The following is a 62737-nucleotide window of genomic DNA, read 5'->3' on the forward strand; positions in this document are numbered from 1 at the left end:
TCTCTTACCCGTCCCGCCCCCCGCCGCTCCTCTTTTTCGGCGCCTTTCTATCCTTATTTCTCACTCCCTCCCCGTTCCCAGACACCGCCTCCACCGCTCGCGGGCTAGGGCAGGAGTGGGGGCAAAGGGAGAGCGCTGGCGGGGGCGGCGCCCGAGGTGGGGTGGGGCTCGGAGGGTTTCCACCCGGAGCCACCCTCCTGGGCATCCCTCTGCGACTCCGGCGACCTCCACCTGCAGCGGGGCCGAGGGGCGGGGCGAGGGCGGGGCCGGGGCGGCACCCGTGGGAGCGGAGGCGGGAGCCGGAGTGGACCAGGGGTTGCGGCCGCTGCAGTTGTCTTGGCTGGTGCTGGGGCGGCGGAGCGGCGGGAGAGGGGTGGCGAGGCGGAAGACTGGGAGACCCTCTGAAGGGCCGGCGAGACTCGGAGACCAGAGACCCGCCTCGGGAGACCTGGGACTCGGGGCGCGAGAGGATTTCCTTGCGCTCTCCCGGAGCGCGCGCGGGGGTCGCCCCATGGCAGGGACTCCGGGCCGCGATCCATGGGGGACCCCTGGGATTTGTTACCTTCTTGGCTCCCTGCTTGCCGGACTGCTCTTCCCAGGGGCTGTCGCCTTCAATCTGGACGTGATGGGCGCCCTGCGCAAGGAAGGCGAGCCAGGGAGTCTTTTTGGCTTCTCAGTGGCTCTGCATCGGCAGTTGCAGCCCGGACCCCAAAGCTGGTGAGTCACCACACCCGCGCAGAATCCCCGTGCCCGAGCCACAGATGCCCCCTCGGCCCGCCCCATCTCTCAATCTTCCAACCCCATCAAGACTCAGGCTGCCTACAGATAACCCACACCCCAGCCTGGAGCCTTGCCTGTCTTGGGTCTGACACCCAGCATCTTGCTTCGGGGATAAGTTGGAGAACAAGGTTCTTGTCTTGGCTGGGAGCTATCTCCTTTCACCTTTCACCCCAACTTGCATTCTTGTTCCAGTCCCAGGGCTCGTGGCTCCCCTCCTTCTGGGGGCTGAACTCCCTCAGGGAGGGAGATTGAGCATTTGGCCTCTGCTTAGGTCAGGAGGAGAGGGAAAGGACAGAGAGGCTGAAGGTGCCATGGAAGTGATGGAGGGTAGACTCCAGAAATAACTTCCTGCCAGGGCATTGCCATGGGATGGAAAGAGAGCATCAGGACACTGGGCTGCCGCTTCTGTGGCTCAGGACCCCAGGAAGGCTGGGAGAGGACCTGGGAGGGTCTGGCAGTCTGAACTATGTGGTTTGGTGATAGAGGGTGGCAGAACACAGAACCTCCAAAGTTGTAGCAGCAGCAGCAGCAGCAGCAGCAGTGAGAGAGATCCAGGAAGGATGCTGGCCAGGCTGTTCCCCTTCCTCCTCCTCAGGAAATTTCCAGCTCCAGGAATCTCAGCAGTGGGGAGAGGCAGGGAGAGTGAGGGGCAGAGGACAATTCTGGTTATTTTCTAATCAGTTCGGGACCTGTAGGAGAAAGACACACTTATGGGGACTGTGACTGTCATGCTTCCTGTACTATTGGCCCCAGCTCCTTATACGATTTTAAAAAGAGAGGCAGGAAGGGGAAGAAAGTGGCCCACCCCTTCCTGCCAGGGGACTTTTCTCTCCTAGGCCAGTGCCTAAGCCACACTAAGTGTCCATTACTGGGATCAGTGCTGTCCACTGGGACTATCTTCTCCCCACTGCTATTGGCCTGGGGGCAGAGAGTAGGGACAAGAGCTCATTTCTCTCCCCTGCTCAGGGAGGAGGGGCTAGCTCTGATTCTTCATCTTCCATTATCCCTGTCATCAGCGAGCAGGGTCAAGCAGTCTCCCAAACTTTGGGAGCAATGGAAAGCTACTGACTTCATCTCTTCTTCAGCCTTCTATCTGCTTCCTCCCTCATCTCTGTCTCCCTCCCTCCCCCCTCCCCCCATGTGCTAGAGTTCTAGGACTGGAGGCCTTTTTAGGACATGCTGAGCTCTCTGAGCTATTTCCAGGCAAATTCTAGGTTATTTTTAATAGCTTGGTCTCTTGTCATTTCCCCCTCGTCTCTGATGGTGGCCCCTGAGCCAAACTGGGGGCCTTCCCAGAGGGGCCTGACCCCCTCACCCTGCTCTTGTTCCAGCAGGGGGCGCTCTGCTGTCTGGTGGCCTGTGAGAGGCCAGATACCTCGCTAAGTCCCTGGCTTTGGGGTTGCAGGTCACCGTCCCCAGCACTCACTGATCGAAAGACCTCACCAATTTTGATGTCTTTCAGTCTGGCCCCGGATGAGACTTTGAAGTGTAACCTTCTTTGCTCTGTGGTTTCAGCCTCATTTATTTCCATCAACTGTAATACCATCAACTGTACTACCATATAGAGTTGCTGTGAGCATTGAAAGAGTTGTTAACACATGTAAAATGCTGAGAATAGTGCGAGGCCCACAGCGGGTGCTATGAGTGTTGGTACCTTTTTTCTTGTACGGTGATCCACAGAGCTGGAGCGTAGCTTTAGTGCCTTACAGCGAGCCTGGATCCAAAGGCTTGGCTGGAGCACCCCTGGGGCTGAGCCAACCTTCCAGGCGAAGCACCCTCCCCAGAGGGCCACCCAGATTGAGAGAGTCAGAGTGGGCCAGACTTGGGTTGGAGCCTGGAGTGAATGGGGAATTGAGAAGTGCAGGGGTACTGGGCTACTCCCTTCACCTCCACTTAGCCAGGCTCCCAGGGAGTCCTTTGCTCCTAGCTGCCTTTCTCTCTGCAGTGGCTGCATCTGTGGATACTGTTCTGTCCAGAGGTCTGGGGTGGCTGGGGATCATGGGATGAAGCCAGGAGGGAGTGTGTGGCTGGGGCAGAGGTGGAGGGACTGGAGAGGCTGTGTGTGGGAACTGTTGTTCCAGGTGGGATGGTCTGGTCTGTTCTCCACCAAGAGTGGGGCTGGGCATAGCTATGCACTCAGCTTCTTTCCTCCATATGGACCCCTCCCCTCCTTTCTACTCCCTACTCATGACCTCCAGGGGAGATGTGAGCATTAAACACGACTGTTAACTTCTCCTGGTGCTTAGTTATGCGCTGACCAGCTGAGATGCTGCATGTCTCTGTGAGCCTACATAATGTGTGGGTCCAGCAAACACATATGGACACCTCCTAGGGGGCAAATGCAAAGATGAATGAGGCAGCCCCAGTCCTCCAAGGGCTCCCCATCTCTGTGTGTGTTTGGAGGTGGGAGCACCATGGACTTGTCTGAAGGTTGGCCATACCACCTAGTTTCTTTTTCTGCTTGGTTACCCTCCTCTCCTCATCCCTGTCTTCCTTTTCTGAAGGTGGCCAGTTATTGGGTGGAAAAGGCATGGATATTGGAATTGGCAGATGTGGGTTTGAATTCCAGCATCCAACAAATGTCTCTGAGTTTCCTCATCTGAAAGAGAAGCAAAGAATCCTCACATAGGATTGTTGTGCAGGTTAAATGAGATAATGCAGGTAACATGCCTAGCCTGGTGCCCGGCACCTAGTAGAGAGTCATAAACGTTAGTTCCTCATATCCCTGGCATCTAGCCTAGGGCCTGACCCATAGTAGGTGCTGAATAAATATTACTTCCTTGTCTCACCAGTGCCTGACACAGGGCTTGGCAGATGATAGGTTCTCGATAAATAGTTGTTAACGAATGCCCAGTGTATGCTCTCTTCCCTTACACTCCCCACCCCCTTCTCTCGTGACATTGGCTCTGACACGGGGTGACAGCTGCTAAGAGACGAGGAGGAGTTGTGGGAAGAGAGAATGGCTCTGTGCCCCATCAGAACTGGCACAGTGCCCCACAGATGCCTGTCTGCAATATTGCCCCACACAGTTTCGGGCCTCGCGCCCCAGTGAGGGCGATGGAGGAAAAGAGTGGGGGAGAGAGGCCTCGAGGTTTGTCTTGCTGATGCTTCTGAGTCTCCTTCTGCGAAGAGAAGATCCTTGTAGCCAGCTGGGTGCCAATCACCTCACCTCTCTCTCTCCCCACTCCTGGCGTGGGGGTCCTCCCCAGGGGACCCAGGCAGCCTCCATTCCCAGCACAGTCCTCCCCTGGGGAAGAAGCCTTGGCTGTGATCATGGAAAATTGTCCTGCCAAGAAAGTTGTAGCTGGGAAAGCGTCTGAGGGGGAGGTAGGAGAGCAGGCTGGGCGGGGGTGGGGCGGGGAGAGGAATGGGGAAAATCATGGACAGGGGAGGAGAAGGAAGGATGGGGAAGGGGATTCAGGATGTATGGGGAGAACGGGGCTAGGATTGGAGACAGAAAGAGAAACTTGCCCCTACCTCCAAGCCAGTCGGCGTGACTGATAGGATCCTGGGCTGGCACGGTTGCTGGGCGGTGGGTCTTTGACGGATCCCCGAGGAGAGGGTGAGGGAGGCGGACCCATATCTAGTCTCTTGCTTGGCCCCCCAAAGCTGGTCCCTGGGCCACCTCATGGTGCTGTTACTTTTGCTCCCAGCATTTTTGGCATTTCTTGGAAGGTTTGAACTGAACTGTGGTTGTGGGGGAGGGCAGAGCTTGGGGATGGGGCCAGGGAGTGGGGGGTAGGAAGGGCTGGTCAGGAACAGGTGCTGGGAACAGGCGGTTCTTTCAAACCAGTGGCCAGGCTGCTTGGGTGGCGTGAGCATGTGTGTGTGTGTGTGTGTGTGTGTGTGTGTGTATCTACTGTGTATGTGGTTCTTCATCCAGATAGTATGTGCATGCGTAATGTGATGATTGCACGGCCAAGTGTGTTAATTTGCCCGTATCAGGACATGGGAAGACTGGCTCTTGGCCCCTTGCCTTAGTCCTTCAACACTCTGCCTGGTACCGAGGAGTTGGGCCTGGGCAGCTCTGGGGAGGTGGAGCACTCTGGCCACCAACTCCTGCTGCTGCCCCGCCATGCAGGCTGCTGGTGGGCGCTCCCCAGGCTCTGGCCCTGCCTGGGCAGCAGGCGAATCGCACTGGAGGCCTCTTCGCTTGCCCCCTGAGCCTGGAAGAGACTGACTGCTACAGAGTGGACATCGACCGGGGAGGTGAGGGCCCTGTGGGGGTGGGGTGGGGGGCACAGGAGGAGGGGAGGGGAGGACTTGGCTTCCTCTTTCCTCCCCTAATTCCCAGTGTCCCGCCTCCAGCTGACGTGCAGAAGGAGAGTAAGGAGAACCAGTGGTTGGGAGTCAGTGTCCGGAGCCAGGGACCTGGGGGCAAGATTGTTGTGAGTACCATATCGTTTTTTTTTTACTTTTAATATTTACTATTTTTATTGAAAAAGGTCATGAAAATTAATTTTTTAAAAGAAGGAAAAACAGTTTGACTCTGTAACAGTAATATAATTGCAATGAGTACCACTTCTTGTGACTTATGCAAGGCTGGTGTGTGTATGTATGTGTGTGTGTGTCTGGTGTGTGCATATGCACAGATGTGCTTACAGAACTCAGGTTGGCAATACGGTAAGATGGTCCGCTTCTGAGGACCTCAGAGAGATACCAAAAGGTGTAAGACATGGTCCCTGTCCTTATAAATTTAAAAATATCTAACCGTTCATCCATCCACTGATTTGTCAAACTTACTGAGAACCTTTTAAATATCAGGCATTGTGCTGGTTACTGAGAGAGGACGTGTAAACTCAGGGAAAAGCCTGGTTCTCAACTAGCCTCCTGCATAGTTCCAGAGATTCTCATTCTTTCTCTCTGTGTTGTCACTAACATGCACAAACAATAATATAAGTCCCTATGGGGCAGAATATGGTTAATGCTAAGTGAGTGGTATGGTCACCAGTCTATACAAGTTCAGGGGAGGAGTGGAGAGCAAAGACTCCTGCAGGTGGGGTGATTTGAGCCAGGATTTCCAGAATAAGCAACACTTGGAGAGTGGAGAAGGGAGGGAGTTCTTTGCAGACGAGGTGGCGGTGCTTAGAAAGGTTCAGAGGCCGTACCAAGCTGGGCACGTCGGGGATAGTCCCATCTGGCTGGGTCGAGGGGATACGAGTTCTGGGTGCTGGCTTAGTTGTGCTCTGGGTGCCCGGGCAGAATGTAGAACAGGGTTTCTTCCTGCCGGGGTGAAGAAGTGGGTGCAGAGAGGATAGGGCAGGGGATTATATATATACCTGCCTTACACTGGGCTGGGGGGCGGTGCCCAAGTGATGCTGGCAGATGTGTCTGTGTGTGTGTGCGCGCCTGTACGCACCTGTGTGCGTGCAGCCGTGTGCAAGTGAACCAGTGTCTGCCAAATGTCTGCACACGGGCAGTGTGGCTCAGGCAGGGTCCTGGCCCTCACAGTGGAATGACCCCCTCTCCTTTTCTCCCACAGACCTGTGCGCACCGATACGAGGCGCGGCAGCGTGTGGACCAGATCCTGGAGACGAGGGACGTGATTGGTCGCTGCTTTGTGCTAAGCCAGGACCTGGCCATCCACGACGAGCTGGATGGTGGGGAGTGGAAGTTCTGTGAGGGACGCCCCCAGGGCCACGAACAATTTGGGTTCTGCCAGCAGGGCACGGCCGCTGCCTTCTCCCCCGACAGCCACTACCTCCTCTTTGGGGCCCCAGGAACCTATAACTGGAAGGGTGAGTGACTCCCTGGGGAGGGGAGAAGGGAACCAAAATGTCCAGTACCTCAGAGAGGGGGTTGGGGGCAGCATGTGGCCAAGCATGCCCACATGTTCACTGCCGTGGAGCCCTGGGGCCCTGCCACGCTTCTCACCACAGCCATGCCAGCACGCACACGAACGGGGCCATCGCCTCTCCTCCGCATGGCCGAGAGTTCTGCAACATGCTGGCATGAGCTCCCACATGCCCAGCCGGGGCCCGCATGCTCCAACACACCAGCCCACACCTCATCACTCCCATTCCCATCTCCGCACGCTGCCGCTGGCCAGGCTGACACTCGGTGAGTGTGATGCCAAGTCTGGGGGACCCCAGGCAGCTTGGGCCGGGAGGGGGTGGAGATAGGGCTGGAAAGGAGAGGAGGGGCTTCCCTGGGTGCCTGTCTAACTAGCGCCCGGCCTGCGGGTGCTCCTTGCTCCCTGTCCTGGGCACTAACGGGTCTGTCCTTGCAGGCACGGCCAGGGTGGAGCTCTGTGTGCAGGGCTCAGCGGACCTGGCACATCTGGACGACGGGCCCTACGAGGCGGGGGGTGAGAAGGAGCAGGACCCCCGCCTCATCCCGGTCCCTGCCAACAGCTACTTTGGTAGGGACCCCTCCCCGGCCCGGAGCCGCTCTAACCCTCTGCTCCTCTCTCTTGTCCTCTCTCTCCACGCTCCCGTCCTTCCGTCTCTGTCTCTGTCCCTCACTCTGTCTGTGTCTCTGATTCTTATCTCTCTGGTCTGTTTGTCTCTCTCGTATTCTTTCTCCACTTCTTCCTCTTTCTGTCTGCCTCTGTCTCCCCACTCTGTGGCCCCTCCTCTGGATGTCCCTCCCCTGGTGTCTCCCCTGCCCCGCCCACCGCAGGGTTGCTCTTTGTGACCAACATTGATAGCTCAGACCCTGACCAGCTGGTGTATAAAACTTTGGACCCTGCTGACCGGCTCCCAGGACCAGCCGGAGACTTGGCCCTGAATAGCTACTTAGGTTTGTAAGCTCCCCTCCACGTCCTCCTGGGCCCTGGGGGCTTGGCCTGGCCTCCCCACCTCTCCTGCCCTGCCCCCCAACACGTACCCAGAGAAACACCCACTGGGCCCAGATTACAGACAAGAGCTGAGCCCAGTAACCAGGCCCAAGGAGAAGAGGCCCCAGGGGTGAAGCCTCGGGGCTGTGAACGGGGGTCTCCATGGAGGACGATCCAGATGGGCTGAGGCTGTACTGGGAAGGAAGGAGGCTAGACCTCTGGGGGACTTTCTGTGGGGGATGGATGGTGGGCATGTGCGGAGAAAGGTCCAGCTGTGTTGGTAAGTCCCTCTCCTTTCTCATCCGCGTCCTTCTGCACAAGAGGAGGAAACGAGGCCTGGGAGAAGCTTGCGTGAATCAAGCACTTCCCCATTTCCCCCGTTTCCTCCTCTCCTGTCCATGTGAAGTCTTCCTCTTCCTGCCAGGATGGTGGGAGTAGGGGGCAAAGAAGGTGCATTGGATGGGATGGGGGCCTCCTGGGTGTGCAGAGAGGAGAGCAGTTCCAGGGAATCATATGGGGGCCCCCTGACCCAGCTCCGCCGGTGCCTCAGCCCCCAGCCCAGCGGCCTGGCCTTCTCAGCCATTGCCTTTCTCCTTCCTCCCCAGGCCCTGAGGCCGACCTCATCGCACTTCTTGTGCCAGACCTTAGTCTCTGGGTGGGGAGGGCTTCCGGGCCTCTGGAGGGGAAGAGGAGTGGTCCAGCTGTGGTGGTGACATCTCAGAGGGCACCTCTACCTTTTAGGGAGGGGCGGGGTGGGAGGAGGTGTGACCTACCCTGGCTGGGAGTCTGGTGGGGAGAGCTCACTGGTGAGTTGCCCCCATCCAGGTTTCTCCATCGACTCGGGGAAGAGTCTGGTGCGAGCAGAGGAGCTGAGCTTTGTGGCGGGGGCCCCCCGTGCCAACCACAAGGGTGCTGTGGTCATTCTGCGCAAAGACAGCGCCAGTCGCCTGGTGCCTGAAGTTATGCTGTCCGGGGAGCGCCTGACCTCTGGCTTTGGCTACTCGCTGGCAGTGGCTGATCTTAACAATGACGGGTGAGAGTGGGCTGAGGCGGGTGGAGCCTGGGGGAGGCTGGATCTAGGAGGGGTAAGGGGCCTCTGGCCTCTCCACCTGACTCCACTGGCTGTCTCCCTCTCTCCATAGCTGGACAGATCTGGTAGTGGGTGCCCCCTACTTCTTTGAGCGCCAAGAAGAACTGGGGGGTGCCGTGTATGTGTACCTGAACCAGGGGGGTCACTGGGCTGGGGTCTCCCCTCTGCGGCTCTGTGGCTCTCCTGACTCCATGTTTGGGATCAGTCTGGCTGTCCTGGGGGACCTCAACCAAGATGGCTTCCCAGGTGTGACTGGGGACAGGGAAGCCCGGGGAAGGGGGGGAGGGAGGGGGGAGGGGCAGGGGTGCAGAAGTGCCTCTGAGGTCAAGGGGAAGGGCTTCTGAGGGCTCAGGGAGAGGAGCAACCTGGGCTCCTGTCTGAGCTTTACCATTTACCAGCTTTGTGACCTTGGGCAAGTACCCTTTCTGAGCTAGTGATACCTGCAGAGAGTAACTGAAAGGATTAAAAATGACATGTGTAAGGTGCCCAGGACTTAGTAGCCTCTCAATAAAATAGAAAACACAGGGTATGGAACTGAGTGACTGAGGGAAAGTAGGGGCCTGGACCTCATGCCTCCCACCCTCAGCCCCCAGGTCTGATTGCCTTTCTCCCACTCCTGCAGACCTTGCTGTAGGGGCTCCCTTCGACGGGGATGGGAAAGTCTTTATCTACCACGGGAGCAGCCTGGGGGTTGTCGTCAAACCTTCCCAGGTGAGGGGAGTGGTGGGGATGAGGGAATGGGTGTCTGGGGGACCCAGGGGGCACAGCAGCAGAGGGTGGGGGAGGCAGAGGCTGGGGGGTGATGGGTGGGGAGGCTGATGGTCTGGTCCCCCAGGTGCTGGAGGGCGAGGCTGTGGGCATAAAGAGCTTTGGCTACTCTCTGTCGGGCGGCCTGGATGTGGATGGGAACCGCTACCCGGACCTGCTGGTGGGCTCCCTGGCCGACACTGCCGTGCTCTTCAGGTGAGCCCTCCCTCTCTGCTGGCCTCCCCCTCCCCAAGGCCGGAGCCGCTCTGCAGTGCCAGATCTGCTGCCTCCCCTCTTTCCCAGCCTCATGTTCTCATGTTTCCTGTGTCCTGGACTCCCCCTTCCCCAGGGCCAGGCCCGTCCTCCACGTCTCCCACGAGGTCTCTATTCTTCCAAGAGCCATCGACCTAGAACAGCCCAACTGTGCCAGTGGCCACTCGGTCTGGTGAGGCGGGGTCCGAGGGGAGGGTGGAGGGGAGCCTCCAGGGTCCAGTTCTCCCGTCTGCCCAGTTTGGGGCTGGGGCTGGGACAGGAGTGGGCAGGGTTGGGGTGTGGCCCGGGCCTGTCAGCCTTGCCTTTATCCCCACAGCATGGACCTCAGGGTCTGTTTCAGCTACATTGCATCGCCCAGCAGCTACAGCCCTGTTGTGGGTGAGTGAGGCCCCTCCGCTCCCACCCCTTTGGGTGTCAGGGTGGGTCACTCCGGGGTGCAGAGAAGGGCCCATTGGAGCTGCTCTGCAGCTCACGGGCCCCTCCTCTCCCGCCTGCCACAGCCCTGGATTACACGTTAGATGGGGACACAGACCGGAGGCTCCGGGGCCAGGTGCCCCGTGTGACCTTCCTGAGCCGTGGCCCGGATGACCCCAAGCACCAGGCCTCAGGCACCGTGTGGCTGAAACACCAGCATGACCGAGTCTGTGGAGACACTATGCTTCAGCTTCAGGTGGACGCTGACCCCTTGGCCTCTGAGGGTCATTGTCATCACATCTTCTCTTTTCCTGGGTTCCTCTCATCTTCTTCCCAAACACACTCACACCTCAGTCTACGATCTCGACTTTTGGGAAGGCTCCCTTTTGGGCCTCTCTTTTACCTGCTGTTTTCTTGCATCTCCTGTCAAGTTCTATATGCCCTGGAGATGGCCATGGCAGGTTCCATCTTCTCGTCTGGTCCCTGAAGCCCTAAATCCTGGCTGTCCTCCCTTCTCCACCCCAGTTGCTCTCCCCCTGCTAGCCCAGTTCTCCACCTCTCTCCTTTGTCTCCCTGAGCCTCTTTCCAGGTTTCAGGATCTGTCCTAGGTCTGGCTTTGGGCAGGGCTGGGGTCTGGGGGTTGTTCTTGTATTCACGTCTATCTTTTCCCTTCCCCAGGAGAATGTCAAAGACAAGCTTCGAGCCATCGTGGTGACTCTGTCCTATAGTCTCCAGACCCCTCGGCTCCGGCGACAGGCTCCTGGTCAGGGGCTGCCCCCCGTGGCCCCCATCCTCAATGCCCACCAGCCCAGCACCCAGCGGACAGAGGTGAGCATGCATTCTGGTTTAGCCCAGGAAAATAAACTGGGAGGGACAGGGATCATGAATCCCTTGCCAGTGACATTCATAGCTTGCAAAATTCTTTCATGTTACCCCAGTTGTTCCTCATATTTCTAGATGCTGTAACAGGTGGACCACAGATGTAAAATGGCCCAAATTATCATGTGTTCCTAGTCAGAGGGGACAGGCAGTCATTCAGGGGCCCAGGGTGGTGGGGGTCTGCCATGTTCAAATGTGGCCTCCCAGTCCTTAGGTCACCTCTATCCCCATCAGTTGGATCGGGGCGGGGAGCTCCTTGTATGGTTCTTAAGGCCAGTCCGGAAGTGATGCTCTTTACTTCTCTTCACGTTCTAAGTCTGGGACTTAGTTACATGCAAGAAAGGCCAAGGAAATGCGGCCTCGCTGTGGACTAGCCTGCTGCTCTCTACCACGGCATCATAATACCTCCATCATTTTACTTTTTTTTTTTTTTTTTTTTTTTTTTTTTTGCGGTACGCGGGCCTCTCACTGTTGTGGCCTCTCCTGTAGCGGAGCACAGGCTCCGGACGCGCAGGCTCAGCGGCCATGGCTCACGGGCCCAGCCGCTCCGCGGCATGTGGGATCTTCCCGGACCGGGGCACGAACCCGTGTCCCCTGCATCGGTAGGCGGACTCTCAACCATTGCGCCACCAGGGAAACCCCCATCATTTTACTGATGAGGACACAGCTCAGAGTGGTTAGGCGACCAGCTGGGTGTATCACACAGCTAGGAAGCAGCAGATCCGCGGGTTGAACTCAGGTTGTTTATTCCCGTGATCCTCTACCCCGCCATACACCTTGGCGATACATTCACCCCCTGGGAATGACCCCCTCTTCAAATCTCCCCCCAGATCCACTTTCTGAAGCAAGGCTGTGGTGAAGACAAGGTGTGTCAGAGCAATCTGCAGCTGGTCCACGCTCGGTTCTGCGCCCGTGTCAGCGACACGGAGTTTCAGCCTCTGCCCATGTGAGGGGGAGCGAGGGAGCAGGTGGGGTGGGAAGGCAAGAGATCAAGGGACGGAAGCAAGTCCCCTTGGGAGGGCCAGCAGGGGCGGGGGCTGAGCCTGCAGGGAGAGGGTGGAAGGTAGAAGGTGGGGAGGACCTGCCGAGAGCTCAGAAGTTTGCAGGATGAGGGCAGTGAGGGGCCCACAGGGGCTCCTCTGACAGAGAGTGACAAGCCTTCACCATATAAAAAAAATTATACAGTTCACATACATCTCACTGTTATGTCTTCACAACCCCATGAAGCAGGAAATATTACTAGTCCCACTTTAGAGATGGGGAACGGAGGCCTAGAGAGGTTAAGTTACTTGCCCAAGGTCAATAAGTGCTGGAGCTGGGGCCAGAAACAAAGGTCCCCTGACTCCCAGTCTTGACTCTCTTGAGTCTGAGGCTTGGACCAGTGTGTGCGGAGATTTGGAAGAGCCAGGGTGGGAGGAGAGGTTCAGGGAGTGGGGGCAGGCAGCACGCACTGGCGGGGGGAGCAGGAAGAGGGAGAGGCGGGGGCACGTGTTCAGGTCTTAGAGTGAGTGGGATCTGATCCCCCAGGGATGCAGATGGGACGACAGCCCTGTTTGCACTGAGTGGGCAGCCAGTCATTGGCCTGGAGCTGAAGGTCACCAATCTGCCTTCGGACCCAGCCCAGCCCCAGGCTGATGGGGATGACGCCCATGAAGCCCAGCTCCTGGTCACCCTCCCTGCCTCTCTGCACTATTCAGGAGTCCGGGCCCTGGACCCTGCGGTGAGGGCCCGGGGGAAGGGCAGGGGTGGGGTCTTGGGGGCTCCAGTAACCCAAGCTGATCTCTCCTCTCCCCACTCCAGGAGAAGCCTCTGTGCCTGTCCAATGAGAATGCCTCCCATGTTGAGTGTGAGCTGGGGAACCCCATGAAGAGAGATGCCCAGGTCGGCATATCTGCCCTTATCCCTATCCGAGTGGCTCTCTCACCCCTGACCTCTCCTCAAGCCCTTCGCCCTCCTGGACTCTAATCTTGCTCCACCCTTTGCCTAGGTCACCTTCTACCTCATCCTTAGCACCTCAGGGATCACCATTGAGACCACAGAGCTGGAGGTGGAGCTGCTGTTGGCCACGTAAGGCTGGTGGGGCAGGGTGGGTGGGGGTGGGGGCAGTGGCTTGAAGTCCACCTAGAAAGGGCTCTGCTGTCCTCACCTGATCCCTTGGGGCGGTGCCTGTGCCCGCCGCCCATGCCTGCCCCTGCCACACGCCAGGATCAGCGAGCAGGAGCTGCAGCCGGTCTCTGCCCGAGCCCGTGTCTTCATCGAGCTGCCACTGTCCATCACGGGGTAAGCCCTGTCCAGGTGGGCACCTCCGCCAGAGGGGTGGGCATTGTTACCCCCAAACCCAGGCCTGGGCTCTGCCTCACCTGGCCTGACCCTCCTGACCCTCCATCAGGCCCCAGGCCTCCTCAGCCCCTGTTCTGACCCCTCCTCACCAGGGTGGCCATTCCCCAGCAGCTCTTCTTCTCCGGCGTGGTGCGGGGCGAGAGCGCCATGCAGTCTGAGCGGGATGTGGGCAGCAAGGTCAAGTATGAGGTTACGGTAAGTGGCCTGGTGAGGTCCCTCCCTTCTTGGCACAGAGGAGAAGCTGAGACACGTCCCAAGGGCTGTGGCTTTTCTCCCATCTGGCACCTGGTGGTCCGGCGAGTTCGAGGCCTCCCCCAGTTCCTGGGCCTTGGCTGTGTGCAGGTGTTTGTGTTGAGGGCTCAGTTGACCATTTCCTGCTCATTACTGACTGGACATCTCACCTGCTGGTCTGGGGAGGCCATGAGGGCCCAGGGGCCTCCGCTGGGGGAGGGGGACATGGCGGGGAGGGCTGATATCTCTCCCCAGAACCCTGCCCTTGCTTGGCTGGGGCCTCCCCGCATTTCCTGGTGACATCTCCGGGTTTTCCTGGGTTTGGGGTGGGCAGAGAATGGTGCCTGGATCTAGGATCCTGAGTCTTTGTTGAAGCTATGCTTCCTGAGGCTTCCCCGCAGCCCTGTCCCCTCCATCTCGGGGGATTTAGAACCTGTCCTTCTCACTCTCTTGTGCCCACAGGTCTCCAACCAAGGCCAGTCACTCAATACCCTGGGCTCGGCCTTCCTCAACATCATGTGGCCCCACGAGATTGCCAACGGGAAGTGGCTGCTGTACCCCATGCGGGTGGAGCTGGAGGGCGGGCAGCGGCCGGGACAGAGGGGACTCTGTTCCCCCAGGCCCAACATCCTCCACCTGGTGAGGCTTAGGCGAGGTGGGTGGGGCTGCCGAAGCAGGGTGGGGCGCGGTCAGACTTTGGGAAGGATGCTGTGGGGCTGGGGCTCTGTGGCTGGTCGGGGGCCAGGAGGAGGGCGCTGGGGAGGAGGTGCCACCTCTCCTTGCTGCGTTTGGAGGGACCCTCACTGGGCCCCCTCCCCACCTCAGGATGTGGACAGCAGGGACAGAAGGCGGCGGGAGCTGGGGCAGCCAGAGCCGCAGGAGCCTCATGAGCAGCCAGAGCCCAGCACGTCCTGGTGGCCAGTGTCCTCTGCCGAGAAGAAGAAAAATGTCACCCTGGTGAGGGCGGGGCAGACGTGGCCCAGGCAGGATGGGGTGGGGCACGTGGTATGGCAGAGGATGGCGGGGAGAGGGGAGGGCAGGGAGCTTCGGGGTGCTGGGTGGCCTGTCAACAGCTGTGATGGTCACAGACACTGGGGGCAAGGTGACAGGGCACTTCACATCACACCTGTGAAGCAGCTGCCGCCACCGCCACTCCCCCATGCCCACTAGGTGTTCACTCCAGAGCAGGGCACTTACCATAGCCCGTTACCCATGCAGTTGATTCTCCCTGCGTTTGTATGAAAGGTCACATTTTATAGGGGGTGGTTTTAGCCGTCTCGGAGATCTATTTGTTATTCGTTTGAATTCTTTTAGGCCAGAAAGTCAATTTGCATAAGGAAACTTGCTTGATTTTCACAATGTCAAAAAACACTTGAAGGTTTTAAAAGTTCTAATAATTAAATCAGTAGTATATTTATGTGATTCATTAAGCCTATCCTTTTTGAGCCCTTTTGCCTCTCCGTTTCCTCCTTGTTTCACATGGTTTTGTTCCTGGGGGTGCTCACTGAGCAGATTAGCGCAGACTCTGTGTACTCATCCCTTTTAGGATGGCGCTGGCAGTGAGAGTTGGCGGGGGACACAGATCAGGGGGTGCTTGGCCTGGTGGCAGAAGGTGAATCCCAGGTGTGGAAAGGATGGGCAATAGAGGCAAAAAGAGGCAAAGAGACCTTGGCAGGGGGAGAGCAGCAGTTGGGCCAGCTCTGGTGGCATCTGTCTGGGAGGAAGTTCCGCTGCCACAGCCCATTCTTCCTGGGGGCCCTCAGCTTCCCTGCACCCCTGAGAGCATGGTGGAAAGCAAATGAAGGCACCTCAGGGGTGGTATGAGACTGTGTAACTGCTGTTTCCCTGTTACATGGATAGTCCTGCTTTCTCCAGGTGACTTATTTCTTCTGAAAGGCCACCCTTTTTTTTTTTTTTTTTTTTTTTTTTTTGCGGTATGCGGGCCTCTCACTGTTGTGGCCTCTCCCGTTGCGGAGCACAGGCTCCGGATGTGCAGGCTCAGCGGCCATGGCTCACGGGCCTAGCTGCTCCGCGGCATGTGGGATCCTCCCAGACCAGGGCACGAACCCGTGTCCCCTGCATCGGCAGGCGGACTCTCAACCACTGTGCCACCAGGGAAGCCCAGGCCACCCTTTTTGATAAGAACTTTGAAATGGATTCTTTTACTTAAAATGACTTTTAGACAAATTGACCAAGGATTCTTGAATTGCTTGAAAGTGGCCATTCTTCTGTATAGGTAGCGTGATGAAAAGAACATTAATTTTTAGGCAAATGGGCCATTAGGTGGGACTGGGCCAAATGGATTTAGGTCAGGCTTGGAAGGAGAAGGGCCTAAGTCCCCTGTCCCCCCAGAAGCTCCTGGGGCATCCTCCTCCTCCTTCAGTGAGTTTGGGCTTCACAGAGGAGTGCAGCTTTGCTCACTCTGGACCTGGGTTCAAGTATCTGCTCCACCTCTGCTATCTGTGTGACCTGAGGCAGGTCACCTGGCCTCTTTGAACTTTAATTTCCTAGTTTGAAAAATGGGGATGATAATAATATGCACCTTGCAGGACAGTTGTGAATTTAAATGAGATAAGTACCTTGCAGATAGATGCTCAATATACGGGACTGTCATTAGGTAACATAAGCATCTACTGGGGAAGATACTCTGCCTGCTGCTGTCAAGAGACCTCCTCCCTGCTCCCCATGCATTTCAAAGCCAAATAGCCCAGATTTGGGGTAGGCTGCTATTTTGGACCACAGGGTTAGTTTTGGAAGACTTCTTGGAGGAGGGGAGTTTGAAGCCAGGTAAGGAAAATGGGAGAGATATTGAATGAAGAGCCAGGGGGAAATGGGGGCTCATGGAGGGATGGAGGGAAGGCTCTGGGCAGACAGTGTCTGTGTGACCACGTTTGTGAGGGTGCTGGGCCCTGGGCAGCTCAGTGGGCTGGGGCCAAGCAGCTCAGAGCCCTGCCTTTCCTGGTCCCCAGGACTGTACCCGGGGTACGGCCAGCTGCGTGGTGTTCAGCTGCCCTCTCTACAGCTTTGACCGTGCAGCTGTGCTGCATGTCTGGGGCCGCCTCTGGAACAGCACCTTCCTGGAGGTGAGAGTCAGGCTGGGGCGCTGGGCTGGGCATCATCTTCCCCAACACCCACCCTGGGGCTCTCCTCTCCTTCTTCCTCCTTCCTGTCTAAATGCAGCATACTCTCAACCCAAGACAGGCAGAAACACCCTCCGTGCTGGGCACCATTCCGTTTACAACTTCAGGAGCTGGGGGGAGGTGGGGGCATGGGGGCATTTAGGAGGAGGGTCTCCTTCCCTGCTCCCTTAGGAGTACTCAGCTGTGAAGTCCCTGGAAGTGATTGTCCAAGCCAACATCACCGTGAAGTCCTCCATCAAGAACTTGCTGCTCAGAGATGCCTCCACAGTGGTGAGCTGCTGGGCTGGGGGTGTGGAGCAGGGGAAGCTCTTCTGTCCTGTTGCTCCAGCCCTTGTTCCCTTAACCCCTTGCTCCCCAGATCCCAGTGACGGTATACCTGGACCCCGTGGCTGTGGTGGCAGATGGAGTCCCCTGGTGGGTTATCCTTCTGGCTGTACTGGCCGGGCTGCTGGTGCTGGCGCTGCTGGTGCTGCTCATGTGGAAGGTGAGGCTTGGGGAGGGTGATGCCAGCGGGGGCAGGGCTCCCCTGTCAGGCAGGTGGCCTTTCATGGTGTGGTTCTCTCACCCAGTCTCCCATTTATTCAGCAAATCTGCATTGAGCACTTACCCTGCGTGTACCAGCGTCTCTATCAGGCCCTGGATGTTTCAGAGATAAGTCAGATGTAGACCTTGTTCTCAGGGATTTTATAGTCTAGTTGGGGAGGGGAGTAGTCAAGGACGAGGCAGTGGACTAAGTCAAGAAAGTGCAGTGGGAATTCAGGCGAGAGAAAGCTTGAGAGCAGGTGGCCCTGGAGCTGCGCCTTAGAATGTGGGGTGGTAAGATCTGGATGTGGGGAGAGGGATGGGTGGGTCTGGGCCTTTTAGGACTATGAGAGGCAAAGTCATGGAGGCAGGGAAGTGTGGTCTGAATTAACTAGAGCATGGTGGGTAAGGCTGGGAAGGAAACTGTGGCCAAGAAAGCCAACCAGTGTGGAGAACTGCCTGCAGGGAACTGCTGCCAGGACTGAACTCGGAACCTCCACACACCAGGCTCTACATGGAACCATTCTCATACACACAGAGTGTAGCCAGAATCACGTGTGCGTCTGGGGCTCCACATTAAAAGCCCGTTCAAGCGCGTGTCAGTACAGAGAATCACATCCATCACCAGCGGTCATCCCCTGAACCACATGCCACATCTGGGCTATGTGGAGCCATGCACGCCCTTGGGGCCCTATGGAGAACTGCCCCCCATCCCCAGGACCAAGCACACCCTCTGGCAAATGTGAGTCATCAGTGGACCAGGCCTCTGGGCATCCAGACTTTTGGGAACCTTGCCATTCTTAGGAGAGATTGATGCCTCCGAGAAACTGGCTCCAGAATCTCTGCTCCCCGCTCCCATGGAAGGGGGACAAGGCAGAGGTAGAGGCCCCCATCCTTCCTCAGTCTTCCCATCCTCCACCTCTTCTGCTCCCTCCTCCCTTACGTCCCAGTGTGGCTTCTTCCATCGGAACAGCCAGAGCTCATCTTTCCCCACCAACTACCACCGGGCCCGTCTGGCCGTGCAGCCCTCAGCTGCGGAAGCTGGGGGTCCAGGGACCGTGGGGTAATTGTTGTGTGTGAGCATGTGTGTGCGTGCGTGTGTGTGCGTGTGTGGGTACGTATGTGAGTGTAGGTCGAGCTCCCAGCATTCAGGGGACCAGGAATGTGCAGGGTGTAGAAAGGAGATTGCATGAGGGTGGTGTGAGTTCCAGGAACTGAGGGGAGGTGGTTGTCGGGGTGAGGCCCTAAGGGTGAGTGTGCACAGCCTGGGGCACGCACAAGGGTTGGGTGGGCTCCTGGGGTTGTGAGCATGTGGGGAGTGCAGGGAGGTGCCGTGCATGTCTTTTCTGTGGGCATGAGTATGCAGAGACACACGTGCAAGGAGGTGCCGTGCAGTCCAGCATGTAGGAGTCCTGGGAAGTCCTGAGTGTGAGTGTGCAAGGGGCACATTTCTGTCTTGGTAGGTAAGGGCCAGCATGTTTATGACTTAGGGAGGGGCCAGGCTACCATATTCATAGAGGAGAGGGCCCGCCCTAAGGGCAATGCTGCTCGGTACACAGGGGTTGTGCGTATGAGGCTTGAGAGGAATCATTCTGGAGTCTGCAGGGCTCTGGGAAGCCACGTTTTCCCTCTGCTCTTGTCTGTGTTCTAGGGGATGCTACTGGGTCTCTTAAAAATCTTGGGGGTGTGGAAACCTTTGGGGTCAGCAGTCCTGATGTTCTACCTTCAACCCCCTCTTTCAGGCACCAAGGGAGATGTCCTTGGTCCTGCACCTCAGGCCCCTCCTGGTCTTTCTCTTGCTGTCAGTGAGAACCTGGGGACCCAGCACTGATGGTGGCACCTGTGAGGGCTGCTTCCTGCACGAGCTGCTGCCCAGCCAGCCCCTTTCTGCTGCTGTTGGTTCTTTCTGTCCCAGGGATGGTGGAGGCAGGAGGCTGGGGTGTGCTGAGCATCTGCTCCAGGGGTCTCAGCCCCGCAGCCTCCTCATGTCTGGCCTGCTGTTCTTCCAGATGGGATTCTTCAAGCGAGCGCGGTACCCCGAAGCCACTGTGCCCCAGTACCACGCGGTGAAGATCCCACGGGAAGACCGGGAGCAGTTCAAGGAGGAGAAGACGGGCACCATCCTGAGGAACAACTGGGGCGGCCCCCGGGGGGGCGGCCCCGATGCACACCCCATCCTGGCTGCGGATGGGCACCCGGAGCTGGGCTCCGATGGGCGCCCTGTGCCAGGCACTGCCTAGCCTCCTCCTTCCCAGCCTGGCCCATGGGTCCCCTGCACCCCTTCCCCAGAGATGGCTCCTGGGGATGAAGAGGGCAGGCTGGGTTGCTGGTGTCCCATCAGGATTTGGCAGGATCTGTTTCCTCAGGGGCACAGACCTCTCTCCCCGTGAGGACCACCCCCACCCACTCCCAAACCTCCCCTTAGGAGGCTGTGAGATGAGAGGGGGTAAATCAGGGATGGGTCGTGGGGGAGGGGGAGGAGGGCAGTGGTGTCCTGATGCAAAAGTGGGGAGAAGGGACCCTAAACCCTCCCTCTCCCATTCACCCTGTATAATGAGACCCCAAGGACCTATCTCCCTGAAAGTGCCTTAAGCCCAGAGGGTGGGGAGGAGGTTATGTCGCTGACTCAGGGGCTCTTCCCTCCCTAGCTTCCCCTCTCCTCTGACCTTAGTTTGCTGCATCCATCAGTGGATTTTGTCTATTTATTAAAAACTATTTGAGGACGAAACTTCTGGCTTCTTTGCTGAGTGCTGCTCCCTCATGCCCAGGGTCTCCAGAGAGGACTGGTTCTCTCTGTATCCCCACAGCCCAGAACAAAGGTGGTGGTTGGAGGGAGCCCAGGGGGCCTGGCAGGGATACTGGTGACTTTTGTGACCAGGTCCTTGGGGCACGTGGGTGTGGTCTCAGAAGTGGGGGGAACACGGGGAAGGGATGGGGAGTTGTCCTAGGGGTAGTGGGCAAAAATTGGGAGACCCAGTCCCGGAATTTGCAGTTAGGGTATGACAGGGTATAACGGTTTCCTCCCCGTAGTCAGGATGGGAATAGAGCTTTTTCACTGCACAAGGAAGGGTTGAAGTTAGAGGTTCCCCCCGCAGAGGTGGGAGAAGGAGGGGCTTATTTCACCGCCTTTCCCATGATAGGGGGCCCAACAGGTAACCACCTGATGGGAGGGGGTTGTCGTTCCATTTGGAGCTCGGAGAACTGGGCAATTCTCCAGATCTTTCCAGGCCTCTCTGGTGAGGTAGCAGCCGTCCCCAGTGTGTTTCCAGGTGGGGCCCTAAAGCCTCCTGCCACAGGAAGGCCCAGCTGCCACGTGGCTCAGCCACGTGCTCCCAGAAAAAAAACACTCCTCCCTGGGAGAGAAGAGAGAGCGTCACTTACCTGCTCCATTCCGCAACCTTCCTCTACTCTCACCTCCATCCCGCTGCCCAAGCCTGGTCAAAACCTCTTGGTGGAGTGGGAGGTGCTGGCCTGCAGGGAGATCATCCTGCTCTGTGACTTTCTCTGCATCCCCCGGCTCTTACCTCCCAACTCAAAGTGAGCGTGAAGAGCCTCCTGTGACCAAGGGGCCATGACCGGTGAGAGAATTTTTTTTTTTTTTTTTTTTTTTTTTTTTTTGCGGTACGCGGGCCTCTCACTGCTGTGGCCTCTCCCGTTGCGGAGCACAGGCTCCGGACGGGCAGGCTCAGTGGCCATGGCTCACGGGACCAGCTGCTCCACGGCATGTGGGATCTTCCCGGACCGGGGCACGAACCCGCGTCCCCCGCATCGGCAGGCGGACTCTCAACCACTGCACCACCAGGGAAGCCCTCGGTGAGAGACTTTTAAACAATGACCTGAAGGACAGCGTAGCCGAGGGCAGACAGATGGGGAGGTGGAGAACCAGGAGCAGAGATCTCACTGGATACAGAGATGCTCGGCTGAGCCCTCTCCCGAGACCAAGACGCCTGCATCCCGGACATCTCAGCCAGCATCCCAGGGAAAGGGCTCCTGAGTAAGCTGGGGTTCCTCCAGCTCTTCCCTCCTCACTGTACCCTCCCTAGGTGATCTCATGCACCCAAAACAAAAAAACCAACCAAAAATTATAATTAACTGTTATTATTATTATTATTTTTTTGCGGTATGCGGGCCTCTTACTGTTGTGGCCTCTCCCGTTGCGGAGCACAGGCTCCGGACGTGCAGGCTCAGCGGCCATGGCTCACTGGCCCAGCCGCTCTGCAGCATGTGGGATCCTCACGGACCGGGGCACGAACCCGCGTCCCCGGCATCGGCAGGCAGACTCTCAACCACTGCGCCACCAGGGAAGCCCTAATTAACTGTTAACGTTAATGAATTTAAACCTTCCAGAAAGCACGAATCCAAAAGGAAATGTCCAACAGGTGATACAAGCCAGATATTCTACGGCCTTTCCTGTTTCGGTCTCAAATTCCAATGTGCTTGGAATTTACCAGCTACAAGCTGGTGACTTCCAAATCTAAAGCTCCAGGCTACATCTTTTTCTGACCTCCAGATCTGGACTTCCAAGTGCCTCTGGGTTTTCTGCCTGGCTGTCTCCATGGCACCACAGACCTAACAAGTCCAAAACAGGTTTCTCCTATCTTGCAAATGGCACTTCTCTCTACCCTCCCTCCCTCCCTCCACCAGTCGCTCATGCCAGAAACCTGGAAATCATCGTAAACTCCTTTCTGTCCACACCCAGTTCCAAACTTTATGGATTCCACTACCCCTAATACCTCTACTTAGAACACTCTTTTGTTTCCGCCACTCCCTCCACCCCCTGCTTAATTGAGATCTGAGGGCAGATCTCAATTTAAACACCACATCCCTAGGTGTCCTTCACCCCTCTTTCCCCCTCTGTTAGGTGGATCACCTGTGTGCTCTCACAGCACCCTATCCTGCCCCATCCAGGCCCTGGTCATATCTCCTGTTCACCAGCAGGTGGGGGTGGGTGGGTGTCTAATGCACTAGTGCCTGAGATTCCCCATCCTGGGTGCCCTGGCTGATGCTACGTTTGTTGCCCCGTGCCCATACACTTCCCATTCTGCTCACCGGCCTCAGTACTCTCCGAACTTCCTGCAGGACCCTCTTTGGGCTCTGCACCGAGCACAGCACCAAGGTGCTGACCACCACGTCCATGGAGCCACTGGCCAGCTGTCTCATGTCCTCTCCGAAAGCCAGCACAAGCCGTTCATATTCAAGATGCCTATTTGGGGCCATACTCTTTGTCAGGAACTTCTCAAAGTGAGGGTTTGGGTCCAGGCAGGTGATCCTGCGGCCAGATGGGTAGAACTGGAAGTCGGCACCAGTGCCACAGCCCAGCTCCAGCAGGGCCACCTTCCCCGAGGCTCCTGCCGGCCCCTTTATCTGGCTGAAGAGCTCCTGTTTCTTGCTGTCCATCTTGCGGTTGCACTTGACTGTCAGCATGGCCATCAGGTAGGGGAGATAGGTCTTGCACAGGGGCTCCCAGAAACCCAGCAGAGCCATGAGGTGCAGGGGCAGGGGCAGGAGCAGCACCAGCAGCTGCAGGAGTCGGACCAGGGTGTCCATGGTAGCCTGGCTCTGAGTGGAGCTTCCCTTGGGTGACTGGCCTGTCTCTCTGCTCCGCCGCTGCAGACTCGAGTCTCCTTTCGCCCAGTGATAGGACTTTGTTCCCTGTCTCCTACTCGGCAGTTTCCTCTCTGCTGGGGTGGAGTTGATGTATGAAATCTCTCCAGAGGGCACCAGTCCCAAAGTCCCGTAGGCTCTTCAACCAATTTTATTACGTGGGGGCGAAGAAACAGGTGGTGCCAGTGTGTCCTGAGTTCTGGGGTGCTGTGCCCAGTTAAAGAGGCTGGTGTGTGCTGATCGTCTCAGAGGGACGCGGGAAGTGGGAGGGGAGCTACGTCTCAGATCACAGCTTCATGGGGGCCAAATGCCCGGGCAGAGAGGACTCCTGTGGCACGTCCCGGCCTCATTCCGGGCTCAGGTTCTGCTCAGTTTATGCAAGCTGGAAATTCTGGTTGGGTGTCCCTGGAACACCCCCAGGGCTTTGTAAACTGTAACATGCCTCTGCCCCAGATAGAAGCCAAACACAGAGAAGAATGTGTCAACCCCAGGGGTGCGGTCACAAAACTTCTCTGCTAGGCAGCAGCACAGGGGCTGCCCTGGCTCCAGCAGCGCCGTGTGGGAGACACTTTCCTGAAATAGTTCATCCCTGCCTGACTCAGGAATTGTCCCAGACCTTATCCCTCAGCCCCGCGCTGGCCGGGGCACAGTGGGTTTGACCGGCAGGACAGAGGCAGTGGACTTGGACAGAGCACGCGCCCCAAGCAGGGACTTTGTTTAAAGTCGTCTTCCCCCAGAGGCCACCAATGGCCCTGGAAAATGCTCCTCGTGAGACTTGAGGCTGTTGGACTTTCCCTCTTGTAGAGTGCCCATGCATAGTGGCCGAAGGAAGTTTTGTTTAGAGAAAAGAAAATCAACATTCATTTTATTGTTGAGTGGTATTCCATTTTATGGAGTTACCATAAATTATCCATCCAGCTGTTGACGGACATTTGGATTGTGTCCAGTTTTTGTCTATTACAAATAGAACTGCTATGAACTTTTATGTCCATGTCTTTGTGTGGATATATGCTTGTATTTCCTGTGTGTAAATACCTGCATGTGGAACGGTTATTTATTCATTTATTTAAAATGTATAATTATTCTTTTGTTTTGGTGGTATCATTTAATTTTTTTCTTTCTTTTTTTTTCGGTTGTAGTAAAATACACATAACAAAACTTACCATCTTCACCATTTTAAGTGTACAATTCAGTGGTATTAAATATATTAACAGTTGTAGACCCATAACTGCCATCCACCCCCATAATTTTTTTATCTTGTAAAATTGAAACTCTGTATCCATTAAACAGTAACTTTCCATTCTCTCCTCCCCCCACAAGCCCGTGGCAACCACAATTATACTTTCTGTCTTTGTGATTCTATGTGACTGCTCTAAGTACCTCATGTAAGTGAAGTCTTCCGTGACTAGCTTATTTCACTTAGCTTAATGTCGTCCTCAAGCTTATCCATGTTGTACCATATTGAAGAATTTCTTCCTTTTTAAGGCTGAATAATATTTTGTTATATGTATACACCACATTTGCTTATCCATTCATCTATCAATGGACACTTGGGTTTCTTCCATGTTTTAGCTACTGTCAATAATGCTGCTATAGGGGACTTACCTGGTGGTCCAGTGGTTAAGACTCTGTGCTTTCAATGCAGGGGTCGGGGGTTTGATCCCTGGTCAGGGAACTAAGATCCCACATATGGTGCAGCCAAAAGACAAAAAAAACAGGTGCACAAATATCCCTTTGGGACCCTGCCTGCTTTCAATTCTTTTAAAGGGTATATACCCAGAAGCGGAATTGCTGATCATATGATATTCTATCTTTGATTTTTTGAGGAACCACCATGCTGTTTTCCACAGCGGCTGTACCATTTTATATTCCCACCAACAGTGTTCTGTTTACTGCACATCTTTGCCAACAATTGTTTGCTGGGTTTTTTTTTTTTTTTTTTGATGATAGCTGTCTTAATGGGTTTGAGGTACTATCTCATTGTAGTTTTGATTTGCATTTCCCTAGTGATTAGTGATGTTGAGCATCTTTTCATGTGCTTATTGGCCATTCATATATCTTCTCTGGAGAAATGTCTATTCAGGTCTTTTGCCTGTTTTTGAATTGGGTTGTTTGTTTTTGTTGTTGTTGAGTTTTAGGAGTTTTCTATTCTGGGTAATAATCTGGTATCATATATGATTTGCAAATGTTTTCCCCCATTCTGTAGGTTGCTTTTTTACTTTGGGGATAGTGGCTTTTGATGTTCAAAATTAAAAAAATTTCACAAAGTCCAATTTGTCTATTTTTTCTTTGTTACCTGTGCCTTTGCTGTCTTACCCAAGAAATCATTGCCAAATTCAATGCTGTGAAGTTTTTCCCTGTTTTCTTCTAAGAGGTTTTTTGATTTAGGTTTTACATTTGGGTCCTTAATCCATTTTGAGTTAATTTGTGCGTGTGCATGTGTGTGTGTGTGTGTGTGTGTGTGTGTGTGTGTGTGTGTGTGTGTAGTGTTCGATAAGGGCTTAACTTCATTCTTTTGCATGTGGATATCCAATTTCCCCAGCACCATTTGTTGAAAAGACTTCCATTTCCCCCATTGAATGGTTTTGGCACCCTTGTCAAAAATCATTTGACCATGTAATTGAGGGTTTATTTTTGGACTCTGTTCTATTCTATTGCTCTATATGTCTGTCTTTACTCCAATACCATACTGTTTTTTGTTTTGGGCCACATGGCATGCAGGATCTTAGTTCCCCGACCAGGGATTGAACCCACGGCCCTTGCAGTGGAAATGCAGAATCTTTTTTTTTTTTTTTCTTTTTGCGGTATGTGGGCCTCTCACTGTTGTGGCCTCTCCCGTTGCGGAGCACAGGCTCCGGATGCGCAGGCCCAGCGGCCATGGCTCACGGGCCCAGCCGCTCCGCGGCATATGGGATCCTCCCAGACCGGGGCACGAACCCGTATCCCCTGCATCGGCAGGCGGACTCTTAACCACTGCGCCACCAGGGAGGCCCGGAAATGCAGAATCTTAACCACTGGACCACCAGGGAATTCCCTATCTAATACCATACTGTTTATTTTTTAATGTAGATTTATTTATTTATTTGGTTGCACCAGGTCTTAGTTGTAGCAGGCATGCTCCTTAGTTGTGGCTCATGGGCTCCTTAGTTGTGGATCACTGGCTCCTTAGTTGTGGCATGCAAACTCTTAGTTGGGGCATGCATGTGTAGGATCTAGTTCTCTGACCAGGGATCAGACCCAGGCCCCCCTGCATTGGGAGCATGGAGTCTTAACCACTGTGCCACCAGGGTAGTCCCCATACTGTTTTGATTACTGTAGCTTTGTAGTAGGTTTTGAAATCAGGGAGTGTGATTCTTCCACTTTTGTTCTTTTTTCTTTTTTAAGATTGTTTTTGCTATTTAGGGTCTCTTGAGATCCCATATGTATTTTAGGATGAAATTTTCAATTTCTGCAAAAAATATCTTTGGGATTTTGATAGAGATTGCACTGAATCTAGAGATTGCTTTGGGTAGTATTGACTTTTTTTTTTTTTTCCCACACGGCTTGTGGGATCTTAGTTCCCCCACCAGGGATTGAACCTGGGTCCTCGGCAGTGAGAGCACGGAGTCCTAACCACTGGACCACCAGGGAATTCCAGTATTGACATTTTAACAATATTAAGTTTTCCAATCCATGAATAGGGGATGTATTTCCATTTATTTATACCTTTTTTAGTTTAATTTGGCAATGTTTTGCAGTTTCATTGCACAAGTCTTTCACCTCCTTGGTTAAGTTAATTCTTAAGTATTTTATTCTTTTTGAAACTATTGTAAATGGAATTTTCAGACTGTTCATTGTTCGTGTATAAAAATGCAACTGACTTTTGTGTGTTGGCTTTATAGCCTTCCACTTTGTTGAATTTATTTATTAGTTTTAACAGCTTTTTTTTTGTGTGTGGAATCTTTAGGGTTTTCTACATGTAAGATCATATCATCTGTAAACAAAGATAGTTTTACTTCTTCCTTTCCAATGTGGATTTTTTTTTAAGAATCAATTTTATTTATTGATTGATTTTTGGTTGCATTGGGTCTTCGTTGCTGCACATGGGCTTTCTGTAGTTGTGGTGAGTGGCGGCTACTTTTCGTTGCAGTGTGTGGACTTCTCATTGCAGTGGCTTCTCTTGTTGTGGAGCACAGTCTCTAGGCACGTGGGCTTCAGTAGTTGGGGCACACAGGCTCAGTAGCTGTGGCTCACAGGCTCTAGAGGACAGGCTCAGTAGTTGTGGCACACGGGCTTAGTTGCTCCATGGCATGTGGGATTTTCCCAGACCAGGGCTCGAACCCTTGTCCCCTGAATTGGCAGGCGGATTCTTAACCACTGTGCCACCAGGGAAGTCCCACCAATGTGGATACTATTTTTTAAAATAGTGATCTTGGGGTCTTCTTATTTATTTTTTTAAATTTTATTTATTTTTGGCTGTGTTGGGTCTTCGTTTCTGTGCAAGGACTTTCTCTAGTTGTGGCAAGCGGGGGCCACTCTTCATCATGGCGCGCAGGTCTCTCACTATCGTGGCCTCTCTTGTTGCGGAGCACAGGCTCCAGACGCGCAGGCTCAGTAGTTGTGGCTCACAGGCCCAGTTGCTCTGTGGCATGTGGGATCTTCCCAGACCAGGGCTCGAACCCATGTCCCCTGCATTAGCAGGCAGATTCTCGACCACTGAGCCACCAGGGAAGCCCCAGTGTGGATACTTTTAAATTAATATTTCTTGCCTAATTGCTCTGGCTAGAACTTCTAATGCTATGTTGAACAGAAGTGGTGAAAGCAGTCATCCTTTTTTTGTTCCTTATCTTCAAGGAGATTTCAGTCTTTTACTATTGAGTATGATGTTTGCTGTGGGCATTTTATTAGGATTGTATTAAATATATTTTAGAGAGAACTGACATATCTTTTTATCCAAGAGTATACTATGTCTTCTCAATTATTCACATCTTCTTTTGTCCCCTCAGCAGTATTTCAAAGATATTGAACATTTCTATTGTCTAGTTATTTTACTTTTTTGGTTAATATAAGAGGGAGTCTGTTCTTCATTGTATCTTCTAATTGGTTGCCATTTGCATGTATATATCATCTTTTTTGATCTATGTTTGTTCATTTTCCACCTAGTCATCTTATTAAATTCTCTCATTGTTTATAATAATTGTTTCTATTTAATTATTTGGACTTATTGGGTATAAAAAGATCTGTGTAAATAATGATAATTTTACTTCTTTCTTTCCATCCTTCCCAATTTTTATACCTTTTATTTCTTTCTCTTGCTTACTTGATTTCACTAATGCCTTCAATACAATGTTAAATAGTAGTATGTACACTAAATTCCTTTCCTTGTTCTTGAAATTAATGGGAATACATCTAATGCTTTCCCACAGGTTATACCTATTTTCTCTCAGGCTTTCACCCACCCTATTATACTATGCTCTATTTTGCTGGGATGAAGAGTCTGCAGACTACAATTACCTGGCTCCCGTGCTTGTGGGTTCTGCCAATAGTAAGCATTCGAGGGAGGTCAGACTGTGGTAGGAAGAGGGCATCTTCCTGCTTTTAGCTGGACAGGATGGCTGTTGTGGGCAGAGGTGGTTGTGTAGCAGCAGTGGAGATGGGTGATTCAAGGCTCTGTCAGCCTGAGCCAAAGGCTGTACTTTTTCAGCAATTCTAGCTCTGCCCTCTTTGGCAAATGGGGAACATGTTGTGATAATGTCCACAGCAGACTAGCAGCAGGGGTTTGTGGGATCCAGCCCAAGGGTGCTCTCAGCTTATGATCTCTGGGTATCACCCTTTCTTCCTGCCGCTCATCCAACCTTCCTAACTTCTCCCTTTAAACCAGTTCTCTACCTTACACTGCTTCTGTTTGAAACTGCTAGAGTGAAACTGCCTGACTGGACCTTGGCTAAGGTACCCATTAAGAATGATGTGGGGGACTTCCCTCGTGGTGCAGTGGTTAAGAATCCGCCTGCCAATGCAGGGGACACGGGTTCGAGCCCTGGTCTGGGAAGATCCTACATGCTGCAGAGCACCTAAGCCCGTGCGCCACAACTACTGAGCCTGTGCTCTAGAGCCCGTGAGCTACAACTACTGAGCCCACGTGCCACAACTGCTGAAGCCCACGTGCCTAGAGCCTGTGCTCTACAACAAGAGAAGCCACTGCAATGAGAAGCCTGCACACTGCAATGAAGAGTAGCCTCCGCTCGCTGCAACTAGAGAAAGCCTGCACGCAACAATGAAGACCCAACTCAGCCAAAAATAAATAAAAATTAAAAAAAAAGAATGATGTGGACTTTGGGGTTGAGATAAAAATACTTAATTGTGTTAAATAAGTATTGAGATGAATGTTTCATACCAAATCCTCTGTCCTCAAACCTATTATAACCTCTTTTCTACCCTTACTCTTTTTTTTTTTTTTTTTTTTGCTGTACGCGGGCCTCTCACTGTTGTGGCCTCTCCTGTTGCGGAGCACAGGCTCCGGACGCGCAGGCTCAGCGGCCATGGCTCACGGGCCCAGCCGCTCCGCGGCATATGGGATCCTCCCAGACCGGGGCACGAACCCGTATCCCCTGCATCGGCAGGCGGACTCTCAACCACTGCGCCACCAGGGAGGCCCTACCCTTACTCTTAATTGATGAATTTATCTCATCCTTTATGATAGAAACTATCAGATGTAAACTTCTATCTTTTCTATCACAAGACTTACAGATTATCTGAATCTTCTCCCATCCTTCCTGCTTTATTATAATGGAGGCTATGTTGTTACTCCTGTCCAGAGTTAATCTCTCTATTTAGGTCTCTATTATAGCCCAACCTTTTTTATTACTCATATAACATAACAACTTTATTGAGATAATTCACAATTCACATACCATAAAATTCGCACATTTAAATTATGCAATTCAGTGGTTTTAGTATATTTAGAGTTGGGCAACCATCACAACAGTCAATTTTAGAATATTTTCATCACCCCCAAAAGAAACTCTGTGCTTATTAGCAGTCACTCTCTGTTTCTTCCAACTTTCCCATTAACACCAATCTGCCTTCTGTCTCTATGGATTTACCTATTCTGGACATTTCATATAAATGGAATCATTCTATATGTGGCATTCTGTGATGGGCTTCTTTCACTTAGCATAATGTTTTCAAGGTTCACCCATGTTGTAGCATGTATCAATGCTTCATCCTTTTTATGTCCAAATAACATTCTATTGTATGATATTCTATAGTTTGTTTATGCATTCATTAGTTGATGTTCGTTTGGGTTGTTTCCACTTTTTTGGGTATTATGAACAATGCTGCTATGGATTCTAATCTTAGTTTTATCTCCTTTTTCTCCTAAATCATTTATCTCTACCCCTTCTTGGATCTTTCAACATACTAATGTACTCTAATATATGTCAGGTTAATAAAACTCAGCTCTCTCTTGACTCCACATCTCCCTTTAGCTAACCTCATTTTATAGATGGACTTCACAGTCATGCTTCTTGAGTCACCTGCTCATGTTATCTAAATTTCCTCACCTTTCATTCGCTCTTCTACCCCCTCCAACCCATCGCTCTAATAAAAACTGTTCTTATCAAGGCTGTTGATGACCTCCACATTGCCAGATCCAGTGGCTATTCCCTGTTGTTATCCTTTTATTTTTTTAACATCTTTACTGGAGTATAATTGCTTTACAATGGTGTGTTAATTTCTGTTGTATAACAAAGTGAATCAGCTATACATATACATATATCCCCATATGCCCTCCCTCTTGCCTCTCCCTCTCACCCTCCCCTCTAGGTAGACACAAAGCACTGAGCTGATCTCCCTGTGCTATGTGGCTGCTTCCCACTAGTTATCTACTTTACATTTGGTAGTCTATATATGTCCATGCCACTCTCTCACTTTGTCCCAGCTTCCCCTTCCCCCTCCCCGTGTCCTCAAGTCCATTCTCTACATCTGCGTCTTTATTCCTGTCCTGCCCCTAGGTTCTTCAGAACCATTTTTTTTCTTTTTCTTTTAGATTCCATATATATGTGTTAGCATACGGTATTTACTTTTCTCTTTCTGACCCTGTTCTTACCTTATTTGACCCCTTAACAGCTTCAGTTGGCTACTAATTCCTCCTTGAAATATTATCTCCTTTAGTCTGTCCCAACAACAGTCTTCCTTTTTCTATACCATTCCCCGGGTGTTACTTCTCAGACTCCTTTCTCAGTTACTCAACCCTCTAAATTTTGTTTCTTTGGATTTGGTCTTGGATCTCCCTTTGTCTACATTCTCTCATTAAGTAATTCCATCCATTTTCATGGTTTTAAACACCATGTATATGCCAATTATTCACATATTTATCTCTTTTGTGCAGATTTTTCCTCTGAGTTTCATTCAGATTTGCATATCTAGTTGCCTACATGACATCTTCCTCAGCATGCCTCCTGGATGTGTCCAACTTAAAGTGTCCAAAATGGGACTTAACGATACTCCTTAAATCTCTTGTTCCACTCTCTGCCCATTCTCTTCACCAGCTCAGTAAATGGCACCATCAGCTGCTCAAGCTAAAACCTAGGACTTAATTTATTCTCCTTCTTCCTTTCAATCTCCCCTCCCCCTCTCATTTTCTTCCTCCTCCTTCTTCCATCTTATCGTTCTCTCTTTGAAAACTTTGTATAATGGAAAATTTTGAATATATACAAAAGTTAACAGAATAGTACAATGAACCCATGTATACGTCGTCCACCTCAACAACTTTTTTTTTCTTTTTGAAACCTTCCGGAATTTTTCCTAAATTTTAAAAATATTAATTAATTAGTTAATTTGGCTGCGCTGGGTCTTAGTTGCAGTGTGCGGGATCGAACCTGGGCCCCCTGCAATGGGAGGCTGGACGGTCCTGGACCACCAGTGCGGTCCCCAGCCCTAACAAACGTTGACCCTTGGTTAGTCCTGCTCTGCCCACGTCTTCATCCACTTTCCCCTCCCAACCCCGAGTATTGTTTTGAAGCAAATCTTTTCAGTTCATCTCTAAATATTTTAGTCTACACCTTTAAAAGATACAAAACACAAAAATATAACTACAATATTATCATACCTGAAAAACTGTAACGTAATTCTCGGACTCATTTTTTGGTTTTTTTAAAGGTTTTCAAATTTATTTTAAATAAATAGCTTACAAAGAATAGTAATTATATTTAGAGAACGTTTTATAAACAAACACACACACAAAGAAACAACCAGGGCTTCCCTGGTGGCGCAGTGGTTGAGAGTCCGCCTGCCGATGCAGGGGACATGGGTTCGTGCCCCGGTCCGGGAGGATCCCACATGCCGCGGAGCGGCTGGGCCCGTGAGCCATGGCCGCTGAGCCTGCGCGTCCAGAGCCTGTGCTCCGCAACGGGAGAGGCCACGGCGGTGAGAGGCCCGCGTACAGCAGCAGAAAAAAGAAAAAAAGAAAAAAAAAAGAAAGAAACAACCAGTCATGATACACAGTTACAACACCAGCCAAAAGTTCTTCATCAAACATGTTTAAAAGCTGGACTCATTTTTGATTTTTCTTTTCCCCTCATTTCCACATCTAAGCCATCTCCAAATCCTTTCAGCTCTACCTCTCGATTCATCTTAATCTCATGTGCTTCCATCATCTCGACTGGCACAACCCCAGGCAGGCCACAGCCCTCCTCTGCCTGCTGCACTGCAGCAGCCTCGTAACTGGTCTCCCCACTTCCACCCTCTGCTTAAAATCCTTCAGTGAATTTCCATTATCTTTAACATAAAATTCAAACTCCTTAGTGTGGCCCAGAGGCCCTGCCTGCTCTGGCCTCTGCCTACCTCTCTAGTCTCCCTGCCCCCAGGCTTCAGCCATACCACCTTCTTCACACAGTTCCTCCTGTGCTCACTCCTTTTTGCTTCAGGGCCTTTGAGCTTGTCATTTCCTTTGCCTCTTATGCTCCTTTCTCTTCAGCAGTCCCCTCCTCCCTCCAGCCTAGTTACCTTTTACTCACCTTTGAGATCTTAGATCAAGCACTGCTTTCCTTCCCCCATCTAGGGCAATAGTCCTTAGCTTAGTTTGCAATTAGTGTTTATTGCTGTTGCTATCTAATTAGTGTCTGTTAATACATTCCATAAGAGCAAGGATTGTGTCTTTTTTCCTTATCACCACATGTCCAGTACCTAGCACGGTACCTGGCAAGTAGTAAACACTGAAAACGTGTGTGTCAAATAAACAACCAGTAGGGAATTCCCTGGTGGTCCAGTGGTTAGGACTCTGTGCTTCCACTGCAGGGGGCACAGGGGGCACGGGTTCCATCCCTGGTTTGGTGGTCAGGGAACTAAGATCCCACATGCTGAGCCCAAAACAAAAACAACAACAACAAACAAAACTCATGACCAATAGATTCATCACAGTTTGTAATTTAAAAAATTGGTCTATATTTTAAAAACTGCTGTTTTCTCTGGTGAGTTAGCTCTACAGTGCCAGACAGCATATTTTCCTCTTCACTGCCATGCCCTCGGGGTCATTTCCAGTGCATGTCTCAGGGACCATTCAACACATATCTATTGGATGGATGAATAAAAGGTCCAGATCATTGAGAAAAGGGTCCATATCACTGAGGACCTTCTATGCCAACCTAAGGGGTTTGGATCTTATCCTACAGGTAATGGGAAGCAGTCATGTGGTTTGATTGGCTTGTTGGAAACATCTCTCTGATGATTGATTTAAGGAAAAAAGACTGGAGGCTGGGAGACCAGTTGAGAAAGGATTTGCAATGGTCAAAGGGATAATGACATTTGGAACAACGGAGGTGGGGACAGAGAGGAGGAGATTTATACAGGAGATTTATAAGAAGGTAGCACGAATAATCCCTTTTTTTCATTAAAAAAGTTTTGGTAAAATATGCATAACACAAAAGTAACCGTTTAAACCATTTAAAAAAATTATTTCATTTATTTATTTATTTATTTTTGGTTGCGCTGGGTCCTCGGCACTGCACGCGGGCCCTCTCTAGCTGCAGTGAGCGGGGGCCACTCCTCGTTGAGGTGCGAGGGCCTCTCATAGCGGCAGCCTCTCCTGTTGCAGAGCACAGGCTCCAGGTGTGTGGGCCCCAGCTGTCGTGGCACACAGGCTCAGCAGCTGTGGTTCATGGACTCTTGAGCACAGGCTCAGTAGTTGTGGCGCACGGGCTTAGTTGCTCCGCGGCATGTGGGATATTCCTGGACCAGGGCTCGAACCGGTGCTCCCTGCACTGGCAGACGGACTCTCAAGCACTGCACCACCAGGGAAGCCCTACACGATTTTTTTTTTTTTTTTCGGTACGCGAGCCTCTCACCGCTGTGGCCTCTCCCGCTGCGGAGCACAGGCTCCGGACGCGCAGGCTCAGCGGCCATGGCTCACGGGCCCAGCCGCTCCGCGGCATGTGGGATCTTCCCAGACTGGGGCACGAACCCGCGTGCCCTGCATCGGCAGGCGGACTCCCAACCACCGCGCCACCAGGGAAGCCCCCTACACCATTTTTTTTTTTTTTTTTTTTTTTTTTTTTTTTTTGCCGTAAGCGGGCCTCTCACTGTTGTGGCCTCTCCCGCTGCGGAGCACAGGCTCCGGACGCGCAGGCTCAGCGGCCATGGCTCACGGGCCCAGCCGCTCCGCGGCATATGGGATCCTCCCAGACCGGGGCACGAACCCGTATCCCCTGCATCGGCAGGCGGACTCCCAACCACTGCGCCACCAGGGAGGCCCAACCACCATTTTTAAGTGTATAGTTCAGTGGCATTAAGTTCATCCCATTATTTATTATTTATTTTTATTTTAAATTTATTTATTTTAATTTTTAATTTAAAATTTTAAAATTTATTTATTTATTTTATTGGAGATAGTTGCTTTACAATATTGTGTTAGTTTCTACTGTACAGCAAAGTGAATCACCTATACGTATACATATATCCCCTCTTTTTTGGATTTCCTTCTCATTTAGGTCACCACAGAGCACTGAGTAGAGTTCCCTGTGCTATACAGTAGGTTCTCATTAGTTATCTATTTTATACATAGTATCAATAGTGTATATATGTCAGTTCCAATCTCCCAATTCATCCCACCCTCCCCTTTCCCCCTTGGTATCCATACGTTTGTTCTCTACATCTGTGTCTCTATTTCTGCTTTGCAAATAAGATCGTCTATACCGATTTTTTCAGATTCCACATATATGAGTTAATATACGATATGTGTTTTTCTCTTTCTGACTTACTTCACTCTGTATGACAGTCTCTAGGTCTATTTATTTATTTATTAAAAATATTTATTTATTTATTCATTGGGCTGAGCTGGGTCTTAGTTGCGGGATGTGGGATCTAGTTCCCTGACCAGGGATGGAACCCGGACCCCCTGCATTGGGAGCGCAGAGTCTTAACCGCTGGACGCAGGGAAGTCCCTCATTCCCATTATTGTGCAGCTATCACCGTCATCCATCTCCAGAACTTTCCGATCTTCCTAACTGAAAGTCTGTACCCATTAAACATTAACTCCCCAAGAGCTCTTGGCAGCCACTAAGCATTTCTAATTCTTAGCAGATTACTTTGATGCTTCTGATTCTGGTCACTAGATTAAATTTACCAGAATAAGGAGATTTCTTCTTTTGAAAGATGGTGAATTTGGTTTTAGCATGCTGATTTTGAGGTGATACTTTCAGGGAAGAGTTAAATGGTGAATCTAGAACTCTGAAGAACATTTTAGGCTGGAGATGAATATTTGAGACCTATTAGCATAGAGCTTGGATCTGGTCCTGAACTCCAGACAAGCAAGCCTTCTTGTCCTCTCTGATATGGTTGGCTACATCAAAATTGACCCAAGCTAAGCACTGGGAGCTGTTCTTCAGCCTCCTGTTCTCTGTCTCCATCCCCATTCAATAAATCACTAAATCTTGCCATGTAGCTCCAAATACCTTCCAAACATATCTTGAATCTGTCTCCTCTTTCTTATCTGAACCACCAGTGCTTTAGTTCAGGCACAACTCATTGGTTTCCAGACCATGAAAACAGCTTCCTAATGGGTACCCCCCGTCTTTAGTTTGGTACCTTCAAATCCATTCTCCACACGGTCACCAAATATGCTTTACCAAAAACACAAACATGACCATGTCACATGCTTATTTAAAAATCTGACTTGTTTCCTCATTGTCTGCAGGAAAAGGTCCAAGCCCCTTGATGTGGTAGGCGAGGCCCTCTGTGATTGGCCCCTGATGGAAGGAAACCCCAGCCTCTTTTCTGAGGCTTCATCCCTTGCCAACTGTGGTGCCACAAGCTGGAGCGTGTGCATATGAAGTTCCCCCTCCTCCCCGGCTGTTTTGTGCTCTGCCTGGCAGGTTCCCTGCACCTAGCTCGGCTCACTCCTCTCTTTATTAGATTCACTTCAGGCTCTTCGTTTCCCAGAATGGCTTTCCTGATGAGTCCCTGACCTGATGGGGCTCTAGGCCTCTTTTCCCTCACATTATTTACAGATACTATTATTGTGCTCATCACACCGTGCCGAAGATACTGGTTTACAGATCTGTCTCCCTGTTGAGCCTGTAGAGCACGGGGACGGGCTGATAACTTCCACTATAGCACCAACACAGTAAAGATCAATAAGGTTTGCAGAATGGATGAGTGCTGTAAAGGAACCAATGCATGAGTAGTAAACAAAACACACCTATAAGAAACTGTTAAGTGAAACGCAAAGCAGTGCTGCATGTGATTAGTGCAAAATATGCAGCGACAGACTCCAGATTCTGTGGGCTGGAGCATTCTGTGAGGGAATAACTTCTCTTCCCTTGGTGGAGATTAGGGCCGTTGTTACTGTGAACTGTGTGTGTGTGTGTGTGTGTGTTTTTTTTTTTTTGCGGTACGCGGGTTTCTCACTGTTGTGCCCTCTCCCGTTGCAGAGCACGGGCTCCGGACGCGCAGGCTCAGCGGCCATGGCTCACGGGCCCAGCCACTCTGCGGCATGTGGGATCCTCCCGGACCGGGGCATGAACCCGTGTCCCCTGCATCAGCAGGCAGACTCTCAACCACTGTGCCACCAGGGAAGCCCCTGATATTTGTTAAGAAGTACTGAGCTCTCCTTTTTTTCTGTTGTTGTTGTCCTCATCTTGAAATAATATCATTTATTGGATTTTTTACAACTTGCATAAGAAGATGAAGGTACATATCCAAAAGACATGACAATATTAAAGAAGTAACACTCTATAAACAATGATATGCTATATAAAAAGCACTGAACTGTGAGTCAGAAATTCTGCACTTAGTTCCCATTCTACCAAGCTACGTAGCCTGTCATTTATCTGAGCCTTAGTTTCTTCCTTTGTTCCAAGGGGAAAATATGTTGTGCCTACCTCTCAGATGAGGCTCAAATGAAATAATGCAAGTGAGAGTGATTTGTAAACCACTTGTATCATCCAGAGGTAAGATATCATTGTATGGTTATTATTATTTTGCCTAGAAAACATCAAGATGTGGAAGATCAGAGTAAAGCTTCAATCAAAACCAGATAGCTTGGGGAGGGTGGGAGGGAGGGAGATGCATGAGGGAAGGGATGTGGGAACAGATGTATATGTATGACTGATTCACTTTGTTATAAAGCAGAAACTAATAAAAAAAAAACCAGATAGCTGCTTTTACTGAGCTCTCCTTTTTTCTTCTCTCAGGGGAGAGTGTTGTAGATGGGAACTTGAAGTTTGCACCTGACCTGGGAGGGAATGTGTGACCTAGCAGAGCTAATGCAGGCTTGGGAAGAAGTCATGTGTTCCCTAGCATAGGTTGTCATTTTGTAAGGAATAGGATCCAAATCTTAACATGAGGGGCAATATATTCTTTTTTTTTTTGTGGCATGCGGGCCTCTCACTGTTGTGGCCTCTCCCGTTGCAGAGCACAGGCTCCGGACGCGCAGGCTCAGCGGCCATGGCTCACGGCCCAGCCGCTCCGCGGTATGCGGGATCTTCCCAGACCGGGGCACGAACCTGTGTCCCTTGCATCGGCAGGCGGACTCTCAACCACTGCGCCACCAGGGAAGCCCCCCGCAATATATTCTTAACGTGAAACCAGATTTTACTGGCTAGAGAAAAATTAATCCTTGTTATAATGAGGTGTGCTTGCTTTTTAGATAACTTGTGAGGAAACTGGCTACTGCACAAAAAACTACTCCATTCATGAAATCAGAGAGCTCCTCCCCACTTAGGATCTGGTAAAATCTGGACAGAGGGAAACTTCTATCAACATTTGGCTAAAATCTGAAGCTTGAACATGGGTTGAGAAAGAAGAAGAAGAAACCTTTTTCTTCTTAAGTCCTGGGTCTTTAAGGACTCCTTTGCTGTGTGATACAGGGATGAGTTAAATAAAGCAGCAGTCTAGTCCTTTTATTCTGGACTGCTCTGTCCAGAGTTCCCTGGCCAGACAGGAAAGAAATGGTGTAAATCTCCATTATAGCACTGGGAGTGACTTTTTTTTCACTTGGGGAAGCCTGGAGAGGCAGGAGGATGCTGCCAGGGGCTGAGATATGGCCGTGGATGGGGGAAGATGAACTTCTCCCCACCTCCTTGGGTTTGCTGGGAGGAGGCACCACTTTGATCTACTGAGCTACAGGTGCTCTCCTGGTAAGAGAGAACTTGAGGTTGACTTATCTGAATTCTCACTCCCTACCTCCCATGCGGAGCAGAGAAATTCCCATTAGGACAGAAAGGAAGGCTCTTGTTATCACGCTGGGAACCAGGAGAGCTTTTTGACCTGGGCCTTGTATTCATGAAGGCCCTCAAGTATAGATTTTGCTATTATTGCCAAGTAAGGTCACATTGTCTTTGCATTTGTATTAGAAGTTTTGGTTGGTTAAAAATAAACAAAAAATATATCAATGTTTTATATATACACTACCAAATGTAAAGTAGATAGCTAGTGGGAAGCAGCCGCATAGCACAGGGAGATCAGCTCAGTGCTTTGTGTCCACCTAGAGGGGTGGGATAGGGAGACGCAAGAGGGAGGAGATATGGGGATATATGTATACGTATAGCTGATTCACTTTGCTATACAGCAGCAACTAACACAACATTGTAAAGCAATTATACCCCAATAAAGATGTTTTTAAAAAATACCAATGTTTTAGTAACTCTGTTCTGGCACTTATTCATTTTCTAATATACCCACAGTCTGAAAAATGGAAGAAGACTAGCCCTCTCTCACTCTTTGGGTGGCCTTGCCTGCCACATGCAGATTGTAGATAGAATGTGAAATCAGTTATGACAGTTGTAGAAAGTTAACTCATGGTTTCGTATGTTCTGGAACAGTGTGGAAACTGCATTTCCCCTTTCAAGAAAGGCACTAAAAACAATGGGAAACCGTGAGTGCCAGTCTTATGGACCAACTTATTAATATCAAAGAAAGCTGTGACCTCACTCCACACCCAAGCAACTCCAGTCCTGCTGGGCTCCTGAAGCACTCCCCAAAGAGCAGAACCCCAGAGAGCTGTCACTGTTTGACCTTTCTGGAAGATCCCTGGAAAAGCCCCACTCACAGGCCTTGTCTTTATCTGGTCAGTGAGGAAAGCCCTATCATCAGGGCATTGGTCAAATAATCAGTGACAATATTTTAAGATTGAAGCTGCCCAGAGTGGATGGACCTAGAGACTATCATACTAAGTGAAGTCAGACAGAGAAAGGCAAATATCATATGATATCACTTATGTGTGGAATCTAAAAAATGAGTATAAATAAATACATCTTCCTTTTAAAACAACAACAACAACACAACATAGAGCTCATACCAACAATTCCATTCCTAGGTATATACCAAAGAGAAATGAAAACATATCCACTCAAAAATTTGTACGTGGGCTTCCCTGCTGGCGCAGTAGTTAAGAACCCACCTGCCAATGCAGGGGACACGGGTTCGAGCCCTGATCCGAGAAGATCCCACATGCTTTGGAGTAACTAAGCCTGCAAGCCACAACTACTGGGCCTGAGTGCCACAACTACTGAAGCCCACATGCCTAGAGCCCATGCTCTGCAACAAGAGAAGCCACCACAATGAGAAGCCCATGCATGGAAGAGTAGGCCCTGCTTGCTGCAGCTAGAGAAAGCCCGCGCACAGCAACGAAGACCCAACGCAGCCAAAAATAAATAAAATAAAAAAACCAGTTTGTACGTGTGGGAACTATACTCAATATTTTGTAATAACCTATAAGGGAAAAGAATCTGAAAGAAAAGATATATATGTATGTATAACTGACTCACTTTGCTGTACACCTGAAACTAACAGAACGTAAATCAACTATAATTCAAAAAAAAATTGTGAGAGTTTGTTGCAGAGTTATTCATAGTAGCCCCAAAGTGTAAACAACCGAAGTGCCCTTAAACTGATGTGTGGATAAATAAAATATGATATATCTATACAATGGAATATTATTTGGCAATAAAAATGATATAAACTGATACATGCTACAACACGGACGAACCTTGGAAACGTTATGCTAAGTGAAAGAGGCCTGATACAAAACTCCACGTGTTGCATGATTCTATTTATATGAAATATCCAGAAGAAGCAAATCCATTCGAGAGACACTGGGGGAGGGATGAATGGGAAGTGACCGTTAAGGGGTACAGAGTAACTTTTTGAAGTGATGAAAATGTTCTAAAATTAGGTAGTGGTGGTGGTTACACAACCCTGTGGATATACTAAAACCCACTGAATTGTGCACTTTATTTTTTTTAAACTATATATTTTAAAATTATTTATTTATTTGGCTGTGCCATGCGGCATGCAGGATCTTAGTTCCCTGACTAGGGATCGAACCCGGGCCCCAGCAGTGAAAGCGCTGAGTCCCAACCACTGGACCACCAGGGAATTCCCAAGAATTGCATACTTTAAATGAGTGGATTTTGTATTACATAAATTAGAACTCAATAAAGCTGTAAAAAATAATAAAAATAAAACCAGGTTCCTTTTGTCTCTCCACATTAAAAAAGAAAATAGAAGCAATGATTTCTACCCTTGGGTCAGTAGTTCTCAACTGGGGGCGGTCTTGTCCCCGAAGGGATATTTTACTAGGTCTGGAGACACTTTGTCACAACTGGGGAAAAGGGTGTTACTGGCATCTAGTGGACAGAGGCCAAGGGTGCTGCTAGCCATCCTACAGGGCAAGAACAGCCCCTCACAACCAAGAATGACCTGGCCACAAATGTCAATCATACCAAGATTGAGAAATCCTGCCCTAGATCAAGGTCCATGAGGACAGGGCTGGGTACATGGTGCACCCGGTCCCTCCCACAGCTGCCAAGGTCCTTTGGTGCAATAGCATCGCCTGTGTTAAGGGCAGTTGTTAGAATCCATCCCAAGAAACTCCCTTTTAAAGCAATGGTAAGGACGTGAACCACAATCATCTCTCTAGGGGTGTCCTTGGGAGAGACTTCTGTCTGGTCTTAGATCCAAGAACAGTTATACTGCCCTAAGTAGTCTATCTCTGTTTTATCTCATGGACACTGTGAACTCTGGAACTGACTGCACTTTCCTTTCTGGGTTGGCTGCTAAACAGTTTTGAGCCAAACTTGTGGCCCAACCTTAGGAAGGGCATAGGTCTTATATTTTGCATTTTAAAGTTTCATTCTTGGCTCTATTTTATATCCTTAACTTTCTTTTTCTTTTTTAAAAAATTATTTTCTTTCTCTTTATTTCCTTTGCTCCTACTTTTTCCCTTTTTTTGGTTTGTTTGTTATGTCTTTGTAAGCTATTTATGCTGGGCAACAAGAAACGAAACACCAAATTAACAAATATAAACAGCGAGTCTCCCCTTAGCTCTGGGATGGAAGTTCATAGGGCAGAGTGGTGGGTAGGTTACAGAAGCATCGTGAGGACTGCGGGCGGGGGCCAATGACCTCCCCAGAGGATGCCCTTGTCCTTGCTCCAGAAGCCTGGCTGGATGGTGAGGGGGCAGGATGGGAGAAAGTAGGGGGATTCTTAGAGGAGGTCAGCTGTTCCTGGGTTGCCGTGTAAGACACTGTGGCCTCTTGATATTGGAAGGAGCTGGGCTTTCAGAGGACAAGTCACAGATGTGGGGACAGAGCTGATAAGGGAGTGATTCCCAGCTGTGCAGGACTGGGTGGTGTATTAGGGTGTCTTGGACTGGGAGCCAGAGATTTGGCTTCTAGGTTTCAAGTCCCAGCTCCACCCTTGTTGGCCAAGTGACTGCAGTCACGTCGTAGCTCTTTAGTTTTCTGTTTTTACTAAGACGTGGTAGTAATACCTGCTAGGCCTGTCTCTACGGTTGATTTGATGACCAAATGAGATCATGAAATTGCTGAAGTGCTCTATTCATTGGTAGGCTGCAAACTTTTTCTTTTTATTTGTTTATTTATTTATAAAAATTGAAGTATAGTTGATTTACAGTATCATGTTAGTTTCAGGTGTACAGCACAGTGATTCAGTTACACACACACACATATATAACTGAGTGTGTATATATATATATATATATATATATATATATATATATATATTCTTTTTCAGATTCTCTTCCTTTATAGGTTATTACAAAATATTGGGTATAGTTCCCTGTGTTCTTTTTTGTTTCTTCTTTTTTTTTAATGTTGAGGGACAAAACTAATTGTTCAGTTATTGTGGCTATGATTACCATTGTACTTGTGGAGATGTTCTCATTTGAGGTCTTTACTGTTGCCAAGGCTCTGGGTTCTGCTGGGCTGGTGGGCAGACCTGACGGAGACCTGGCTGACCCCGAGGAAGTAGTTAAAACTTACACAGCAACCCAGAGGAGAAAGTATTTGTTAATCATTAAGTTACATGTGGATGTACGCAAAACGCTCCTTAGACTTTCAGAGCTAAAAGGATCTCAGGGGGTTGGAGAGCCAGTTTCCTGCCCCAAGCTCACTCTCCCAGGAGCTCTTAGCACCTGTGAGATCTTCGCTTACCCATTTTCCCCACGAAGTGAAAGCTCAGCCCAGGAGAGTCAGGAAGGTCTGGGGTTCAGGATACATGGATTTCCTAGACTTACGTGTGTCTTTGTGATCTCTAGGCCACCATAGTTCTAGTTCCCTGGGTCTAACCTCATGCTTTCAGCTGCAACTTGAGACCCGTTTCATCTTCTAATCTTTGTGGGCTTGGCTGACAGCCACGGATCCCGTTTCTCTTTTTATTATTCTTCAGTTCTTTTTCCCTCTCCTTGTCTCCCCTCATGTCCACCCATCAACCCACACCCCAGATACTGCAGCCAACCAATTTCCATTTTCATCTGAATAAAAATGTTGTTATGAGAAAGGTCACCAGACATGATGAAGAAAGCCCGCTCCTTGCCCTAGAGGCTGGGAGCGGAGGGCCTCCTAAACCTCCTCTCTACTCAAAGTAGTAACTTTCAAGGTACTTTTCCTTCAATCCCATACTTTCTTCAACCTTGGTATCCTTTGGGTAGCTTTTTTTTTGGTTTTGAAATTTTATTGTCTTCCCAGACCAGGGTGGAAATGGACATGGTGAACTCACCTTCTCCCTCTCCCCTGATTCATGTGACAGAATGCTGATTTTTATTATATACCAGACACTGTGCTAAGTGCTTTTCATACATTATGTTATTTAATTCCTACAACAACCCTATGAGGTAGGAATTATCTTTGTTTTACAGACGAGAAAACCGAGTCTCTGAGAGGTCAGAGTCACACAGCTTGGTGGTGAAACCAGGAGCCTAACCTGGAGAGTGATCAGTGGCAGGCAGCTGAGGTAGAAAGGGCATTGGACTTGGGGTCAGAGGCTTGGGTTTGGGTCCTGGCTCGATTACTGACTAATGGGACTTGGGCAAGTCACACCTATCATATGTCCCGGCCTCAGCCTTCTCATCTACAAAGAGATAATAATAACGCCTGGTTCACTAGGCAGATGATGGGATTTAACTAAAGTGATTATTCAACTAGGGCTAGACTCAGCAGATGCTTGGGCAATGTCCGCTGTAGCAGAGCTGCACACGTGTGGCAGGCAGCCCCGCAGCTGGCCCCCAGCCACTCTACCTCCTGGCGCTCAGACCCTCATGTAATCCCCTGCCCTTGAGTAAACAGACACACCAGGTCCTTGACACGTTGGGGCTCACAACGTGGCAGATGCCTTTCCTCTGAGCGAGTGAGGGAGCGTGAGAGGGAGTGAGCAAGATCACAGGCACAGTCTTTTGTAACCTGGACATTTTGGGGCTAAAATTAGGGACTTACTTCTGATTGATTGTGCACAGCAAAAGTAATGGGTTGTTGGGCTTCCCTGGTGGTCCAGTGGTTAAGACTCCACGCTTCCACTGAAGGAGGCTCGGGTTCGATCCCTGGGTGGGGAAGTTCCACCTGTCACAAGGTGCGGCCAAAAAAAAAAAAAAAAAGTAATGGGCTGCCACTTTTGAGACTGGGTTACAAAAAGTCTCTGACTTCCGGGCTTCCCTGGTGGCGCAGTGGTTGGGAGTCCGCCTGCCGATGCAGGGGACGCGTGTTCTTTCTCCGGTCTGGGAGGGTCCCGCGTGCCGCGGAGCGGCTGGGTCCGTGCGCCATGGCCGCTGAGCCTGCGCGTCCGGAGCCTGTACTCCGCAACGGGAGAGGCCACAGCAGTGAGAAGCCCGCGTAACGCAAAAAAAAAAAAAAAAAAAAAAAAAAAAAGTCTCTGACTTCCATCTTGCTGGCTCACGCTCCCTCACTCTCTCCCTCGCTCACTCACTCGGAGGGAAGGTAGCTGTGCCATGGTATAAGCTGGAACTGATGGCAAGGAATGGGTGTCCCCAGCCAGTGAGCGCCTGAGACCTGCCAGCAGCCCCAGGAGTGAGCCTTGGAAGCAGCCCTTCTTCCAGGGCAGGCTTGGGATAAGGGCATCCTGGTTGCTATCTTGACCGCAGTCTTATGAGAGCCACAGGCACCCACCTAAGTCACACTCGGATTTTTTTTTTTTAATGTTTTTACTTTGCAGTTGTCAACCTTCAGATATTTTTAAAAATATTTATTTATTTATTTATTTATTTATTTGGCTGCTGTTGGGTCTTTGTTGCTGCACGCAGGCTTTCTCTAGTTGCAGCAAGCAGGGGCTACTCTTTGTTGCGGTGCTCAAGCTTCTCATTGTGGTGGCTTCTCTTGTTGCTGTGCACGGGCTCTAGATGCGTGGGCTTCAGTAGTTGCAGCACGCAGGCTCAGCAGTTGTGGCTCACGGGCTTAGTTGCTCCATGGCATGTGGGATCTTCCCAGACCAGGGCTCGAACCCTGCATTGGCAGGCGGATTCTCAACCACTGTGCCACCTGGGAAGCCCCCACATTCGGATTTTTGACTCAGAAACATTGAGTTTATAAATGCTTGTTGTTTCAAGTTACTAAATTTTGAAATGATACAGCATGGAAGGCTGTGGAGGGGATGTGGTTTTTCTGGGAGAAGCAGAGGAGACTTCTTAGAGGGGGTGTGTCTGTGCTTGGCCTGGAAAGGTGGGCAGGACGCAGACTTGAGGAGAAGAGGAGAAAGGTTCTCAGGCAGGGGAATGGCAAGCAGGTGTATTCCAGGAATGTGAAATCTGGTCTGGCGGAAATCACCTCACCTACCTAAGGACCTGATGGAAACCTCCTACCTGAGGCGAGGTGGGCTCTTCCCTGTCAGGCGTGCTCAGCTCCGCCCTTAATTCACTGAATGATCCAGGATGAACCAGATGAGCTTTTCCAGATCTCAGTTTCCTCCTCTGTAGACTGGAGTCTGGACAAGTAGATCCTTCAAGTCCCCTTCCTTTTACCATCTCCTCACCCACAGCTCAGAGAGGATGACCTGGAACATGGCTACTCAGAGATTCACCACACGGGGGCGATGTGATACCATTTTGAATACCTCCAGAGTTAAACTGCTCTTCCGGAAAAAAGTCTGCCTTTTTGGGTCCATTGCCTGGACTCTCTACCACCTCCTTCCTGTTTTTTATTTATAACTATTTTATCATTTTATTTTATTCAAATACTATCTTTTATTTCACTTAAAAAATTTAAAGTGGTAGAGCAAAAATACCTAAGGCAGCCAGGACTTTGGTGTGAAATGAGATTTTAAAGAAGTTCTTAATCTACCTAAAATCTAGTTTCTGAGAATGAAGCAATGCATTCTGTGGTTAAGATTGATTGCAGAAATTTTACTTCAATCAAGAGAACTTAAATTTTTTTTTTTTTTTTTTTTTTGCAGTACGCGGGCCTCTCACTGTCGCGGCCTCTCCCGTTGCGGAGCACAGGCTCCGGACGCGCAGGCTCAGCGGCCATGGCTCATGGGCCTCGCTGCCCCGTGGCATGTGGGATTCTCCCGGCCCGGAACACGAACCCGCGTCCACTGCATCGGCAGGCGGACTCTCAACCACTGCGCCACCAGGGAAGCCCGAGAGAACTTAGAATTCTATAGAACTTTACAGGAACTTGTAGAAATGCTCGACATCGTAAATCTGGAAACAACCTAAGTGTTCTTCTCATAGCCTTTCTATGACGCATATGTCTGAAAAATGTGCACTGACTGACAATCGGAAACGTTCGCTATTCACCAAATTGCAAAATTAAACTATTGATAAAAACATTTCCAAAGGCACAAGTAGGCATAATTGGTTGAAAGTAAATCAGATATTTAAAAATACCAAATATGTTAAAACAAATTCCATCTTTTTCTTTTAATGTTTCATATATGATTTTTTCTTATTGTGTGATCAACGGATCAAAAACACACTTAAAAAACCCACAAAGCAAAGATATCATAGTAGACACTCCAAGTGCATTCCATCCAGAGCATATTATTGTTAATACCTCGGTGTATATCTATCTTAACTATCTATGCATCTATTTATTTATCTAAATATATATTTTATATTGAGAATTTACTGTTTTCTACCTTGCTTTTTATCACTTAATAATACATTGTGAACATCTTTCCATGTAAATAAATTCACTTTTAAAAACAAACATTTTCTTTTAGAAATGTTTTAGATTGACAGAAAAATTGCAAAGATAATACACACAGCTCTTATATACCCCACCTCCGGTTTCCTTTATTAGTAACATCTTGAATTAGTATGATACATTTGTCACAATTAGTGAACCAATACTGATACATTATTATTACCTAAGATCCAAACTTTACTCATATTTCTTTAGTTTTTGCCTAATGTCCTTTTTCTCTTCCAGGATACCAGTACATTTAGTTGTTATGTGTCTCCTTAGTTTCTGAGACATTCCTTGTTTTGGATGACTTTGAAAGTCTGAGGAGTACTGGTCAGATATTTTGTAGCCTGTTCCTGTACTGGAATTTTCTGATGTTTTTCTTATGATGAGACTGGAATTAGGGGTTTTAGGAGGGAAGCCACAGAGGTGATGTGCTGTTCTCATCACATCAGATCAAAGGTAATACACTATCACCTGATTTGACACTGCTGACGTTGACCTTGATCACCTGGTTGAAGTGGTGTTTGTCAGGCTACTCCTCTGTAAAGTTACTCTTTTTTCCCCCTTCTTTCCAGAAAGTTCTATGTATAGCCCACACTTAAGGAGTGGGGAATTATGCTTCCCTCCATGAGGGCAGACTATCTACATAAGTTGTTTGAAACTTTTAATAAATAAATATATTACAACCTAAAATGGAAAATGACCCAAATAAACAAGAGACTGCCTTGAATTAGGAGGATCTCATAGAACCCCAAACAGGAGGTGAACCTGTGGCAAAGGCTTCTTTCCTGGCTAAGTGGTACGCATCTTTCTAAGGACTAGAATTTCTCTCTGGTCCTTATTCTTTGAGCCACTGGGACTTGAGGCATCCTCTCTGGTCATCTCTGTCACCCCCTGCTGTCGGGGACGTCATTTACCCCAGCTGAGATCTGTTTCCTGTTTCTAACATCTCCCTCAGCAGCTGGGGAGTGGGTTGAACCCCTGGGCTGGGTTGGGAAGTTCTACCGGAAGTCAGAAGTTGCTGTCTCAGCAATTTCTTTTCTCTGAGTATTAGCACTGTTTTACAAAAGGATTTTGAAAAAGTGCTTCCCTTGCTTTCCAGGCGCTGAAAGGAGAAGCTTAGGGACTAATTCTGGGAGCGGGCCACCGGCAGAGGGCAGCCCCTGGGGCAGTGGGCTGAACAGTTCAGCAGGTAGATGTTGGCCAGGGAGCAGGAACACTTGGTTCCTGAGCCCAGCTTACTCAGGCCTCGCTGAGGGACCGCGGATACATCCCAGACTCCTCTACATTGTGGTCTCTCTGTTGTCCTCGGGGTGCGGACTCCAGACCCCAGGCCTGACAGCAGGGAGTTAGAGAGGCTTAGGTGCTGCTTCCTTCTGCCCCATCACCAGGCAGAACTCTCTTCCCCTGACTACTTCAGCTTCCCCGCCTCTGCTCTGGGAATCAGGCTCTGGGGGGAGTGAGCTTCCCTCATGTGCTGCCAGGAGGGCCATCCTGGGGGCCATGGGGACCCACGTGCAGGTAGAAGCCCCACCTGCCTCCTCTCCAAAGCCTTTGATCCCGTGTGTTCTCCTTCTCCCGCTCTTGCTCTCACTCCAGCTCTGCCCCTGCCTCATGTTGGATCCATTTGTCTTCCAGTCTCCTTCTGCCGGCTTTATTTATTCTGACTGCACACCCACCTTTCTGCCCATATCCTCCACCACTTTCTCAAAGGAGAGCTATTCTATCTGTCCCAGCGCTTTGCTCCCAGAACCCAGAACTCTGGTGAGTGAAGCCAACCATCCCCGTGTCTTTCAAGTTCCAGCCTCAGGGAGGGCCTGCTGTCCCCCTCTGCTCCCCTGGTTTCCCTTCTTTCTGTCCTGAGGCGTTTTCTGGGAGGGAAGTGCCCCCAGCCCGGGTGCTGACCCATCTCACTCCTGATCCCTGGGATGTTCTTGTGGACTGTTTCCTGTTGCTGCTGGAGCCTCTGTTTTTGCCCAGCTGCCTCCAGTGCTGCCTGAGCTCCCTCCGGGCTCCTTCTCCCAGTCTGGCCTGGGGGACATGGCAGGTGGCAGTGTCACAGCGGTAACTGAGTTTGTTTTGCTGGGGTTCTCAGGTTCTGGTTCCCTCCGGGCCCTCTGTTCTGGGGGTGCTTCTGGTCTACCGGGTCACCTTGCTGGGCAACTCGCTGATCACCCTCCTCACACTGGCAGACGCTGCCCTGCACTTGCCCATATGCACTTCTTCCTGCGCCACTTCTCTGCGGCGGAGCTCCTCTACACCAAGACCGTCGTGCCCAGGATGCTGGCCGACCTCCTCTCTTCCGGCCCCACCATCCCGCCCACTGGCTGCTTCACCCAGCTGTACTTCTCGCTCTCTGTCATCGCTGAATGCGGCCTGCTCACGGCCATGGCCAGTGACCGCTATGCTGCCGTCTGCCGGCAGCTGCATCACTCCACCCTGATGGACCAGGGAGCGTGTGTGCGCATGGTGGGCACCTCCTACCACATGGGCATCATCACTGGCACCATTCACTCCATCTTCATCTTCACTTTGCCTTTCCCTGGTGCCAACACCATCCATCACTTCCTGTGGGACATCCTGCTTGTGCTGAGGCTGGCCAGCTTGAGCACCTTCTGGGGTGAAGTGGGCAACCTTGCCCTCACGATAGCCTTTATCCTGACCCCCTTCTCACTGACTGTAGCCTCCTATGCCTGTATCCTTAGCATCATCCTTGGGGTCGCAACATCCCAGGGACGTCGAAAAATCTTCTCTACCTGTTCCTCCCACCTACTTGTGGTCATGTTCTTTTTTGGGACGGGGACTGTTGCCTACATGAGGCCATGGGCAGGCTCCTCCCAGGACAGGGACCAGAGCCTTGCCCTCTTCTACACAGCTGTCACTTCCATGTTCAACCCTTTGGTCTACACTCTGAGAAACAAGGAGGTCACGGGGCAACGAGGCAGCTCGTGAAGAGATATGTCTGGAGCCCTTGACCCCCTCAAGTTCTTGGAGATAAGGGCCTGATCCTTGGAGATTTTCAAGGAGGAGGGCGCAGCTGAAGTCCCTGCTCTGGGTGGTGTGGATGCCAACTCGAGGGCCCAGGGCTCTGACCTGCTGCTCAGAGCTCGGCTTCTGGGACCTGTTCTTATGGCCTTGACCTGACTTGTGTGTAGGTACAAAGCTGGAGAGACATGCACTTGGGGGAGGTTGAGGAGGTGCCCGTTTTGTGCGATGATTGAGCAATTCTGGTCTTTCATGAGGCTCAGGGCGCCTTCCTGGGCTACGATTCCTGTAGACTGTGCTTCTCCCCCTTCTCCCAGACTCCTCACTGCAAGCCTTTCTCTTTCTCATCAGTCACCTCTGCTACCACATGAGCTCCTTTACTTCAGGTGCGAGGTCTGACCTGGGGTAGGAACAGGGCAGGGAATAGTTGACCTGGCTTTGGTGGTTCAGGTGCCGAGTCTTGCTTGGTGTTGCTTTAGGTCTGGAAGCATCTGTCTAGTTACTTTGTTGTGACTTACAGGTTCTCTCCCGGGATCCCTGAGATATTGATATTCTCTACTTAGCTTCTTTCTCACCCACGGACTGACTTCCTCTTCGTCTCCTCTGATCCTAGCGCAGAAATGCACATACATCTCTAGACTCTGACTCTGATCAGAAGGTCTGGTCTGGCTCCTGGACTCCCACGATGATGCTTTTGTTTCTTGTTAACTGTCCACTATTTCTGCTTGAAGCCACCTTAATTTGCCTGCCGGGAGGATCTAGCACCATTTTACTTTTCTTGGGAAGCCCATTCTTGCTTGTTTATAAACTCTCCTTTAGCAGTAAGCTGCAAGAGGGACAGTGTAATATAAGCAGGAAAATGACTCTCAAGGCACAGTACATGAGAGCCTTTAAAATAGCATTGATTTTCATTTCCAATTTACAAAAGTAACACTGTTAATTGCAGGGAATTTTGCATCCAGAAGAAAAGACAGTAACTATTAATACTTCGGTGTTAATAATGCCCTTGGGAAATTATTGTGGTCTGGTTTCCCTCTGTATATGTATATATACATATTTTTAAAATTAAAAAAATGGGATTATATTGTGTGAGTTGCTCACGACTGTTGTTTTCCACTTTATCAAAATATATTGTAACGTTTTACCATGTAAGTAGGCTTCTAAAGCATTATTTTAATATCTATATAGTTGGATACTAAAATTTAAAGCAATCTTCTATTATTGGAATTAAATATTTTTGTTATTGCTTTTGCTGAGATAGATATCATTGCAGTTACATCTTTGTATACTTATGCTTTTCAGAGCACAAACTTCTAGAAATGGAATTGCTGCGTCAAAACATACACACAATTTTAGAGCTTCTGAAACATATTGCCAAAACTGCCCTCCAAAAGAATTTTTGTTGTTTTACAGTCCAACTGAGGGCAGTCCAGTTTTCAGGGCAGGGAAATGGACTAAGAGTCAGGAAGGGTTAGATAGCCCGGGGAAGAACAGGGTGGGGAAGGAATGGATGTCTAGGATCTTGCAATGCAGAAAAGACCTGATGAGAAGGACATGAACTCACTTTCTCTCAGTCTACCAAGGACTGGTTGAGACATACTTGGACTGAGAGTGCAACATGAAGCATCAAAGCTAGACTCAAGGAATGACTTCCTGATAGAGTAGGTATCTGAACAAGACAAGGGGAGAGACTTTTTCCTCATGTTCTGAGCTAAGGGTGGAGGCAAGAGGAGGAGGATGTGTTGAAATTGGACGGGCTCAGCCCTTAGTGGCTTTGTGCTTCTTTCACCTGAGGTGGTGACTACCAGCTCTGGAGGCTGAGGTCCCCTATTTTCAGGGACCCCAGACAGAGTTGCCAAAAAAATACTGGATGTTCAGTTAAATTTGAATTTCAGATGAACAACAAGTAATTTTTTGGTATAAGTGTGTCCTGTGAAATATTTGGCCAGAAGGATTTAGCGCCATTTTATCTTTCTCGAGAAAGCAATATTTGGGACATGCATACATTAAAAAATTACTCTTTGTTCATCAGAAAATCAAATTTGATTAGATGTCTTATATTTTTATTTGCTACATCTGGCAACTCTATCCCCAGGTGCTATTCAAGCAGGGCTGGAACTGCAGTTGGAGGTGAGGATCTAAGTAGAAAGCTCTGATCATCTCCATTTAGGAAGAAGGAAGCCACTTGGGAAAAAGAGTAATTTCCTCTGACGTGAGTCCTTTGTTTGAGCAGAAACTCACTCTTAGTACTTGCGTGAATGCTGGTCTTCCTGTAAGTGCAAAAGAGGATATGGAAGGCTGGTGATGGAGGAGTCCATGTCTGTCCTTGGGAATAAGGGGCATTAAAGAGTGGAATAGGGTTCCTTAATATATTAGAAAGTTTAGGAGTGCAGAATATGGAGCTGGCTAAGGAAGGTTTACCAGAAGGCTGGTTATAGATAGCACTATGGCACAGTGGTTTAGAGCTTGGCTTTGGTGCTAGAAAGCTCCAAGATCCAATCCTGACTGCCATTTACTATCTGTGAGATCTTGGGAGGTTTCTTAACATTTTTATACCTTAATTTTTCCTAACGTGTAAAACAATGATTTCCATCGTTTCTATGCTTCACAGGATAGTCGTGAGGATAAAATGTAGCCTTCCCAGTCATTCTTTGCTATATGGTCACTTAGCATCATCTGAAATCAACTTATTAGTTTATGGTTTCTCTCCTTTCACTAAAATACTTGTCCTATAAAGGCAGGGGTGCCGCCTGTCTTGTTTACTAGTGTATTTCTAGTGCTTAGAACAGTGCCTGGCACATGGTAGATGTTCAAGAAATGTTTGTTGAATAGATAAATAAATATTAAAAAAACTGCTCAGCACAGTGCATGGCAAATAGTAAAATGTTAAATAGTTTATTTTGATTACTAGTATGATTGGTACTGCTATCATTTGCATCTCTGTGAACTTCAGTGAAAACTTGCATTGAGGTTTTTAGACATCTTAAAAATTTGGGGGCTTCCCTGGTGGCGCAGTGGTTGAGAGTCCGCCTGCCGATGCAGGGGACATGGGTTCGTGCCCCGGTCCGGGAAGATCCCACATGCCACGGAGTGGCTGGGCCCGTGAGCCATGGCCGCTGAGCCTGCGCGTCCGGAGCCTGTGCTCCGCAACGGGAGAGGCCACAACAGTGAGAGGACTGTGTACCGCCAAAAAAAAAAAAAAAAAAAAATTTGGGAACTTTCTTCATTAAAAGAATTTCACTAAAGTTGCTGCGAAATCTAAAATGTATGTTGAAGAGAGGTAAGGGAGAAGCTGTCTGTGGGATTTTGAAGAGAGGGGATTTGGAAATGAGGAAATCTTCATACAGGCTGTGAGCGGGGATAACTCAGAAGGGATCAGATGGGCCATTCCCTATGGGCCTTGGGAGAGAAGGAAGGGGGTAGCAAGTGAACAGTTCTGGGCGGAGAAAAACTGCCTCTGGTGGCTCACAGTGTTGGCAGGAATCCTGGAGAACCAGGCTTAGAAAATCACCAAGAACCAAGAGAAACTCAGAGGTCAGAACCACGGTCAAGGTCGTACCACAGGGGTGGTCTGGCTAGGATGCTGTTGGCACTGCCACCACTGGTTATTGGTGACTTCTCTGGCACTGTGCGATGCGGCTGCCTCTGGGTCCTGGATGCCACCGTTGCCATCACCAAAATGAACTGTAAACTTTACTCTCTGCATCACTTGCACCTGATTTAAAGTCTTAGGCAGGGGACTTCCCCGGTGGCAGAGTGGTTAAGACTCTTCCTGACAATGCAGGGGACACAGGTTCGAGCTCTGGTCTGGGAAGATCCCACATACCGCGGAGCACTAAGCCCGTGAGCCACAACTACTGAGCCTGTGCTCCACAACTACTGAGCCTGCATTCTAGAGCCCGCGTGCCATAACTACTGAAGCCCGCGTGCCACAACTACTGAGTCTGTGTGCCTAGAGCCTGTGCTCCGCAACAAGAGAAGTCACTGCAATGAGAAGCCTGCATACTGCAACAAAGAGTAGCCCCTGCTCGCTGCAACTAGAGAAAGCCCGCGCGCAGCAACAAAGACCCAATGCAGCCAAAAAAAAAAAAAGTCTTAGGCAGATACATCCACTGGGACTAGCTAAGGTCACAGACCTGTGTCTTGGTTGCCAAGAGTTTAGGGAAAGCCAGTATTTTGGCCTCATTGGCTTCTGTAGGGGAGGGTGGAGTTCTGTTTCCCACAAAGCTCTTAACCACCAAATCAAAGTAAATGGCAAGTGAATTCTCAGCAGTGGGGGTAAGTGGGTCGGCTGATGAAGAGAAGCCCCTTTTGTTGAGTTCATACATGGCCTCCTTTCCTGCCATTATGGCTATTCTATTCACAGCCCCATTAAGAATGAACTGGGTGTGATTTGCTGAGGAAAGGGGTAGACGCAAGGTGTCTTCAGGGTGTGCTTGGGTCCCATCTAAATTTAGCACTTCTGCTTGTTGATGAAGTGCTACTAGAAATATCTAATTTTCGGCTGATGGATCCGTTACATCCAATCTATGGTGAGCAATACAGTTCAATCGTCACCTGGTGTTCAGTGGTCAGGTGTTCAGTATATGTGTTGCCTACAAAGAGCCCGAGAACAGTTTCACAACAGGATACTAATTATTTGTCCCAAAGGGCAGGCCTTGGCTCTCAAAACCTGGGTTTGGTTCCCAAACCTGGGCTTGCCTCTTGGACTTAACACAGCTTTCAGTGCCACTGACACTGAACATCTTAGGGTCTTCTGGGTGGTTCAGAAGGCCCAGATGGCAGAACTGTAGCCTGGACCAGCTAGAGAGCCTTTTCTTGCTCTGGCTTGTAAGACATCTGCTAAGTAGTTTGAAGCAGTACATCCATATGGGCTACGTGTTGTTTCTCAAATCCAGAGACCCATAGGAGGTCTTTTTCTTACCGTAGAGATAAAAAGGTGAGGCAACTTGTCCTTAACATTTGAGGAGATGTCTTGACATCCCCAGAAAATCTTCACTTAGGTGACAGGTCCCTAAATTTGGTGGGACTTATCTCTTACTCTCTGGTATGAATGTGCATCTAGAGTGCCTGCCATTTGCTTCTCTCCAGGTGCTGTCAGCATAGTTTCATCAATATAATGGGCCATGTGGTGTCCTACAGGATGGTGAGATGATCAAGATGCCTGTGGATTAAATGATGCCATAGAGCTAGAGTTGGTGTGACTCTGAGGCAAGTCAAGAAAGGTGAACTTCTGTCCCTTCCACGAGAAAGCATACTGATTCTGGACTGTTTTCCACATAATAAGACAGGGGAAAATGCATTTTCTTATTCAATATTTGCATACCTAGCCCAGGTGAGAAGAAGTGGCTTTCCGGCAGTCCAGGCTGTCCTGCTTCTCCTCATCTGTGCCACTAACCTTTTTCCACCTTTCGCTCTGTTTATTTTCCTTAGCTCCTTGTCTGCTCTCATCTTCCCACTTTCTCTAAACTCACATTATCAGAGGGAGAATTAATGGTGTAGAGAGTTAAAGTGTGGGCTCTAGGGTTGAAACTCAAGTCTGTTATTTCCTAGCTGTGTTACCTAGGGAAAGTTGTTCAACTTGGTTTCCTCATCTTGTTGCAACTGATATAATAAGAGGTATTACTTAGAGGTAATAGTAAATTAGTAAATCTACTTAGTTAATCTACTTAGTAAATCTACTTAGTAAATTAGTAAATAGTAAATTAGTAAATCTACTTAGAGGTAGATTTACTGTGAAGCTTAAAATTTTGGGGCTCTTCACTTGCATGGGCTCCTTAGAAGGGCCAGGAAGTTCTAGCAATTGTGGTCCTATGTTCATATATTTTTATAAAAATTGCAAAGTGATATATATATATATATTTATTATTAATTAATTAATTACTTTATTTATTTTCGGTATGCGGGCCTTTCACTGTTGTGGCCTCTCCCGTTGCGGAGCACAGGCTCCGGACGCGCAGGCTCGGCGGCCACGGCTCATGGGCCCAGCCGCTCCGCGGCATGTGGGATCTTCCCGGACTGGGGCACAAACCTGTGCCCCCTGCATCGGCAGGCAGACTCTCAACCACTGTGCCACCAAGGAAGCCCCATAAATAAATTTTAAACTAACTTCCAGACATTAAGAAATGTAAAATGAATTTCAACAGGAGGCTACAAATCACTCTTTCAAATAGATTTTTTTAAAAAAAGATGTGGTCAAGGGCAGATATAATTCCCTGTGGAAGGAGTCAGAAAATAATAGTGTTTGAATATGTGCTAAAATTACTTTTAACATGTGGACTCTTTGGAAACTACTCCAATAATGCTGACATTCACCCAAGAGATTTTTGCAAGTATGTGTGTGTGCGTGTCTGTGTGTGTATGACAAGTATGAAAACTTAAGTAAACACTTGTCTCTGACTCTATATTTTTAAACATGTAATGTACTACTTAAAACTATTTCAAGCTTATCTTGCCCTGTAATCACCTATTCAGAGATTTCTTAAAGTTCTTTCTCATTTTGTTCTTTGACTAAATTTACTTTTTAATAGGGCCCAATGAGACAGATTAAAGTTGTGAGTTATTTTCCATGGGCTTTATTTAAGATAATTCATAGCAGGATGCAAAAGTCTCATTCCCCTAGTGGGAATCATCTGGTTGCCCTGGTATAACCTATAGCTAATTATGGTAAAACAGATCAAATTGTTAGAGGAAGTTTGAGAAATTAGCTACCCTACACCCCAACTGTACTTTGAGACCTGTGGAGCCCCATTTTCTCATTAACCTCAAAGGCATGATTCCAACTCTCTTAGGTATCTCGCTAACTGGCACACTTAACTGTGAAAATGCAGTGTTACTTTAGACATCCACTGGGAATCACACTATTTGGAAATCATCAGAGTCGACTGGTCCCAAACATACTACCCTGGGGGTGACTTCATCTTTAACTAAAAATATTTGTATAAATATTCTCTAAGGACCAAGGTGATTAACGGCAACAACAGAAGAGTGCTATGTCAGTTTTTGATTGGTCTCCAGGGTTTGCTGCATTAGAGATGTAAATTTCTTTTAACTATGAACTCCAGAAAGCACATTAGACACTTTAAATGAAAAGGATACCTTAGAGGGATTCTGTCCTCTTGCATAACTAAGATGATATTCTCCTCAAAACAAAAAGTTAATCAGAAAATTTCCTTACCAATTATACAAATCCTTAGGATTAGGGGGAATAAAACCTACTTATTAAGAAATAGTTTCCTCTTACCTAATCTAGGTTTGGGTAAGGTATTGTGAAAAAAAATATGGAATTTGGAATAAAGAGAGCTGGATACTAGTGGTGAATTGGTACCAGTAAGAAACGTGCACATGGACTAGACAGTCTATATTTTAAGGATTTCTCATTTAAAATTCTCAAGAATTTTATAGATCACAGACTATTTTAAAGACTAAATTTAAAAGTCCATGCAAACGAATGCATACTCCATTTCCTGTTCTATTCCCCTGACTTGAATCATGCTCAACACAGATGACCAGATACCTATCATGTTCTGCAGAAAATAAAACAAACATCTAAAACAAGAGATTTGTCATTACTCACTCTGGTTTCACAATTCTGCTTGTCATGCACACGATGTCATAGTTAAATGAGCCTTCAGAAATTGCCATGTTTTTCTTCTTCATACTATTTCTTGGTTCAGTCCACAATAGGGAAATAGTAATAAAAATTATCATATAAAAAGCATAGCAAAATATATTTAAAAAAATTTAAATATAAGGATAAATTTATTGTAATGAAAAATGTATTAGGGAATATCTATATACTCCTATTATTAGCAACAGACTAAGTGGAAGAATAACATATGGGAAATGAGAAACTTCAACAAATTTTTGTTACCTATATATTAAACAATTTACTATTCAAACATAAAACACATTTTCCCCAAAATATCCATAGAAAATGATTAATTTGATAACACATTAAGTTAAAAAATAACATGTATGAGATATAAATATAGGATGAGATGAAATTTTCAGAAAAATTATAGTAAAACATGAAAATAATTTTTAAAAAGAGATAAAAGGAAAGGGAACTAACAAATTTTGAAAACAAAGCAAACAAAACCTGAAATAATTCTTAATCCTAATAGGAGATTAAACTTGCAATTTGAGATAACAGAAAATAATTTTATGTAGAACTAGCAGTAGTAGTAGTTAGTAGAATAAAGTTATAAACTGAAAATGTACCAGTATTGAAAATACTATGATTTTTAAATACTTTCATTCTGCAAAAATAAAAATAAATAAATAAACTAAATATTAAATTAAAGAAAAGAAAAATAATAAAGGCAAGAATAGAGAATTACCATGGTTGTCATTAATGAGCCATTTATTTCTCACAATTATATATACATATACCCAGATTGCTCTGAATCTGATTCTCTTATATTGCAAAGGAAAGGTAGAGTACCAAAGGTGAAAGTATGGTGAACAAGATGATATATGCTCTAGTGGTACAGTATAATAACAAAATCACAAAAACTAAAATAAGGTTTTTTCAATTTTCAATTTTTTTTAATAGTCATAGTGTCATAGACTTAGAGGATACATTTTATAATTTGAAAATACCTCATTCTTCATCAAAAGTTTCTATTTATAAATTTATGAAATCATGTATGTGCGTATGCATTTGTTTATTGAAAAACTAACATCTTTATGAACTTATCACTTATGCTAAAAAGTAAGTACACAAAGATCAATAGGAACATTTCAGAATGACATGGAAGCCAGTCTTCAAACACAGCACAATTTGAGCATCAAGACTGATAGTAAAGTGGTACAACCCACTGAATAATATAGGATGCCAGTCTATACTGATCTATTTTATTAATCAAACCTGTATGTACGTATGTAAATATTTCAAATTAAACAATGCTTAACTTTAAAGAGAAGTCTAGCAGAAACATTTCTGTTAAGTGATTAAGTAAAATTTATCAGGAACATGACCGAATGAATTCATCTACCAACTACTATGACAGAATGAGAAGGCAGCATCACTTCTGTGATATTCCTGCAAAAGATACCTAAGTTGAATCTAATCATAAGGAAACTTCAAACAAACCCAAATTGTTGGATATTGTATGAAGTACCCGACCAGTGATCTTAAAATTTTTCAATGTCTTGAAAGTTAAAAAACTGAGAATCTATTCCACACTGAAAGAGACTGGGGATGCATGGTAACAAATGGATGCAATCTCTGCTTCTAATATGGACCTTTTTGCTATAAAGCAACAGTCGCCAACCTTTTTGGTACCAGGGACTGGTTTTGTGGAAGACAATTTTTCCACGGACGGGTGGGGGGATGGTTTCGGGATAATTCAAGTGCATTACATTTATTGTGCACTTTATTTCTATTATTATTACACTGTAATATATAATGAAATAATTACACAACTCACCATAATGCAGAATCAGTGGGAGCCCTGAGCTTGTTTTCCTGCAACTAAATGGTCCCATCTGGGGGTGATGGGAGACAGTGACACCCGAAGTATGTTGCTTATACCCAGTCTACTCCGTAATCTCGTTTTGGTTGCTGTCGCTGCAGAAAATCCTGCTTCACAAAGATAGGATGTTAGAAGTAGAAGCAGGCTTTTCAGTGCTTTTGAGGCAATCTCAGGATATTCTGCCTTGACCTTAATCCAGAATGTACGGAGATTTGAAGTTGCCTCAAACATACTTTTAAGGCCACCATCATTTGAGATCTCAAGCAGTTGATCCTCTTCTAGTACAAAGTCGATTTACCTGGGTTTCACAAATGGATCGCGGATCCATTCCTTCCCAGTTTGGGGGTCTTTTGTGGTTGGGAAGTAATGCTCAAACTCTTTTTTTTTTTTTTTTTTTTTTTGCGGTATGCGGGCCTCTCACTGTTGTGGCCTCCCCCGTTGCGGAGCACAGGCTCCGGACGCGCAGGCTCCGGATGCGCAGGCTCAGCGGCCATGGCTCACGGGCCCAGCCGCTCCGCGGCATATGGGATCCTCCCAGACCGGGGCACGAACCCGTATCCCCTGCATCGGCAGGCGGACTCTCAACCACTTGCGCCACCAGGGAGGCCCGCTCAAACTCTTTTGAAAGCTGAGATAGGTGAGCAGTTCTGAAGGTTTCATGCCTTCACTGGATAGCCGGTCGCCACATATTATACAAAGCTGGCTTGGAGAATGTGAATCACCTGTTGCAATGAACCCATAATTTAAGTAGGACTCTTGATATTTTCTTTTAAATGCAGCTTTCTTTTTGTTGGCAGTCTTAGAGTCTTCCGCTATCTCATCACTGGGTCTTTCCCACTTTTCAAAGAAGCTCTCCAGAGACGTTTGTTTTTTTACTCATCTTGGCTAGGGTTAGCTTGGGGGCTTACCTAAACTGTGGCTGAGACAAGTGCACAGTGCGGGAAAGAGGCGCGGACGAAGTGGTAAATAAAATAATGGGCGGGCCACATGCAGACTAAGACAAGTGTCGGATTCCGACTTAAAGCCTGCCACCAGAGGCAGCTGTACAAGTGAAGTACATCAACTCACTTGCCACTATAAAGCCTGCCACCAGATGCAGCTTAACTGTCACTTGTTTTGATATGAGTCTGCAAGCAATTGTTTTATTATGGTCTCTGTGCAGTCAAACCTCTCTGTTAATGATAATCTGTATTTGCAGCCACTCCCTAGCGCTAGCATCACCGCCTCAGCTCTGCCTCAGATCATCAAACATTAGATTCTCATAAGGAGCAAACAACCCAGATTCCTCACATGTGCAGTTCACAGTAGGGTTCGCGTTCCTATGAGAATCTAATGCCACCACTGATCTAACAGGAGGTGGAGCTCAGGCGGTAATGCGAGTGATGGGGAGAGGCTGTAAATACAGATGAAGCTTCGCTCCCGCCCGCTGCTCACCTCCTGCTGTGTGGTCCGGTTCCTAACAGGCCAGTCCGTGGCCTAGGGGTTGGGGACCCTGCTATAAAGGACATCACTGGGAAAATTGGTGCAAATATATATATATATATATATATATATATATATATATCTCTTCAAGACAGTGATTCTATTTCCTTCAAATATATACCCAGAAGTGGAATTGATTGATCATATGGTAGCTCTATTTTTAACTTTCTGAGGAACCATCAAAGTGTTTTCCACAGTGGTTTAACAATTTACACTACCACCAACAATGCACTAGGGTTCCCTTTTCTCCATATTCTCACCAACACTTTTTATTTCTTGTTTTTTTGATAATAGCCAGCCTAAAGGGGGTGAAGTGATATCTCAAACTGGTTTTGATTTGCATTTCTCTGATTAGTGATGCTTAGGATCTTTTCATATATCTGTTGACCATGTGCATGTCTTCTTTATAAAATTTCTATTCAGGTCTTTGCCCATTTTATTTATTTATTTATTTATTTTTTTACTACTTTATTGGAGTATAATTGCTTCACAATGGTGTGTTAGTTTCTGCTTTATAACAAAGTGCCCATTTTAAAATTAGATTATTTGTGTTTCTGCTTTTGAGTTGTATGGGTTCCTTATATATGTTAGATATTAACCATTTATCAGATATGTGGTTTGGAAATATTTTGAAATTCTGTAGGTTGCCTCTTCAGTCTGTCGATTGTTTCTTTTGTTATGCAGAAGCTTTGTAGTTTTATATAGTTTCACTTTTTTTTTTTGCTTTTCTTGCTTGTGCTTTAGGTGTCATATCCAACAAGTCATTGCCAAGACCAATGTCAAGGAGCTTTATCCTTATATTTTCTTCTAGGAGTTTTAGGGTTTCAAGTCTTACATTTGAGTCTTTAATACATTTAAAGTTAATTTTTGTGAGTGGTGTAAAATAAGGATCAAGTTTTATTCTTTTGAATGTGCATATCCAGTTTTCCCAGCACCATTTATCGAAAAGGCTCTCCTTTCCCTATTGAGTATTCTTGACTCCCTTGTCAAATATTAGTTGACTTCTCAAATATTAGTCGACCAGATATGCATGGATTTAATTCTGGGTTCTCAATTCTATTCAGTTGGTCTGTGAATCTGCTTTTTTGCCAGTACACTACTGTTCTGACTACTCTAGCTTTTTAGTATAGTTTGAAATCAGAAAGTGTGATGCCAAATACATAAAACTCTGATTTTGATTTGGGTTTTATATGAAAAGTGTAGGGGATTGACAATATGCTACATTTGTTTGTCAATCTGCAAGTACTGATGTTTAGATATTTTTGTGAGCATTCCCTATTTTATTTAATAAACTGCTTATGATTCTTTGTCAAAAAAATAAAAAAGAAAGTGTGATGCCTCCAGCTTTGCTCTTTTTTCTCAAGATTGGTTTGGCTCTGCAGGGTCTTTTGTGGTTCTATATCAATTTTAAGATTGTGTTTTTCTATTTTTGTAAAAAATGCTACTGGAATTTTGATAGAGATCACACTGGATCTATAGATGGTTTTAGATATTATGAACATTTTAACAGTATTAATTCCTCTAGTCCATGAAAACAGGATATCTTTCCAGTATTTGTCTTCTTAAATTTCTTTCATCAGTGTCTTACAGTTTTCCATGAACAGATCTTTCACTTCCTTGGTTAAACAAACCAACCCAAAGCCATGCTTGAATACCTTGGAGATAATATTCCTCTACCTTAATCATCCCAGGGCCGGGCAACTAGGTACAGCCCCTATTACCCAAAACCCACTGAAATTATTCAAACTAGTCAGTGTAAACAGTTCACCCTGCCTTACCTTGCCTTCCCACAGAGACCCCAATAAAGTCTCTGGCCCAGTGCTCTCCCATTGCTCTGATCTTCTGCCTCCTGACCACTCTGATAGCTTTCCTATGTGGCCCTGTGTGGTGTGCTGCGCCTCCTGTTTCTTGGGCCTGTGAATACAATAAACTTTGTTTGTTCCTGAGCCTCTCCTCTGTCTCTTTTTGTGACCACAATTGACTGACCATCTCATAAAAAAATAAAAAACATTAATTTATTTTCATTGATGCTATATTTCGTTACATGCATGTACCACAGTTAATTATCCATTCTACTCTTGATG

At 48.4% G+C, this 62737-nt stretch overlaps 3 protein-coding genes across 4 annotated transcripts; 2 read left to right on the forward strand and 1 right to left on the reverse strand.

Annotated features, from left to right (window-relative positions):
- The first annotated feature begins 336 nt into the window (after positions 1-336).
- ITGA7 (integrin subunit alpha 7) lies at positions 337-19922 on the forward strand. 2 transcript variants are annotated; one of them, XM_060112768.1, is made up of 26 exons: positions 337-717; positions 4862-4989; positions 5089-5168; positions 6263-6518; positions 7010-7141; positions 7402-7521; positions 8384-8591; positions 8701-8894; positions 9271-9359; positions 9484-9611; positions 9745-9840; positions 9985-10046; positions 10169-10338; positions 10761-10910; positions 11792-11907; positions 12489-12681; positions 12762-12842; positions 12949-13028; positions 13167-13241; positions 13394-13496; positions 13995-14171; positions 14358-14489; positions 16502-16615; positions 16844-16942; positions 17031-17156; positions 19204-19922. In XM_060112768.1, the coding sequence occupies exons 1-26, from the start codon at positions 512-514 to the stop codon at positions 19432-19434; spliced, it is 3546 nt and encodes a 1181-aa protein (XP_059968751.1). In that variant the 5' UTR covers positions 337-511; the 3' UTR covers positions 19435-19922. The 2 variants fall into 2 exon arrangements, with proteins under 2 accessions (XP_059968751.1, XP_059968750.1); XM_060112767.1 differs by lacking the exon at positions 7402-7521.
- A 386-nt stretch (positions 19923-20308) lies between these two features.
- On the reverse strand, positions 20309-22741 carry TMT1B (thiol methyltransferase 1B). Its single transcript, XM_060113941.1, is given in 4 exon segments — positions 20309-20401; positions 20403-20471; positions 20473-20547; positions 22244-22741. Coding segments are annotated over 4 exon segments (735 nt in total).
- Positions 22742-48747: 26006 nt separating this feature from the next.
- Positions 48748-49682, forward strand: LOC132499509 (olfactory receptor 10P22). Its single transcript, XM_060114171.1, is given in 4 exon segments — positions 48748-48815; positions 48817-48919; positions 48922-49633; positions 49636-49682. Coding segments are annotated over 4 exon segments (930 nt in total).
- The last annotated feature ends 13055 nt before the right edge of the window (positions 49683-62737 follow it).

This window comes from Mesoplodon densirostris, chromosome 11, assembly GCF_025265405.1.
Source record: "Mesoplodon densirostris isolate mMesDen1 chromosome 11, mMesDen1 primary haplotype, whole genome shotgun sequence".
In the NCBI taxonomy this organism is placed as follows: Eukaryota; Metazoa; Chordata; class Mammalia; order Artiodactyla; family Ziphiidae; genus Mesoplodon; species Mesoplodon densirostris.

What these genes read in the sequence shown, in the direction of transcription:
- ITGA7 (XM_060112768.1), top strand. Translation starts at nt 512, where the DNA reads ATGGCAGGGACTCCGGGCCGCGATCCATGGGGGACCCCTGGGATTTGT. An exon ending in GACACTGCCGTGCTCTTCAG is followed by an intron (nt 9,612 to 9,744) that starts GTGAGCCCTCCC and finishes CCCCTTCCCCAG; the next exon opens with GGCCAGGCCCGTCCTCCACG. An exon ending in TCCGGGCCCTGGACCCTGCG is followed by an intron (nt 12,682 to 12,761) that starts GTGAGGGCCCGG and finishes TCCCCACTCCAG; the next exon opens with GAGAAGCCTCTGTGCCTGTC.